At 40.9% G+C, this 72,089-nt stretch overlaps 2 protein-coding genes and 1 long non-coding RNA gene across 4 annotated transcripts in view; 2 read left to right on the forward strand and 1 right to left on the reverse strand.

Annotated features, from left to right (window-relative positions):
* Positions 1-8,460: 8,460 nt before the first annotated feature.
* LOC135562720 (uncharacterized) lies at positions 8,461-33,245 on the reverse strand. The gene is made up of 2 exons (XR_010460072.1): positions 33,048-33,245; positions 8,461-10,417 (listed from the first exon to the last, which is right to left on the reverse strand). It is a non-coding gene; the product is annotated as an uncharacterized LOC135562720 (long non-coding RNA).
* A 1,901-nt stretch (positions 33,246-35,146) lies between these two features.
* Positions 35,147-37,625, forward strand: LOC115103084 (Krueppel-like factor 4). Its single transcript, XM_029623701.2, has 3 exons — positions 35,147-35,370; positions 35,507-36,527; positions 36,663-37,625. The coding sequence occupies exons 1-3, from the start codon at positions 35,284-35,286 to the stop codon at positions 36,836-36,838; spliced, it is 1,284 nt and encodes a 427-aa protein (XP_029479561.1). The 5' UTR covers positions 35,147-35,283; the 3' UTR covers positions 36,839-37,625.
* Positions 37,626-58,606: 20,981 nt separating this feature from the next.
* LOC115103085 (sodium- and chloride-dependent glycine transporter 1-like) overlaps positions 58,607-72,089 on the forward strand; it is an 89,222-nt gene continuing 75,739 nt past the window's right edge. Inside the window, exon 1 of one of the 2 annotated variants that reach the window (XM_065005746.1) lies at positions 58,607-58,688. The gene's annotated coding sequence lies outside the window, so the exon portion shown is untranslated. The remainder of the gene's footprint in view (positions 58,689-72,089) is intronic. The other variant, XM_029623705.2, reaches the window with a different exon arrangement.

Here is a 72,089-nt window from a genome sequence, read left to right on the forward strand (position 1 = left end):
AGTGTGCGTGCGTAGGTTGACCTATGACAGGTGTAATAACCACAGTTCAGTGTGCGTGTGCAGGTTGACCTATGGCAGGTGTAATAACCACAGTTCAGTGTGCGTGTGCAGGCTGACCTATGACAGGTGTAATAACCACAGTTCAGTGTGCGTGTGCAGGTTGACCTATGACAGGTGTAATAACCACAGTTCAGTGTGCGTGTGCAGGTTGACCTATGACAGGTGTAATAACCACAGTTCAGTGTGCGTGTGCAGGTTGACCTATGACAGGTGTAATAACCACAGTTCAGTGTGCGTGTGCAGGTTGACCTATGACAGGTGTAATAACCACAGTTCAGTGTGCGTGTGCAGGTTGACCTATGGCAGGTGTAATAACCACAGTTCAGTGTGCGTGTGCAGGCTGACCTATGACAGGTGTAATAACCACAGTTCAGTGTGCGTGTGCAGGCTGACCTATGACAGGTGTAATAACCACAGTTCAGTGTGCGTGTGCAGGTTGACCTATGGCAGGTGTAATAACCACAGTTCAGTGTGCGTGTGCAGGCTGACCTATGACAGGTGTAATAACCACAGTTCAGTGTGCGTGTGCAGGTTGACCTATGACAGGTGTAATAACCACAGTTCAGTGTGCGTGTGCAGGTTGACCTATGGCAGGTGTAATAACCACAGTTCAGTGTGCGTGTGCAGGTTGACCTATGACAGGTGTAATAACCACAGTTCAGTGTGCGTGTGCAGGTTGACCTATGACAGGTGTAATAACCACAGTTCAGTGTGCGTGTGCAGGTTGACCTATGACAGGTGTAATAACCACAGTTCAGTGTGCGTGTGCAGGTTGACCTATGGCAGGTGTAATAACCACAGTTCAGTGTGCGTGTGCAGGTTGACCTATGACAGGTGTAATAACCACAGTTCAGTGTGCGTGTGCAGGTTGACCTATGGCAGGTGTAATAACCACAGTTCAGTGTGCGTGTGCAGGCTGACCTATGACAGGTGTAATAACCACAGTTCAGTGTGCGTGTGCAGGTTGACCTATGACAGGTGTAATAACCACAGTTCAGTGTGCGTGTGCAGGTTGACCTATGGCAGGTGTAATAACCACAGTTCAGTGTGCGTGTGCAGGCTGACCTATGGCAGGTGTAATAACCACAGTTCAGTGTGCGTGTGCAGGCTGACCTATGGCAGGTGTAATAACCACAGTTCAGTGTGCATGTGCAGGTTGACCTATGGCAGGTGTAATAACCACAGTTCAGTGTGCGTATGCAGGTTGACCTATGGCAGGTGTAATAACCACAGTTCAGTGTGCGTGTGCAGGTTGACCTATGGCAGGTGTAATAACCACAGTTCAGTGTGCGTGTGCAGGCTGACCTATGGCAGGTGTAATAACCACAGTTCAGTGGCAGGCCCTGAACCAGATGGAGAGGTGGGTTGACCTCTTCCATGGCCGCGCGAGTGGAGGGGCTTCCAATTTCCAAAGGGGCTGGAGAGAGTTACTTTCTATGTGGTATGAAGCTAGCAGTCTTCACTTTCCATAGCTCCCCCAGACCAATGGAAGTATTATATTCATCCTACAGTAAATACTAAGCCAGATAACTCCCTCACAGATTTATAGTGAACCATTTGTAAACAGAAGAAGTGTATTTGAAAATAATATTTTGAATGTATGTTCATCTACATAATACTGATAGTGAAGAGTGATAATTACGACAGCATGTGAAGGAGGGTAGTCTTTTTACTATAGGTTTTGTCATGGTCTGATTGGGGTTTATTATAACTGTGATTGGGGTATAATCTCACATTATACTTTTTGTGAAGGCCATTGATGAGTGCTTGTGTGAGTATCTGATTCAAACCAAAATATATCCAGGCTTTTACTTGGCTTCACAATTATTTAGAAATAATAACCGTTGAGTTTTGTCTCCCTAAAAAACCTGTGTCCCCTAAAATTTGTAATTATATGATTGCTCCATCAAGTGGGTTTTTGCTATGAGGGGCTGTATTCACCCACTAAACAATTATTGCCCATGAAAAAAGATAGCTTCAGTTTTTATAAGCAGTATTGTTATCTGCAGGGGTGTTATGCACCCCAAAAATCTGAGGGGGCACAAAGTACATGAAGATGGCTCGGGGTGGAAGTTGGAGAATTTGGCCTGAAACAGTTATTTCCTGCAATCTAAAGCCATAATCATTATGCTTAATTTTATGAACAAACAAACAAATGTTTATTTTTATGCCTATGCCAGGTAAGACAGTTAGACAAGCTAGCTACTCTAACTTGATTGATAGCCTGAAATGGCTTCTTGGTAGCTAGTTATGAAGGTGGGAGATTGGGAATCTAACTGGGCTAAAGACAACTTCAAAAAATTGCTAGGTGGTTAATAGTTTTACAGAGAAACAACCACAACAAAAATGACAATTATTATAAAACATTTAAAACATGTTTTACTGGACATACAGTATCTGAGGGGCACGTGCTCCTGTGCCCCTATGGTTATGACGCTTATGGTTATCTGATATTGTAATACTACTCTGATTGAGCCTTTATTGTAACACAGATAAAACTAGGCACACTGTACTTAGTTGTGTCAATACTACAATATAAGGCCTGTCAGTATTACAATACCAGATATAAGGCAGTGTTTATAAATATTTCGGCAATGCAAGAATCTTATAATTGGGGTGATCTTATATGAAAATAAATTGTTTGTCATGAAGCCTTTGGTTTTTAATCAGATAAAATGTGACTTGTATGTATCAGCAGCAGTGACTCACGATGGCCACAGACCCATAGAATGTTCCCCTGATCCTTCAAAGCGAAATCCTCGCTGCCCAGAGCTTCAGAATTCCACCGCCTCCAAACAGAACCTTGTTTGATCTCTGCTGCTCCCCTAAGTATAGTGCTGCTTTAAATATGACGACGCCGACTGAGAAAGAGAGAGACAGAGAGTTTCTGAAGCAGCTACAATTACACAGAGCACAATGTGTCACCTATCATTGGAGCGGTGTCACTCTGGGAAAGTGACTGGTGAAAGGAGGTCAAGTTAAAAGGGATGTATGTTAGAGGAAGGCAACACCTCTGAGCAGCACCGTAACAAATTGCTCCATGTCTTCAGGGCACTTTTGTTGTTCTGCGGTCGAAGATCAAGTCTATTTGTCAAGGGTTTGTGGAGGCAATTGCACCAGGTGTACATACTTTGTGTTACTTGACTATGATTCCCAAGTGTATTTTATACTTTCATACAAACTATCTATGAGCCATATAGTCATGGCATAGGGCTAATTGAAATGTTTGAATTCAAATGGTGTGTTATACCTCTGGGTCAAGTATAGGAAAAGAGTTGATATTAAAGTCAATGTTTCTACGGTAGTATCGCTGGAGGAAATATATTTTAACGTCTTTAAAACGGACACAAAGTCCATAAAGGAAGTTATAAACTGGGTGGACCCAGCCCTGAATTCTGATTGGCTGACAGCCATTCTATATCAGACCGTATACCACGGGTATGACAAAACATGTATTTTTACTGCTCTAATTATGTTGGTAACCAGTTTATAATAGCAATAAAGCATCTTTGGGGTTTGTGGTACATGGACAATATAACATGGCTAAGGGCTGTATCCAGGCATTCCGCATTGCGTTGTACATAAGAACAGCCCTTAGCTGTGGTATATTGCCATACGTATACCACACCCCCTCAGGCCTTATTGCTTAATTATACCGTGGCATTGTTGAATACTCATTTCTGAATGGCTTGAAGGGCATTCTAGAGTGTGCATCATTTCCCTATAATGCACGGCAATAGAGCTCGCCAGCTTGTAGTCCTAAAACCTGGGAATAAGTTACCTCTGGTTCGTTCAGCCATCCCTATGTGGAAAATGAATGGGGAAAGAATAGGGTTTTGTAATAAACACAGAAAACAAGGTCTGAGGTTAACACAGGCTTAGGAGAACTTAAACGTCTTGTTCTATGAGATAATAGCAGTCAGTTAACATTACCGTTATGAATTATGAAGCCTTTCTGTGCTTTATGTGCATTTTTTTATTATACTGAACAAAAATATAAACGCAACATGTAAAGTGTTGGTCCCATGTTTCATGAGCTGAAATAAAAGATCCCAGAAATGTTCCATATGCACAAAAAGCTTATTTCTCTCAAATGTCGTGCACACATTTGTTTACACCCCTGTTAGTGAGCATTTCTCATTTGCCAAGATAATCCATCCACCTGACAGGTGTGGCATATCAAGAAACTGATTAAACAGCATGATCATTACACAGGTGCACCTTGTGCTCGGGACAATAAAAGGCCACTCTAAAATGTGCAGTTTTGTCTCACAACACAATGCCACAGATGTCTCAAGTTTTGAGGGAGTGTGCAATTGGCATGCTAACTGCAACCACAGTCCATGTGTGACCACGCCAGCCCAGGACCTCCACATCTTCACCTGCGGGATCGTCTGAGACCAGCCCCCGGACAGCAGATGAAACTGAGGAGTATTTCTGTCTGTAATAAAGCCCTTTTGTGGGCAAAAACTCATTCTGATTGGCTGGGCCTGGCTTCCCAGTGGGTGGGCCTATGACCTCCGAGGCCTACCCATGGCTGCGCCCCTGCCCTGTCATGTGAAACCCATAGATTAGGGCCTAGTGAATTTATTTCAATTGAATCTCCTTATACGAACTGTAAGTCAGTAAAGTCGTTGAAATTGTTGCGTGTTCAAATCAAATCACATTTGCGTTTATATATTTGTTCAGTATACATAAATGCTTGGCAATTCACAAAAAGTGAAGTTAGGTGTGCATTATTTTCCATAGAACGCATAGCCCCACTTGGATTATCCCTTACATAACTGACTACCCATTCAGAGAGAAAGAAGACATTGTCAACAAACAAGGATATGGTAAATATATCCTAGTCTTGCGAGCACTGTCCCATTCATTCAAGAGGAGATTCATGGCCTGTGAAAAAAGCCATGGGCCATGCAAGTAAGGAAACTATCCTCAGAGGGAACAAGACCCTCTCAGGGGCCACGGTGTAATGTGAGGGAAACTTTCTTTCTCACAGCCTCAGAAACCAGCCTTGCCTAGTTATTCTGCCCCAAAGTCCCTGGAGCAGTCTCTAAACCCACATCTCCACTCCTCACAGCATGGTCAAATCACCTCAGTGTCCTGTTACCATTTGACGTTTGAAGTTACAAAACAACAATGGTGGAAGAAAGGAGAGGACTAGCATTACAGTTTTCGTGTCCATGTGTTGGCTCTTAATTACCGTATTGTTTTAAAGGGGCTATGGTTTCAGGCACCAGGGAGTTCAAGCTGCTCAGCTCATAGAAAACTCATGTGTCACATTGCCTTGGGGTGGTGGCGATAGACGTCACATTGAAGCAGGGCTCCAGCCTCCAGCAGTAGGCCTACTGTGGTTGGCTGGGCCTCCAGGGACAATACACCAGGTCAGACTAAAGTAGCCATAAGTAGGTACCTCTGCTTCCTGTTTTTGGATATGCTGTTCTGAAAAGAGACATGGTAATTGAGAGATGGTGATTACGATCATGTCACACGTGTGCAGTACACATTTAAAGCGAAGTCGCTTTATAAATTGGGGAGAACTTTCGATGGGTCATGCCAGGAAGCTATTGCTGAAAATAGATGCTATACCATCAATGATAGTGGATCTTGCAAGCTCTGACCATAATGTATGTATCAGAGTTTGATGAGTCTGACACTGTATCCAACATTTTGGGGTGGATCGGAGGGCTAACGTTAGATAATACAACTGTGTCTGTGGCTGCTTTGACTTGTGAATGGTATAAAGTACATTCGGAAAGTATTCAGACCCCTTCACGTTTTACACATTTTGTTACATTTATTTATTTATTTTATCGAACCTTTATTTAACTAGGCAAGTCAGTTAAGAACAAATTCTTATTTACAATGACGGCCTACCAAAAGGCAAGAGACCTCCTGCGGAGATGGAGGCTGGGATTAAAAATGACAAATTGAAAAAGAAATAACATACATATAGGACAAAACACACATCACGACAAGAGAGACAACACCACACTACATAAAGAGAGACCTAAAGACAACAACATAGCAAGGCAGCAAGACATGATAAAACATCATGGTAGCAACACAACATGGTAGCAGCACAAAACATGGTACAAACATTATTGGGCACAGACAACAGCACAAAGGGCAAGAAGGTAGAGACAACAATACATCACGCGAAGCAGCCACAACTGTCAGTAAGAGTGTCCATGATTGAGTCTTTGAATGAAGAGATTGAGATACAACTGTCCAGTTTGAGTGTTTGTTGCAGCTCGTTTCAGTCGCTAGCTGCAGCGAACTGAAAAGACGAGCGACCCAGGGATGTGTGCGCTTTGGGGACCTTTAACAGAATGTGACTGGCAGAACGGGTGTTGTATGTGGAGAATGAGGGCTGCAGTAGATATCTCAGATAGGGGGAGGGAGGCCTAAGAGGGTTTTATAAATAAACATCAACCAGTGGGTCTTGCGACGGGTATAAATAGATGACCAGTTTACAGAGGAGTGTGTCCTATAAGGAGCATTGGTGGCAAATGGTAAAGAACATTTAGCCGCGCAAGAACACCCTTACCTGCTGATCTATAAATTATGTCTCCGCAATCTAGCGTGGGTAGTCTAGATTTAACTTAACCTGCAGCTTTGATATGCGCTGAGAAAAAGACAGTGTACTGTCTAGCCATACCCCCAAGTACTTGTATGAGGTGACTACCTCTAGCTCTAAACCCTCAGAGGTAGTCATCACATATGTGAGGAGCTGGGCATTCTTCTTACCAAACCACATGACCTTTCTTTTGGAGGTGTTCAGAACAAGGTTAAGGGTAGAGAAAGCTTGTTGGACATTAAGAAAGCTTTGTTGTAGAGCATTTAACACAAAAACCCGGGGAGGGGCCAGCTGAGTATAAGACTGTATCATCTGCATATAAATGGCTGACTGAGCTTCCTACTGCCTGAGCTATGTTGATGATGTAAATTGAGAAGAGCGTGGGGCCTAAGATTGAGACTTGGGGTACTCCCTTGGTAACAGGCCATGGCTGAGACAGCAGATTTTCTGACTTTATACACTGCACTCTTTAGCAAACCAGGCCAAAGGCCCATCAGAGACACCAATATTCCTTAGCCGGACCACAAAAATGGAATGGTCTACCGTATCAAAAGCATTGACCAATTCAATAAAATAGGAGCACAACATTGCTTAGATTCAAAGGCAATGGTGACATCATTGAGGACCTTCAAGGTTAGAGTGACACATCCATAACCTGAGCGGAAATCAGATTGCATACTAGAGAGAATACTATAGACATCAAGAAAGCCAGTTAATTGATTATTGACAAGTTTTTCCAGCACTTTTGATTAACAGGGCAAAATAGAAATAGGCCTATAACAGTTAGGATCAGCTTGATCTCCCCTTTAAATAAAGGATGAATCGTGGCTGCCTTCCAAGCAATGGGAACCTCCCCAGAATGGATAGACAGGTAAAAATATCAGAGATAGGCTTAGCGCTGATAGGTGCAGCAACCGTAAAGAAGAAAGGGTCTAAACCATGACCCAGATGGTTTTTGGGGGTCAAGTATCAGTAGCTCTTCTAGCACCTCGGACTCAGTGACTGCCTGCAGGGAGAAACTTTGTAGCGGGGCAGGGGAAAAGAGGAAGAAGCATCAGTAGCTCTTCTAGCACCTCGGACTCAGTGACTGCCTGCAGGGAGAAACTTTGTAGCGGGGCAGGGGAAAAGAGGAAGAAGCATCAGTAGCTCTTCTAGCACCTGGGACTCAGTGACTGCCTGCAGGGAGAAACTTTGTAGCGGGGCAGGGGAAAATCAAATCAAATTTATTTATATAGCCCTTCGTACATCAGCTGATATCTCAAAGTACTGTACAGAAACCCAGCCTAAAACCCCAAACAGCAAGCAATGCAGGTGTAGAAGCACGGTGGCTAGGAAAAACTCCCTAGAAAGGCCAAAACCTAGGAAGAAACCTAGAGAGGAACCAGGCTATGTGGGGTGGCCAGTCCTCTTCTGGCTGTGCCGGGTGGAGATTATAACAGAACATGGCCAAGATGTTCAAATGTTCATAAATGACCAGCATGGTCGAATAATAATAAGGCAGAACAGTTGAAACTGGAGCAGCAGCACAGTCAGCTGGAAGTTGAAACTGGAGCAGCAGCATGGCCAGCTGGACTGGGGACAGCAAGGAGTCATCATGTCAGGTAGTCCTGGGGCATGGTCCTAGGGCTCAGGTCAGTTGAAACTGGAAGGAAGAGGAAGAAGCATCAGGATAGTCGCATTAAAAGGGGTGGGAGATGAGGAAATGTTGGACGGACAAGGAGAGACGTTACAGCCTTATTCTAAATATGTTCTTCCCCTCGTCAATCTACACACGATACCCCATAATGACAAAGCAACATTTTTTTTTTTAGATGTTTACAAATTTATTCAAAATAAGAAACTGAAATATCACATTTACATAAGTATTCAGACCTTTTACTCAGTACTTTGTTGAAGCACCTTTGGCAACGATTACAGCATTGAGCTTTCTTGGGTACGACGCTACAAGCTTGGCACACTTGTGTATTTGGGGAGTTTCTCCCATTCTTCTCTGCAGATCCTATCAAGCTCTGTCAGGTTGGATGGGGAGTGTCACTGCACAGCTATTTCCAGGTCTCTCCAGAGATGTTCGATTGGGTTCAAGTCCAGGCTCTGGCTGGGCCACTCAAGGACATGTAGAGACTTGTCCCGAAGTCACTCCTGCATTATCTTGGCTGTGTGCTTTGGGTCGTTGTCCTGTTGGAAGGTGAACATTTGCCCCAGACTGAGGTCCTGAGCGCTCTGGAGCAGGTTTTCGTCAAGGATCTCACTGTAATTTGCTCCGGTCATCTTTCCCTCGACCCTGACTAGTCTCCCCGTCCCTGGCATTGAAAAACATCCCCACAGCATGATGCTGCCACCACCATGCTTCACCGTAGGGATGGTGCCAGGTTTCCTCCAGACGTGATGCTTGGCATTCAGAACTAAGATTCAATCTTGGTTTCATCAGACTAGAGAATCTTGTTTCCATGGCCCGAGAGTCCTTTAGGTGACTTTTGGCTCCAAGTGGGCTGTCATGTGCCTTTTACTGAGAAGTGGCTTCCATCTGGCCACTCTACCATAAATGCCTGATTGGTGGAGTGCTGCAGAGATGGTTGTCCTTCTGGAAAGTTTTCCCATCTCCACAGAGGAACTCTGGAGCTCTCTCAGAATGACCATCAGGTTCTTGGTCACCTCCCTGACCAAGGCCCTTCTCCCCCAATTGCTAAGATTGGCCGGGCGTACAGCGTTTGGTGGTTCTAAACTTCTTCCATTTAAGAATAATGGAGGCCACTGTGTTCTTGTGGACCATCAATGCTGCAAAACATTTTTGGTACCCTTCCTCAGATCTATGGTTTGACACAATCCTGCTCTACAGACAATTCCTTCGACCTCATGGCTTGGTTTATGCTCTGCACTGTCAACTGTGGGACCTATTATAGACAGGTGTGTGCCCTTGCAAATCATGTCCAATCAATTGAATTTACCACAGGTGGACTCCAAACAAGTTGTAGAAACATCTCAAGGATGATCAGTAGAAACAGGATGCACCTGAGCTGAATTTCGATTCTTATAGCAAAGGCAAAGGGTCCGAATAATTATGAAAAAAGGTACTTCTGTTTTTGTTTTTTTAATAAACTAGCCCAAATAAATAAATAATAATTGCTTTGTCAATCTGGAATATTATGTGTACAGTAGATTGACGAGGAAAAAATCATAATTTAAGGCTGTCAAGTAACAAAATGTGAAAAAAGTCAAGGGGTCTGAATCATTTTTCTGTAACACACCTGATAGTCACTATGGTTTTAGTTCTTCAATACCCCTACATTGAGTCTGAGAACTGCAGTTGCCACAAAGGAATGTTTTTCAAAAGAGATGCGCTGTGTATAGTATTTTTAATTTACCCCTGAAAATCATATTTTGCCATTCCATTGTGTGGGTTGTTGTCTTACAGTTGATGTAGCTTGTGTCATTGAGGCTAATCATGATTTAATAGTTATTCATTTAAAATCTGAATTTGATCAATTCAAAAAGATGACGGTCTACGTAGACAGGTTCCTGGATCTCCTCTTTAATGACGCCAACTTTGATCCAGCGGCGTATGTACAGAAGCTGTGCGAGCTCTCCAACCCAGGACTCCTGTCTGCCCAGTGTGAGTGGCCTGACAAGGAGGAGGCAATAGCTGGATTTGTCTCCAGGTTCAATCTTGGGGATGACAGAAGCCAAGTGGGTGACTGCAGACTGCTTGATTGAAGCGGGGTACATGGGTTCCTCTCCTCTCCCACTTCCCTCCCCATAGTTGGTAGTTGGTTGCATTTCCTAAAATGTTTTCAAGCATTCAAGAAGGGAGATGAGTGTTACAAATTGCACAAATGATTGTGTCCTACACACTGTTGGGTGGCCGGGTGACTATATTGGACTTATGGCTAAAATGTAAAATGATGTCTCATCATTATTTCTCACCTTTATTTCTCATGTGTATTCATGTTCATGTTAAACTGTAAACTTAATCAATATTTCTGCTATGCTGGCCTATTGTAAATTAACAAAAAAATGTCTGATCAATACATGCAATTCTGAACATATTGTCATTTATAATGCTAATGCAGAGGCACCAATAAATTGTCCAGTACACTTATTTTCTACTGTCTTCATGTGCATTCCTTTATGTCTAAGCTTCTAAGGTGACTCAGGCTTTACTAATTCTTGTGAAGAAGTGTATCAGTGAACTGTATTCTGTAATAAGTTACAAAACAATACAAATGCAATTGTGTATTGCTGCTGTTTGTCTGATATCCAACAGGCCATGATCAGCTCTGTTGACCATGAGAGCATTTTGCAGAGAAAATGGGTTAAGGCATACTATTTAGGCTCTCAATGACATGTGATCCATTGTTTACCTTGTCATCAATGACACGTGGCCCATTGTTTACCTTGTTACCTGGCAACAACCACAAGGTTCAAAGAGCTGTCAGTCAAGGCGAGCTCATGCATATACAGTAAGCTCCCCGCCCACTCAGCCTGCTCTTTCAGGCTTCCTGATAGTTAGAGATGAGAGAAGAGGTACAATTTCTTCAGTTCTCATTTTTCATCAAATAGGGCTCCCGAGTGGCGCAGCGGTCTAAGGTACTGCATCTCAGTGCAAGATGTGTCACTGCAGTCCCTGGTTTGAATCCAGGCTGAATCTTACTTGGGAAATAGGATGACTATTTGGGACCTTTTAAGAAAGCTGAAGCTCATTTACTGCATTTCTATACAATCTGAAAACTCTCAAATGCTATTTGGAGAATAGCAAAAACAAGCCAAAATGACCCCAGCCATTATCACATTGGTTGCTGTAGTTTCATTCACCTCAGTCAGTCTACAAACACATAGCCTATTAGCTATACATTTAGCTGCTACACATTAACTCACATGAACTCAGCACCAGACTAAAAACTAGAATTTAATACTTACAGAGGGAGCAGAAAAAGTATTTTATGAACAAAAGGTGAATAAATAAGTTTGTTTTACATAACGTTTTTGTTTTGCAGTTTTACAGTTAATTTCCTGCAATTGTACACATTTTGCCATTGTGGGGGGACATTTTTTTTCCCTGTTTTTAAGCAGATTTTCTGCAATTCTATAAGTTTTGCCAGGACTTATTGTGTAGGGTGTTCACCCATAAAATGATGAATTAATTCAAGGTTTAAATAAATATGTCTACGGAATGGAAAATTCAGTCCAAACCTCATGTATCTACCATATATGTTTCAAAAGTTAGAGACAATTTACTCTCAGAATGTTTAGAGTGAATGGTATGTCATCACAGGCATAATCAAAAAGTGGTCACTTAAGCAATAAGGCCCGACGGGGTGTGGCATATGGCCAATATACCATGGCTAAGGCATATTCTTATGCACAACTCAATGTGGAATGTTAGGACACAGCCATTAGCCGTGGTATATTGGCCATATATCACAAACCCCCGAGGTGCCTTATTGCTATGATAAACTGGTACCAACATAATTAGAGCAGTAAACCACCCCGTTTATAAAGCTAAATAGAACTCTGTGGCGCTGCTCCACGGCAGAACGGCGCTAACTTCGAATGTCAACTGACAAGCTAACTAGTGGCTGCAGTTTCGTGAGTGAAAAGATCGTATTTTTCGAAATAAAATCTACAGAAAAAAAAACTAAATGTATTTTTATTTACAAAGCTAACAGGCTGAATTCCAATATCCATCCTCTGCAAAGAGCATCTGTTTTCCTGTTTTCATTGTGTATTTCTGAGTCTTTCCCTTTAAATCATGATAGAAACGGCCCTCTCAACGTAGATTGATCGCCATTATGGGCAATGAAAGCCAAGGATCTGGAGGTGACAATGACAAAATGATTTTGATTGGTCCAACCAGCAGGTAACACCTCCAAATGGTGCCACATCACAACACCAAATATGGAAGAGATACAACCAGGAGCGGCACAGTCTAAACTAGCAACGATCACAGCAAATTAACGTTCCTATTTCATCAACATTGTCACGTACAAGTCTATTAAGGTTATAATATTGTAGAGAACAATCTAATGATTAATTCTGTCATTTATAATGACATAAGGCAAAGAAAACTACATTTTGACATTCATTTCATAGCACCCTCTTGAATCTTGAAACTGCATTGTACAGCAATGAGTGAATGACCTATATTACTACATTAAATATGATATCTGAGTGAGAGTGACTAACTAAATCAATGGGGGTCCCCTGGAGGTCAGGGCCCCTGGGCATGTGTCCTGCGTGCCCGGTCGGTAATTAGGCCATGATTACTACAAGTTTAGGTAGCTGGCTAGACTAACTGGACTGATTTACCAATCTAAAAAATGTTAAATGACATGGTCCAATTGAGTGAATGTCAGTGAATGACATAAAACAAGAGAAAAACTTCTGATGCACAACCAAGTTTCGAAATTGCACCTTGTGTATTCTTCTATTCTATCCCTCAACAGTAAGTTGAGACCCTGACTGAGTAGCAGGTGTCCACATACTTGGTAATGTAGTACATATATATACAGTGCATTCGGAAAGTATTCAGACCCTTTGACTTTTTCCAAATTGTGTTACGTTACAGCCTTATTCTAAAATTGATTAAATAAATGTTTTCCTCATCAATCTACACACAATACCCCATTATGACAAAGTGAAAACAGGTTTTTAAAAATGCCTTGATGACAACTTTGCACACTCTTGGTATTCTCTCAACCAGCTTCATGAGGAATGCTTTTCCAACAGTCTTGAAGGTGTTCCTCCATATGCTGAGCACTTGTTGAATGCCTTTCCTTCACTCTGCGGTTCAACTCATCCCAAACCATCTCAATTGGGTTGAGTTTGAATGATTGTGGAGGCCAGGTCATCTGATACAGCACACCATCACTCTCCTTGGTCAAATAGCCCTTACACAGCCTGGGGGTGTGTCTTGGATCATTGTCATGTTGAAAGACAAATGATAGTCCCACTAAGCGCTAACCAGATGGGCTGGAGTATCGCTGCAGAATGCTGTGGTAGCCATGCTGGTTAAGTGTGCCTTTAATTCTAAATAAATCATAGACAGTGTCACCAGCAAAGCACCCCCACACCATCACAACTCTTCCTCCAAGCTTCACGGTGGGACCACACATGCAAAGTTCATCTGCTCATCTACTCTGCGTCTCACAAAGACAAGGTGGTTGGAACCAAAAATCTCAAATTTGGGTTCATCAGACCAAAGGACAGATTTCCACCGGTCTAATGTCCATTGCTCGTGTTTCTTGACCCAAGCAAGTCTCTTCTTCTTATTCGTGTCCTTAAGTAGTGGTTTCTTTTCAGCAATTCGACCATGAAGGCCTGATTCACGTAGTCTCATCTGAACAGTCGATGTAGAGATGTTTGTGTTACTTGAACTCTGTGAAGCATTTATTTGGGCTGCAATCTGAGGTGCAGTTAATTGATTTCTGAGGCTAGTAAATCTAATGAACTTATCCTCTGCAACAGAGATAACTCTGGGTCTTTCATTCCTGTGGCGGTCCTCATGAGAGCCAGTTTCATCACAGCGCTTAAAGTACTGATGGGCTGTCATTTCTCTTTGATTATTTGATATGTTCTTGCCATAATATAGACTTGGTCTTTTACCAAGTAGGGCTATATTCTGTATACCAACACTACCTTGTCAAAACACAACTGATTAACTTTTAACAAGGCACACCTGTTAATTGAACATTGAAATGCATTCCAGGTGACTACCTCATGAAGCTGGTTGAGAGAATGTCAAATATGCAAAGCTGTCATCAAGGCAAAAGAGTAGCTACTTTTAAGAATCGCACAATAAAATATATTTGGATTTGTTTAACACTTTTTTGGTTACTACATGATTCCATATTTGTTATGTCATAGTTTGACGTCTTGACTATTATTTTACAATGGAGAAAATAGTTTAAAAAATAAATAAAAACCCTTGAATGAGTAGGTGTATCCAAACTTTTGACTGGTGTTATATTTATACAGTTAAAGTTGGATGTTTACATACACCTTAGCCAAATACATTTAAACTCAGTTTTTCACAATTCCTGACATTTAATCCTAGTGAAAATTCCCTGTTTTAGGTCAGTTAGGATCACCACTTTATTTGAAGAATGTGAAATGTCAGGATAATAGTGGAGAGAATGATTTATTTCAGATTTTAATTATTTCATCACATTCCCAGTGGGTCAGAAGTTTACATGCACTCAATTAGTATTTGGTAGCATTGCCTTAAAATGGTTTAACTTGGGTCAAACGTTTCGGGTAGCCTCCCACAAGCTTCCCACAGTAAGTTGGGTGAATTTTGGCCCATTCCTCCTAACAGAGCTGGTGTAACTGAGTCAGGTTTGTAGGCCTACTTGCTCGCACGCACTATTTTAGTTCTGCCCACAAATTATCTATAGGATTGAGGTCAGGGCTTTGTGATGGCCACTCCAATACCTTGACTTTGTTGTCCTTAATCCATTTTGCCACAACTTTGGAAGTATTACATTTACATTTACATTTAAGTCATTTAGCAGACGCTCTTATCCAGAGCGACTTACAAATTGGTGCGTTCACCTTAAGACATCCAGTGGAACAGCCACTTTACAATAGTGCATCTAAATCTTTTAAGGGGGAGAAGGATTACTTTATCCTATCCTAGGTATTCCTGAAAGAGGTGGGGTTTCAGGTGTCTCCGGAAGGTGGTGATTGACTCCGCTGTCCTGGCGTCGTGAGGGAGTTTGTTCCACCATTGGGGGGCCAGAGCAGCGAACAGTTTTGACTGGGCTGCGCGGGAACTGTACTTCCTCAGTGGTAGGGAGGCGAGCAGGCCAGAGGTGGATGAACGCAGTGCCCTTGTTTGGGTGTAGGGCCTGATCAGAGTATGTAAGTATGCTTGGGGTCATTGTCCATTTGGAAGACCCCATTTGCAACCAAGCTTTAACTTCTTGACTGATGTCTTGAGATGTTGCTTCAATATATCCACATAATTTTCCAGCCTCATGATGCCATCTATTTTGCATCAGTACCTCCTGCAGCAAAGCACCCCCACAACATGATGCTGCCACCCCCCCCCACCCCAAAGTACGATCTTTGTCCCCATGTGCAGTTGCAGACCGTAGTCTGGCTTTTTTATGGTGGTTTTGGAGCAATGGCGTCTTCCTTGTTGAGCGGCCATTCAGGTTAGGACTCGTTTTACTGTGGATATAGATACTTTTGCTCCTGTTTCCTCCCACATCTTTACAAGGTCCTTTGCTGTTGTTCTGGGATTGATTTGCACTTTTTGCACCAAAGTATATTCATCTCTAGGAGACAGAACGCGTCTCCTTCCTGAGTGGTATGATGGCTGCGTGGTCCCATGGTGTTTATACTTGCATACTATTGTTTGTACAGATGAACGTGGTACCGTCAGGCGTTTGGAAATTGCTCCCAATGATGAACCAGACTTGTGGAGGTCTACAATTTTCTTTATTAGTTCTTGGCTGATTTCTTTTGATTTTCCCATGATGTCAAGCAAAGAGGCACTGAGTTTGAAAGTAGGCCTTGAAATACATACACAGGTACCAATTGACTCAAATTATGTCAATTAGCCTATCAGAAGCTTCTAAAGCCATGACATCATTTTCTGGAATTTTCCAAGCTGTTTAAAGGCAATGTCAACTTAGTGTATGTAAACATCTGACCCAATGGAATTGTGATACAGTGAATTACAAGTTAAATAATCTGTCTGTAAAAATGACTTGTGTCATGCACAAAGTAGATGCCCAAACCGACTTGCCAAAACTATAGTTTGTTTACAAGAAATTTGTAGAGTGGTTGAAAAACTACTTTTAATGACTCCAACCTAAGTGTTTGTAAACTTCTGACTTCAACTGTATACATTTTATATAATTGTATTTTTACAGAACTCCGAACCTCGATGTCCTCATATGTAGCTTCGGCCCTGATGATGACTGCTATTTTGATAAAGCCTTGCTCAGGAACGTAGCTTTGATAAGATCTAATACTCTACTTTTGAAATGGTGAATGAATCAGTGTCACTGAAGGAAAGAGAAGTGAAAGATAGTTTGCAGAAAGACCAGAGTTTTACATCTATTTTGACGTTATTTTCATCTAGCGGTAACAAGCACACTATAGAAATTGATGAGAACTAAACAAGAATTATATTTTGAGCAGAACACAACATGCTAGAATGACTCATTTTTGTCTGACATTTTTTTGGACCACCCAAAGTTCACTGTGGATTTCTGAGTGTTCTACTGCTTATCCATATGCAGATTTCACTGCTTTACTGAGAGAGTTCTGCCCAGTCTGTAATAATAGACACGTCTTGAACACCTAATTCAAAGCCTTTGTCAGCTGCATCAATGACTCACAACATTTCTATAACTCAAACTGTCATCCACCACCCTCCAAAGAGAATCTCCAAGGAAGAGCCTCACAGGATGTGGGCCTTTTAAGGCAGAACCTTACTCTCGGCTTCTGCCAAAGAAAATACACTGTTTTTGCCAGTAGCTGTGAATATTGACAATGGCCTCATTTTTTACATTTATTTTTATAAAAAAATGTAACCTCTAGGCAAGTCAGTTAAGAACAAATTCTCATTTACAATGACGGCCTACACCGGCCAAACCCGGAAGACGCTGGGCCAACTGTGCGCCGTCCTATGGGACTCCCAATCACAGCCGGTTGTGATACAGCCTGAATGCAGGTTTCATTATCTCGCCCCCATCCCCATCAGCCTAAATTGGATAATTAGATGTTGGTTTTTCTATTCATGTGGTCATGGTACGATCTTATCATGGGCGCCATTTCTGGAGAAAAACCTGTGGAATATGGCAATCTGCTTTCTGCTTTTCCTGGCGAATTGTGTGGTCTGTGGTCCGGTATGGGAACTGGCATGGTGTCGCTCGGTGTGTGTTTGTGTAGGGGCTTAGTTCAGGTCCCAGTTGTGACATAAGGCTGTCACATCTCATTTCCACATCCCTGGGGACAGCAAGGAGCCTCGGATCTGGTTTACAATGAGGCAGGAACAGGGTACAGGGCTGGCTACAGGGCTGGCTGGCTACCGTTTTTCCCCAAACAATTATATGGTTTAGCAAGAAATGTGGACCTCTAGTTTTGTACAGTGCCTTTGGAAAGTATTCAGACCCCTTGACTTTTTCCACATTTTGTTACATTACAGCCTTATTCTAAAATAGATTAAATATTAGTTTTTTTCAGCAATCGACACACAATACCCCATAATAACAAAGGGAAAATACATTTGTTGACATTTTTGCAAATGTATAAAAAAATTAACTGAAATACCTTATAAGTATTCATACCCTTTGCTATGAGACTCGAAATTAAGTTCAGGTGCATCCTGTTTCCATTGATCATCCATGAGATGTTTCTGCAACTTGATTGGCATCAACCTGTGATAAATTCAATTGATTTGACAGGATTTGGAAAGGCACACAAAGGTCAAAGGTCTATAAGGTCCCACAGTTGACAGTGCATGTCAGAGTAAAAACCAAGCCATGAGGTCGAAGGAATTTTCTGTAAAGCTCAGAGACAGGATTGTGTCGAGGCACAGATCTAGGGAAGGGTACCAAAGCATTGAAGGTCCCAAAGAACACAAACAGAAGAAGCTTGGAACCACCAAGACTCTTTCTAGAGCTGGCCGCCCGGCCAAACTGAGCAATCGGGGGAGAAGGGCCTTGGTCAGGGAGGTGACCAAGAACCTGATGGTCACTCTGACAGAGCTCCAGAGTTCCTCTGTGGAGATGGGAGAACCTTCCAGAAGGACAACCATCTCTGCAGCACTCCACCAATCCACCAAGCCAGATGGAAGCCACTCCTCAGTAAAAGTCACATGAGAGCCCTCTTGAAGTTTGCCAAAAGGCAAAATTCTCAAGATTGAACTGTTTGGCCTGATTGCCAAGCATCATGTCTGGAGGAAACCTGGCAACATCCCTACGGTGAAGCATGGTGGTGGCAGCATCATGCTATGGGGATGTTTTTCAGTGGCAGAGCCTGGGAAACTAGTCAGGATCGAGGCAAAGATGAATGGAGCAAAGTACAGAAAGATCCTTGATGAAAAACTGCTCCAGAGCACTCAGGACCTCAGACTGGGGCGAAGGTTCACCTTCCAACAGGACAACAACCCTAAGAACACAGCCAAGACAAGGCAGGAATGGCTTCGGGACAAGTCTCTGAATGTCCTTGAGTGGCCCAGCCAGGGCCCGGACTTGAACCCGATCGAACATATCTGGTGAGACCTGAAAATAGCTGTACAGCAATGCTCCTCATCCAATCTGACAGAGCTTGAGAGGATCTGCAACTTTGATTTTAGAAGTGGGGGGGGACATAATTATTATTATGATTCATTTTTATTTTTTATCCAATCAGATAAACACTCCAAACAGCCTACCTGACCGCTCAGAGGCGTCCGCATGGTCCTAAAGCACGCCCTTGCCTAATTGTGTATCACATTCCAATGGTAAAACTGGGGGGGACAAAAATGCAATTTCAGAATGTGGGGTGGGACATGTCCCGTCCCCAATGAAAGTTGCGCCCCTGATTTTGTACATTGACAGTTGTGCTCCATTCTGGCCTGATCTCTACCTCCATATCTGTAAAGAGGAAATGATATGCCCAGTACACAGCTTTAGAGTTGAAGAAGTTACGTCAGGATGAGTATTTTTCTGGGGACATGTACAGACAACTATCTGATTTCTTCTGCTGCCTAATTGTTGTTATGCCTTCTCTTGTTGTATGTCCAATTGTTGTCTGACTACAGAGATGTCTGGTATGCTGATGGGCCTACTGTTCCCTTTGAACGGCATCTAGTAATCCATGCAGATATGTCTGAGGTGAAGGACTGTGACCTGATCCTTACCCCAGTCAGTATTGTCTTTTCAGGAACTGTTTTGGTGAGATAAACTATATGGTATGAAACCACATGGCTCTTGAGGTGTATCAGCATGTTATGATAAACAGGACGTCCTTGTTAGTGAATGATGTTGCTACTGATATTTTTTTCTACAATGATTCCGATGGTCAGAGTAGAGGACCGATTTAGAATCCAAACAGTCACAACTGACATTCTACCAAGAAACAAGATAAACCACCAACAATATTATTATGTTGTGGTAGATTGGTTAGGACCCATTTTAGATTTGTCTGTAAGAAGGCTATGTAACAAACCGTTGGAACCACAGAGCCGGATCTGTCTTTTCCTACTAGCACTGATAACTAGCTGATAACTTCTTTATTGAGGAAAAATGTATGACTGTGAAATGTGGCTGTCTCACCTCGCTCCTTATAAGAGCGTCTGCAAAATGACTAAAATATAAAATTACCTATTGTCCCCCTAGTCTCAGTACTGTCCTGCTAATAAATACAGTAGGTCCTGCTGATGACAGCTTGGCATTAGAAGAACATCTTGTAGCTAGCTGGAGTGTGTGGCTGCTCCTGGTAATCGACGGTACCGCTATCGCTCGAACACAGGCCGGTCAGGCCAAAGGCAGGTGGAGATAGCGCTTCAGCACCAACGGAAACACAAGAGGGACTGCCAGATAAGGGGCCACGACCACTCTCCCCAGGCTCCAGGTCTATGTGATAGGCAGAGTGAATTCTCAGAAAGAATGACACTGCTCAGAGAAAAGCTTTGCGCCCCAACCTCTTTTCACTTGTTCTTTACGGGCGAATGTGAAACACACTACGGTAGAGAGATCTACCATAAGAGCGGCTTTATAATCAGCAGCTGCTCTGTAGAATTGGTTGAAGACAAACAATTATTCCCGTCCCCATTTTACTAATCTCGTCCCCCCAGGGAACTGTGTCCAAACTTCTCAGGTCTGGGGGAGTGGAGACTGAAACTCCAGTCACTCACACCACCAGATGACATCTACACCTGTATGTCTGGTATTAACATCTTTGATTCAATAATGCCTACGCATAACGATGGACAACCACTACAGTGTCTTTAAAAAAAATCGATGATTTATGTTGTTCACTCCTGTCCAGCATGTCCTAACTTCTGCACTTATTCATGCTTTTCTGAGGAGTGTTTATGACCCAAAACTGTTTACAGACTGTTAGAGGAGGTTGGAGACAGAGAGACCAGGACAAACACTCTTATCTGTAGTGGACCCATTTACCTTTACATCTGTGTCACTCATGTCTGAGTCTTTAGCATGTCTATAGATAATGATACATTAGATGTACGGAAGAAAACATTCCTCCTATGGAGAAAACTGGAAGATTTCAGTGTTACAAGACAACTGTGAATGCCTTAAATGTTTTGTTTGAGAGAAGTTTCTCAAATTATTATTGAGTCTGTCATTTGAATCAACAGGTTATTAACATGTTCACATCACATTGTCAACATGGCTGTGTTGCATCAATCTTCCATAAGGTGACATGGCTTGGCCCTAATATGGAAGATGCCAGTCATATTTTATGGATGAGGAGATGATAGCTGTGAGCAGCACTATAATTCTGTTACTCTAGCCCAGGGCCAGGCTTATCCTGTTCACCATTCCAATTAAGATTTTCATTAACTAGTCCAAATGATAGACTGGTGATCTCTGTGTTCCCGTGGAACAGGCTTGGCCTCTTTTAAGACGTGTTCCTGCAGTTGCATCACCAAAAACATTCTAATGTGAATTAGTTGTAGCCTAATAATTAGCTATATTGTCATGTGTGTTCTCTAGTCATGTTTTACATGAATTTGTATCGATGCTACGTAGTAACAAATCATTTGAATTCCTTGGTGCAATTACATGCAAGCAGCAAATAGTAAATATACAAACGGAATATTCATGCATTGTCTCATGCACCTTATCAGAGCAGTTACATGTGCAGCTGAGTAACTTCATTCTGTACCAAAGTAGTTTTCAAGTAGTTGCATGGCATAAGGGCTACTGAATGCTGTCACGTCCTGTGTAGTTTTGTATGAGATATTCTGTAAAGTAACAGTAGTAAAAAATGAATAAAGACATCAATGGAAATCTTTTTACAAGGTTTTATCCAAAATGCTGACATAAATCATGTCTAACCAATGCCAGCTCTAATTACTAGTTTGAATATGAGGGGAGGAGCTTGTGTGTGACAAGTAACACTGAGCACTTGCACTTTCAAACACCTGAAGGGAATTCAGTTCTAAATCTCATAATCGGTTAAATAACAGGCCCATCTTCCTGTCTGCATTTCAAAGGCCAACAGATTGAATTTACAGTAGACTTGGTGAAAAGGGGAGGCATTAGATAATAACATTATGAAACAGTTTACTTCAGCAGAGCCATGCACAAGATTCAAACAGTACCCTAAACATCACAAAAGTATGTTACAAATGACCAAATTCATAGATTATATAATGCCAACCCTTACAATTTACATGTTCACTATACAGCTCAACAAGTATTTGTATACAGACACATTTCAGCTTTATAAACCAGATATAAATCAATCAAAAAAGGTCCTGTATTTCCCTCCTGTTTGGCCATCACCATGTAGCCACTCAAGGGTGTGTATGTTTTCTACTGATAAGTCTATATTGCGCTCAACATACAAATCGACTTGAGAGTGTTGACAACTGTCATTCTCATTGAAACTAGGTTGAATGAGTCATGTTCATTCCCGGGGGGCCTGGAGAACAGAGCACAGAGCAGAGCACATATCACCTGAGTAGGCTCTTTCTGTACCTGACAGCCCAAGACATGCCGGGGCATGGGCATTCACATGCTCTCACTCTATATCTTTAACATCACAAATACATTGGGCCAATGGGCAATAGGACTGGGTGTCAGGTTTTAAAATCAAAAGCCACATGAGTGTGAACATTGCCGGGTTTCGACTATGGGAGTTTTACACCCAGTGGTTTAACCTAAAAACCCACAGCTTAGCCCCGGGCAAAGACTGCAATTAATTTATTGTAAGTATGGGGCGGCAGGTAGCCTAGGGTGGCAGGTAGTCTAGGTAGCCTTTTGGGGCGGCAGGTAGCCTAGTGGTTAGAGCATTGGGCCAGTAACTAAAAGGTTGCTAGAATATATCCCAGAGTTTACAAGGTAAAAATCTGTCGTTCTGTCCCTGAACAAGGCAGTTAACCCACTGTTCCTAGGCCGTCATTGTAAATACAAATTTGTTCTTAACTGACTTGCCTAGTTAAATAAAGGTTAAATAAAAAATGTTAAAATAAAAAGTGTTTGTTGTAAAGACAATATTTGGCTTCTCAGATGATACCACGGCTTTGTTTCCAGTTTGTTCATTCACCCAACGGTATTAGCTACACTACTGTAGAGTACCAAGACCACACACAGGAAGCTCATTTGAGTGTCTTAACAAAAAGATAAATACTGTATAAAAAATGTGCTATTAACAATTGTAATGTTAAAAAGCTCTTTTCAGTGAATGGTCAGTCTCTTGAGATTCTTGTAGAATAATAGAAAGGCAATGACACACACATCTGATAAAATAGACATCCCAGAGTCTCTGTTGTGGATAAGGGCCTTGCTTTGTCCCACGACACTCAACATGACAATGGCAACCCCATTGACAACTGAGTATATGCATTGGTTTCACGGGGAACCGTATTAAACTAGTGAGGTGTTTGTCGACAAGGGCATGTAGAGTACTTATACTTACACCTGGTAGTCATTAGAATGGTCATGAGTATCACTGCAATAAACCCCACTGACTGTGATATATCGAATTTCTGTCTCAACATCCCTTCAACACTGACAATGGAATGGAAATTACAATGGAAATGCGGATGGAGAACATAGGCTAGATATTTGAACATCTATTTTAAAGGCCTCATCCAGTCATTGCGCTAATTCGAGTTAGCAACTTCCTTCAAACTGCAAGCACATACATAAAAAGTGTATCCACAAGTTAATCTGAATCTGGGGATGTAGATAAAGGGCCTTATTGCCAAAATCCCCAAACAATCCCTTTACTATCCATGTTGCTCTCAGCTCAGTGGACTAAGGAAATAATTGTGGGTGACAATGCCAGAAAGTCTATGTCCAATGAGCATGATATTAGCATGTGGTACACTATCCACAAAGGTTTCAGCTCAGTCAGGTCAAGTGTGAATGGGTAACAGTTAGGGTAAAGCAGAGAACAAACAAACCTGCAGCTATCACGGAGTCTCTCTGGGCGTCTGCCTATTAGCAGCCCAAATGCTTCCATGGCAACCTGTAGGATTATAGGATGGACCGGTTCCACCTGTTTGGTTCAGGAAGTCCACAAGTCTGCTCTGATGAACTACCCAGGATTATTCTGTCAACTGTCAATATGAGTTTGTTTTACCCAGCAAGAGAGAGCCATTCATAGTGTACTTACAGTGCCTTCAGAACGTTTTCATACCCCTTGACTTATTTCACATTTTGTTGTGTTACAGCCTGAATTCGAAATGGATAACATTTATTTCATTTTCTCACCCATCTATACACAATACCCCATAATGACGAAGTGAAAATATTTCATTTACATAAGTATTCAGACCCATGAGTCAATACCTGTGACAATCATCTTTGGCAGCAATTACATCTGTGAGTCTTAAGAGTTTTGCACACCTGGATTGTACAATATTTGTACTTGCCATAGATTTTCAAGCTTATTTAAGTCAAAACTGTAACTAGGCCAATCAGGAACATTCAATGTTGTCTTGGCAAGACAATCCAGTGTATATTTGGCCTTTTGTTTTAGGTTCTCTTGCTGAAAGGTGCATTTGTCTGTTTGAAAGCAGACTGAACCAGGTTCATCTAGGATTTTGCCTGTGCTTAGCTCTATTTTTTTTTTATAAAAAAAAACCTCCCTTGCGGAAGACAAGCATACCCATAACAAGATGCAGCCATCACCATTCTTGAAAATATGAAGAATGGTACAAGGTGATGTGTTGTGTTGATTTTCCCCAAACATGACGCTTTGTATTCTGGACATAAGGTTAATTTCTTTGCCACATTTTTTGCAGTATTACATGCTGACCAGACCGACACGTCGCGTTCGCGAGCTTTGCAAAATAAATGTACACATGTTATTCAATCATTGCGCAAGAGTCTGTGTGGCAAGGCGCTAAAATAGAACAAGTCCTGCCTCTCAAATCTCCTCATTGGTTTTTAGGAGCATATACCCACGTGGGTGATTGAAAGATTAACTGACGTCCACACTCCAGTCGGTGGTAGTAATGCACCATAAAGTTGGTTGCCAACCGCCATATAAAGCCCAAAGAAGAAAAAGAAGCCTGAAGGAAGGAGGAGAGATGATGAGAAATGAATTCGGTTTACAGTTTTATCTGTGGGTTAATTGTTGGAGTAGAGGACCTTGTGCATTTCAGGTAAAATAACAACCCATGTTTATATCCCAGGACAAATTATCTAGCAACAACAAGCTAGCTAGCTAAATTGCCATAAATGTTTAATGGTTTTCGACCTGTCTGTGGTTCAGAGTTTGTTTTGATATTTCAACCTGCGTGTCCTGATCATGTCTGGGTATAAAAAAAAACATGCGCAAGCGCACGAGTGGTTTGGTCAGCATATTACTTTAGTGCATTATTGCAAACAGGATGAATGTTTTGGCATATTTTTATTCTGTATAGGCTTCCTTCTTTTCACACTGTCATTTAGGTTAGTATTGTGGAGTAACTACAATGTTGTTGATCCATCCTCAAATTTCTCCTATCACAGCCATTAAACTCTGTAACTGTAAAGTCACTATTGGCCTTATGGTGAAATCCCTGACCAGTTTCCTTCCTCTCCGGCAACTGAGTTAGAAAGGACACCTGTATCTTCGTAGTGACTGGGTGTATTGATACACCATCCAAAATGAACTTAATAACTGCACCATGCTCAAAGGAATATTCACTGTCTACTTATTTTCATCTTTTACCCATCTACTAACAGGTACCCTTCTTTGTGAGACATTGTAAAACCTCCCTGGTCTTTGTGGTTGAATCTGTATTTGAAATTCACTGCTCGACTGAGGGACCTTACAGATAATTGTATGTGTGGGGTACAGAGATGACATAGTCATAAAAAAAAACAAGTTAAACACTATTATTGAACACAGCGTGAGTCCATGCAACTTATTATGCGACTTGTTAAGCACATTTTTACTCCTGAACTTATTTAGGCTTGCCATAACAAATGGGTTGAATACTTATTGACTCAATACATTTCAGATTTTTTTTATTTGATTAATTTGTAAAAATTTCTAAAAACATAATTCCACTTTGACATTATGGGGTATTGTGTGTAGACCAGTGTCATCTCAATGTAATATACATTTTGAATTCAGGCTGTAACACAACTAAATGTAGAAAAAGTGAAGGGGTGTGAATACTTTCTGGAGGCACTGTAGGGAATGTACAAAGTAAAGAGCAAGGATATTGCATAATGTCTAGAGCCAAAGTTAATTGATTGTATCCAGACAACTGCAACACATTAGCTGATATCGAACAAAATGAACCTTCTGACTATCATTTCTAAACAATCATTCAATAACACTAGGTTTAAAAAAAAAATGACATAGACATTAATAGAAAGCCCTATCATTACAAATCGGTTTCTCTTTTGAGAAAAACAACTGAAAATGTACACCTTTTTCAGTACTGTAATATAATGCACAGTGCAGTGCAGCTGTAGAAACACACTCTCCTCAACCTCCAGGGCATTAACTGATAACCATCATACCAACCATCTCAGTTGCTACAGATGGGTCCGTTTTCAACTAGTAGCTGGCTTGTTCAATGAATAGATTACATTTTGCTTCCCTTTTCAGTAGAAAACATGTTTTCTATGAAGTTGAACATGTGCTCTTTATGACAGAATGTTAAAATTAGGTGAACATTTGTATTTTTTTTACCAAGATACACTACCCAAAATCAGTGGTGGCCACTGATTGGCTGAATACCCGGGGCTTGAGGTGGTTGGAGTTGTCAACAAAGCACCATGACAGAAATATGAAATCTATAATCTATTTAGATTTGTTTAACATTTTTTTGGTTACCACATGATTTCCTATGTGTTATTGCATAGTTTTGAAGTCTTCACTATTATTCTACAATGTAGAAAATAGAAAAAATAAAGAAAAATCCTTGAATGAACAGGTGTGTCCAAACTTTTGACTGGTACTGTATTTACTTTTTTATAAAAATAATTTCCCTTTTTTTCAATCACAAGTGGGGCACCACCCTTAACACCCTAATGGTGGGCCACTGCTGTCCAAAATGTACTCTATTCATGGAATGACCCAGCTACTGTATTTCAAGGATAATTAGATTTTAGACAATAACCAAGACAATCCATGACAATAACACAAAATGGAACATTGTTGTTGTGCTGTGTGAGTTTTCTATGGAAATGCCAAGTCTGCAGACAGACAAAAAGCTACTTGTTTATACCCAGGTCATAAATGTTTTTTCCTGATGTATTTCAGTTCTTCCAACTGAAATTAATGCAGTATTTTCATGGAGTCAAGAGGCCTAAGCAGAAAAATAAAGTGGCTGAAGTTTCGAAAGCCAGATAGAGCATTGCATTTTAGCAGAGACTCCAGTTAGTGACACAATCTTTCTTTTGCGCGACTAAATTCTTACTGCAGCAGTAGAATATGAAAAGCTGTAGAACAGATAGGATAACAAATCATGTTTTTTTTCAGGTATTTCCCCCATTGTTAGTAAGTAGGAGAGCAAGGAGGCCTGAAGCAGGTCCTCTTGGGCTGTCTTTTTGACCCCAGACAGATGCAGACACACAGAGAGACGGTTTTGTGTCCCCAGACAACGGTTCATACAGAGCCGGCAAGGGCAATTACATCCCAGGACAAAGGACCCAAGAGGGGGATGAGTGACTGAGAACAGGACCCTGGCTGGGTCAGGGGCCACCAGGAGCCAGTGAAAGCAGCAGAATGTAAAACTCTGTGGAAAGAGATGGACATCCCTGAAAAACCACAGTGCAAAGAGACAGTTAAGGCCAAGTCATCCCAACCCCCACCCCATCTCCACCTCATAATATCAGTGTGAAACTACCAGCTGAGAGCAAACATCCCTACTCCTAAAGCCTTCCGCATGCTTCGGTTCAGCTGAATGATTGTGCTCACATACTCCCGAGTGTGCCTAGTATACACCCTTAAAAGACATTCGCTTGAAAAACAAGAAAAAACTGCAATAATATGGTTTGTCCATCTTGAGATGCTGTAGCCAGTATACACTTCCTCAAAATAGTCTGAATGAATCTAAAATACCTCAAGAAATCTGTCATTCATTTTGACGTTTTTTGTTAGCCGGGAAGAGCTTAGTCGCGCAATTTTACAATTAAGATGCTTTGGTGCAGTATTTTTTTTTACATTAAAACTATTTCTCGTTGAATGACAACCAACACTTCATTAAAAATCCCTACTGTTGACCAATCACAGACGACGTGGCGTAGACTTCAGCTGTTTTGAATGGGAAACATGCGGACGCCTTTATCCTGCTCTGTCTCAGTGTAGCAGTGTTTCTGTTCCTCCTCACCCCCAGTAGTCATCGTTATAATGGTAAACTGCTACTGGAAACTGTTAAGTATCCTGATCTTATTAAGTGTGAACTAGAAATTTGTTAGCACTCAATGCTACAAAAACACTTTATACATGCCGGGTACTATACTGAACAAGAATAGAAATGCAACATGTAAAGTGTTGGTCCCATGTTTCATGAGCCGAAAAACAAAATCCCAGAAATGTTCAATACGCACAAAAAGCTTATTTCTCTCAAATTGTGTACACAAATTTGTTTACATTCCTGTTAGTGAGCATTTCTCATATGCCAAGATAATCCATCTACCTGACAGGTGTGGCATATCAAGATACGGATAAAACAGCATGATCATTACACAGGTGCACCTTGTGCTGGGGGACAATAAAAGGCCATTCTAAAATGTGCAGTTTTGTCACACAACACAATGCCGCAGATGTCTGAAGTTTTGAGTTAGTGTGCAATTGGCATGCTGACTCTAGGAATGTCCGCCAAAGCTGTTGGCAGAGAATTGAATGTTAATTTATCTACCATAAACTGCCTCCAATGTTGTTTTAGAGAATTTGGCAGTACGTCCAACCAGCTTCACAACCGCAGACCACGTATAACCACGACAGCCCAGGAGATCCACATCTGGCTTCTTCACCTGCGGGATCATCTGATGGGGTTGCTGAGGAGTATTTCTGTCTGTAATAAAGCCATTTTGATTGGCTGGGCTTGGCTCCCCAGTGGGTGGGCCTGGCTGCCAAGTGGGTGGTCCCAAGCCCTCCAAGACCCACCCATGGCTGCACCCCTGCCCAGTCATGTGAAATACGTAGATTAGGGCCTAATGAATTTATTTCAATTGACGGATTTCCTTATATGAACTGTAACTCAGTAAAACCTTTTCAATTATTGCATGTTGCGTTTATATTTTTGTTCAGTATAGATAGTTAGGGGTTTGATAAACACATTTTTTAAAAGTACTAGATGTTCACAGAAAACCAGCAGGTTCCAGCACAGTCCAGACAACAGACTATTTAACAAAGCAGGCGTGTGCACTCAGGAAGAGCTGAATTACTGATTACCAAGTCAGCCAACCGGCCACTTCCCAGCCAGTGTTATTACTTTTCTTTTCCCATGATTATTCCAAGATTCTGTATTTGTTCCTACTTCCTCTCTCCTTGACCAATGGCCTCACCTCCTTTGATATATCAGAAAAGGTAGTGCTTCTGTGTGGCTTTTTCATGTCATGCAAAGCAGCGTATTTATATTAGATAGTGTGGGTTTTCCCTCTGCTTCTGTGATGGAGGATAATTACTAGTGACTGGAGTCACCAGATTAGATTGTAATTGATTTGTCAAAGTGCCTGAGTGAAACTACAGGAAGACAAACAGAACAGTGGGAAAGACAAACAGAACAGTGGGAAAAGAGGGGGAAGAAGAAGAAATAAAGACTACAGCATGTCCCAACCACTTCTAGGTTACTATTATCATGCATGAAAGAGAGAGAAGAAGGATGTAGGATGGTCTAATGACCCACACAACACACCATGATGAAAGGACCAACAACATTTTAAATATGTTCAAATTAAAATATAATTTAAAAGGTTTCCGAAGCGAAACAGGACAACAATCAGTAAAAATCTCTAATTGTGTGCTCTGTCCTGAGACTGTTGGAGTGGGGGGGTATCTAGGCAGGCTGCTGTGCTTTGTCCCCACACACAAACACACACACACGATAACCCACGAACACACACTAGTAACCTGTGTCTGTTTCTCTCAATCTAGCAGACAGGTCCGTTGGCTCCTGGTTGGGACATTTAACCAGTCATGTGGTGATTGAGATCTCGTCTCAAGTCTTTTCTCCTCTGGCCTTTGTTATTGTCAAGTCTCCTTCAGGAGACAGAGAAGAGAAGCCTTCTAGGCTTGTTCAGACAGATAACATGGTCAGCAGGCTAAGAGAAGATGGATCAGGAAAGCGGGCAGTGATGGTGGGCACAAATATTTACTTGGTCACATGAACACACTTTTGTCAAAGAGAGAGGTGTCTCTCCATGGTCCATGGATGGGGTAAAAAAGAGTGATATGGCTGCCAAGGATTGTACAGTAACCTTAACTACTGCTGTACGGGAATCAACCTCCATATTGCTGAGACAGCGTGATATTTGATTCGATTTTGAACAGACACGGTCCATCTGTCTTAGTTTGTGATGACTGACAGTCATGTGGTAGAGAGGGTGAACCAATTACAGGGCAGAATGTTGAGTGATTCAAAAAGAAAAGGTGGTCATCACCAATCAGAGAAGACGTGGAGTCGATTCTGCAGAATGTATGTGACTAAACCAAAAAATATTCGATAAAGCCACAATGTGTAATCTTGACAGTTGTCTTTGGGTGTGAAACAGATCTACAGTGCATTCAGAAAGTATTCAGACCCCTTGACTTTTTCCACATTTTGTTACGTTACAGCCTTATTCTAAAATATTTTTTAAAATCTACACATACCCCATAATGACAAACCAAAAACAGGTTTTTAGAAATGCTGGCAAATTTATAAAAAAATACAAATTGAAATATTACATTTACATAAGCATTCAGACCCTTTACTCAATACTTTCTGAAGGACCTCGATGGACATCGAGTCTTCTTGGGTAGGACGCTACAAGCTTGGAACACCTGTATTTGGGCAGTTTCTTCCCATTCTTCTCTGCAGATTCTCTCAAACTCTGTCAGGTTTGATGGGGAGCGTCACTGCACAGCTATTTTCAGCTCTCTCTCTCTCTCTCTCTGTTCAATCGGGTTCAAGTCTGGGCTCTGGCTGGGCCACTCAAGGACATTCAGAGACTTGTCCCGAAGCCACTCCTGCATTGTCTTGGCTGTGTGCTTAGGATTGTTGTTCTGTTGGAAGGTGAACCTTCGCCCCAGTCTGAGGTCCTGAGCGCTCTGGAGCAGGTTTTCATCAAGGATCTCTCAGTACTTTGCTCCGTTCATCTTTGCCTCGATCCTGACTAAAAATGAAAAACAATCCCCACAGCATTTCTGCTGTGAATAATTTCTGCCACCACCATGCTTCACTGTCGGGATGGTGCCAGGTTTCCTCCAGACGTGACGCTTGGCATTCAGGACAAACAGTTCAATCTTGGTTTCATCAGACCAGAGAATCTTGTTTCACATGGTCTGAGAGTCATTTAGGTGCCTTTTGGCAAACTCCAAGAGGGCTGTCATGTGCCTTCTACGGATGAGTGGCTTCCGTCTGGCCACTCTACCATAAAGGCTTGATTGGTGGAGGGCTGCAGAGATAGTTGTCCTTCTGGAAAGCTGTCCCATCGACACAGAGGAACTCTGGAGCTCTGTCAGAGTGACCATCGGGTTCTTGTTCACCTCCCTGTCCAAGGCCCTTATCCTCCAATTGCTCAGTTGAGTCTCCAGCAAGAGTCTTGGTGGTTCCAAACTTCTTACATTTAAGAATGATGGGGGCCATTGTATTCTTGGGGACCTTCAATGCTGGAAAAAATGTTTGTGCCTCGACACAATCCTGTTTCCGGAGCTCTACAGATTGATTTTTGCTCCCCATGCACTGTCAACTGTGGGACCTTATATATACTGTAGACAGGTGTGTGGCTTTCCAAATCATCTCCAATCAATTGAATTTACCACAGGTAGACTCCAATCAAGTTGTAGAAAGATCTCAAGAATGATCATAGGAAACAGGATGCACGTGAGCTCAATTTCGAGTCTCATAGCATTGGGTCTGAATACTTATGTAAATAAGTTATTTCTGATTTTTAATTTTTAATAAATTTACATTTCATTTTTAAAACAACAGTTTTTGCTTTGTCATAATGGGGTATTGTGTGTAGATTGATGAGGAAAAACATTTATTCGATCAACTTTAGAATAAGGCTGTAAGTAACAAAATGTGGAAAAAGACAAGCGGTCTGAATTCTTTCCGAATGCACTGTTCCTTGCCATTTGAATGGAATTAATGCTACGATGCCTTTCTTTAAATCCCATTTGTAAAACACATTTATCAGCAACAGATCATGCATGATTAAAGAACCTTTTCATATATACTCATTAGTAGAAACATTACATCCAATTCAATTTTCCAAATCTGGTCAAAATAAATGCATCATATACAAAGCCCATTGAAACTGCTTTGTGGTGTGAATGCAAAAACGCCAGTGTGTGGTGTGAATGCAGTCTAGTCTGCAAAAAAACATGTATCTTTTGACATAAACTCATTTGTGTAAACAACATGTCTACTGTACATGTATGACCATATCATGAGTGTGGACCACTCACTGGCGTTTTTGTAAACTCAATAAAACTACTTCAGAGTGCTGAAAGATCTGATTGAAGGGTTGTCCATATTTTACAAATGTTTGCGTTTCACTTTTTGTTTTTAGAAGCAAAAATGTTTGCCTAGAGTATCTGTTTGTCAACTCCGTCAGTGGCGTGTCAATTCTATTACTGACGGCTAACCTCCATAAGATGTTTTTGGTCAAAATTCTGAAAAAATATTGTCATTACTGTTCTGCAACATATGTTTAAACATTGAAGTATTTGCTATGCTAGACCTAGTGGATAATGTTTGCTTTATACATATTGTTTGTGTGTTCTAAATCTGGCAGACCCCCGCGAAACTGCGCTATGCCACTGGGACCACAGCTGTGTGGAAACAAATCATACTTTTCCACAACCTCTGTTATGTTATTTTGCAAGCTAAAACTTATCATCACAATAATAAGTCATTGTGAGATATGGTTTAGGTTATTGAATAATTACAGTCCATAGAGAACAAGACGATGTTTGTATTGAGCTGCTTGCAAAATAACAAATTAAGTCCCATCGTAGATTTCCTTGTGAGTAAAATTAAATATATCCACGAAGGTAGGCTATGGCACTGTCTGCTAAACGGAAATCTTCATAATTGTTTAGAAAACAGAAGGATACTTACTCTGTTTGAACAGGGAGAAATACAAAAGGAGAAACGTGACCCTACCAGCCATTCTTATCTTAATTTCTATTTGTCCTAGATGTCTTGGGCTGATATTGTATTTGATAATACAAGATAGGAATTAGCTTTCTATTTTTGTTCCTTTAAATCTAGAAATATACACTTTAGAATAGGCTGGTAGAAGTTATATCATGAACATCGTCAACAATTGGTTTCGTTTTGGTTGACATTGAGCCAAAACATAAAAACGGCTATCTACTGGACATGAAATTGCCTGGTTGAGTCTGTATGACACCGTAAAAAAGAAAGCACGTGCGAGCGCATGTGTAATAGGCGCGCAGGGAGAGTGAAAGTGAAGGGGAAAAGTCCAGTTTTTCCTCAGGAAACTAACTCCATTTCCACTTGGCTCCAGACACAACCGTTACTCCGGAGTCTGATTTGCGTAGGACGTTTAAAAATAACGGGGTATAAAGGCATGGTCACACATAGGAGGAATTGGGCAGTCCACTCCGCACATGAGCTCTAGATAGGTTATGAGTCTCTGGTTTAAAGATGATTCACACATATCTCTTACTCATAATGTTTTATTTAAATTATAAACTTATTATTGTATGTTTAATGTAGTCTATTTTATATTTATATATATATATATATATATATAGATAGCGTGGTGGTGCATGGCACTTGAAGCACAACTTTAGCTGTTCAACAAAAGTTTCACATATTTTTTATGCAGCTGGTCACATCATGTTGAACATAAGACACTATTTGTTGAATTTCTCTTTAAACTGTATATTTCCAGTTTTTTTTTTTTTACTTTAAAAAAATAACTTTCTTATATTTATACAAACACCTACATATTTATACAATTCAACCTTGTCATCAGGGCGGCAAGCCTCGCAGCAGATGTTTCAACCACCTGTAATGCTCTACGCGCCAAGCACCTTGATGTGCATAATAATCAAACCAACGAATGGGCTTGTTTATGTAAAGGTCATTAACACACGTGTACACTAACAGCTTTGTCTACAGTCAGGATTAACACATTGTTTCGATGGCCCTGTTAATGGCACAAGTTCACACATTTCTAATTGTTTAAATGTTAAACAACTAGTGGATCACGTTGAGACAAATGAATGGTATTAGGCCTAGACATAGATTGTCAAATCTTTGCAAGAAAATGTTACAGAGGGGTGAAACGAAACTCGAGAATTAGCTGGATATTTAACTTTCAAAAGAATGCATTCAACAGTTGTTCCACTTAACTCAGTTAGGCCTAGGATTGCCCCTTTTTTAACACTTGAAATATGTATTTTTGAGTGGTCTAATTTAGAAGACCATACTGTCATATTGAAGTTTAGAAACGTTAGAAACATGATTTCAGATCAATTGTATCAGATAAATTCTCAGATTATTGAACGAATTGCATAGCAGGTTCGCACAGGGTGAGTGTCGCCCCCTTCGGTTATACATGATGGAATCTTATGAGGAGCGGTTGGGTTTGTTTTGGCAAGGTCTCAAAAGTACTTGGTTTTGAGTGGGAAAGCAAAGGGAACAAGGATTCAAACGAATATCAATACATATACACGTAGGACACATCACCTTATAATATATAATATGGTGTCAATAATACGGTGTCAATAATATTCTACTAGAATCATATTAATACATGGTTATTACATGATTATTATTATTGACTAATCATTTCATTGACATATGAGTGTAGATTTGCAATTGTTGCAATTGTACAAGGTGTACTTCACAAATCATAATGACAAAATAAACTTGGCTTTGTAAAAATGTAATATCATGACAGCTTTATCTGCAGTAAAACTTACTGAAAAGAATGTGTGTTATATGCCCCCATGCAACCTTTCTTCTATTTAATTAAGCCCAACATCCTATGGCTTTTACTAAATAATATTTTGATATTTTGTAAGACTTTAAAAATGCATTTCGCTAATTCAGACACTGGTATTTGGTGACAATACAGGACATGTAAAATAGTAGTTAGCCTACCTCAACACTTCACCCTATTGGTCGACAGGTGAGACACCCCCGCAAAGTCCTCCCAGTACTGGCTATAACAAGCTGGCTCTAGTCATCAGGACTTACATCGTTTGACTTGGATCGCAACCCATCGTATCGTTAGATGTTTTGGGGGTAAATCGGACAGTTTCGTTTGGTTTACTGAATTTGGACAGGAGTAAAAGGTTGAATATAATAACATTTTGCAATGGCTCTTGCTGATGCGATGCTGCAGTCGATTACTACGTTTTCCAGCAGTCCGACTATGGAGGAGAAGCAGTCTGCAATATTCCATGTAAGTGTAATTCTTTCTATGTAATTTCTTCACCTGAAATTTGCTGAACATTTTTTATGTAATTTGGACTGTTTCGGAAAGAGGTTCTTGACTGAAACAATGTTTGAATGCCAATTTCGTTTTATTTGCATTATAGGACTGGAAAGTTGATGGTTGCCATACCAGCGCAACAGGTGACGATTTGAAATCCCAGATCGAAGTGGAGTTCAGTATTGTTGAATCACCTGCGGTGACCAGAGATGAAGACGACCTGGGGAAATTCTTGGATTTAGAGTTCATTTTATCCAACACCATTGGATCTGAAAGTGGAACCAATAACAACGTATCTTCTCAGCAGGCTTACTCCTACTCACTGCCGGAGTCCCCGGAAAGCTGCAGCACAGGGCATGATAGTGACGGCTCTCAATTTACACCCAACGCATACGGCAGCAGCAATTTCAACACAAGTCCTGGACACAGTCTGGTAGCCGAGCTGCTGACCCCCGAGATGAACTTTCATAGCGACTTACTGCTAGACTACAGCCTGAAACAGCCTGCCACGGACAGGCCGGAGTATACTGAACTGCGTGCCTTGAACACAGCCACTGCAGTGCACTTTGAACTGACTAACTCTCATCCCATGGGATATAAAATAAAGACTGAAACCACTGAGCAGTCGTGCATGATGGCAGGTGACTTCATGGGACACACGTATGAACAGAAACACATGCGTTCCATGCACACAGCGTTCGCGCACCATCAACATGCTGCTCAGGGGTTTGCATCTCACGACATGCAACAGAGTGTGTCCCGAGACGGGATTGGGCGCAAAGACTGTCACTTGGCAGAGATTAGCTCTCATCACCAGCATTCTCACATGGCACACCCGCAACAGTATGCCCCATATCCACCACAGTACGCCCATCACCAAGGTGAGCAACAGTACGGGATGTTTAGAGAGCCCATGCGGGTGCACCATCCGTCCATGCCGGGGGTGATATTGACACCACCATCATCGCCACTTTTGGAGTTCTACGCACCAGAAGATAGCAAACCTAAACGGGGCCGCAGGTCTTGGGCGAGAAAACGCACCGCGACGCACAGCTGTGAATTCCCTGGATGTGGGAAGACTTACACCAAGAGTTCCCATCTAAAGGCTCACATGCGAACACACACAGGTAATTATATTTTTCATTTTATATATTTTTCATTGATATCTGCTATGATGTAAAAAAAAAAAAAAATGTTAGCCCCGTTTTTCTAATGATTTACCACAACATGTAGCTTAACTGTATTTTCTTTGTTATCCATAGGCGAGAAGCCATACCATTGCAATTGGGAAGGCTGCGGGTGGAAATTCGCGAGGTCTGACGAGCTGACGCGTCATTATAGAAAGCACACCGGTCACAGGCCTTTCCAGTGCCACTTGTGCGAGAGGGCATTCTCGCGCTCCGATCACCTTGCGCTGCACATGAAGAGGCACATGTAAACAGAGAAAGTTGGACTTTCAACGTTCTATTTTTGTATCATGGCGCATGACATGTAAATGCTTGTACATATTATCATTCTATTCTAAATTATGGTAGTACAGTATTTAATTAAGGAGAAGAATAGCCTTTTTTGCTTGCTCTTCTATTTATGAGTGTTGGTGACTGCTGATGGTTGCTATTTTTGGCTTTTGAATTAAAACACTGAACAAGGGCAGGACCCAATATGTCTTTACATACTGTACATGTTAAAGCCCATCTATCACTTATGCCTACTGCATCATTTTGATACTTTCACATCAGGTCAGGGTTTTTCCTTTTTTGTTGCTTATTATAAGAAACACCATTGTTTTTTTTCTATGGTTTTCTATACTTTTTACAATAAAATGATGTACATTTAAAAACGGATAGTTTTTTCTATTTAATAGTTTGAAAGCTTATTATGCTTCTCAAAGTGCTCTTAACTAAATCAGGCACTCAACATGGCTTTTCAATGTTTTATACATTTTGTTTAAATAATAATGCTAAAGTTGTATGGAAATATTGTCCGAAAACTGTACTAGATATACTTGAAGTTCTGGGCAAAATATTTTTAAAAGTATACTTGTAAGGGCAATGCATTTTCATTATTGGACAGCAACAAATTTAGTTTTACTCTGTAAGAGCAATACCTCTTAATTCTGATACTTTAAACTGCATCAAAGCAAATATTGTTTTGTAAAATCACCAAGACAAAGTGTTAAAAGAGCTCTGTGTTTTATGAAAATAAAATGATATGAAAATAAATAATTGTTTTTCTTTTTCATTTAACATGAATAGTGTTCACATTACAGTATCCAACAAAGGCCCAGAAATGGATCTAGTATGAGAAAAGCGGTCTGACCCTTAGCACATGGGTGTTGTTCTCTACTTTTCTCACATATTTGAATTCAAAATGAGGAAACCAAAATATGTGTGGCTCTTTAGATTGATATCTTACACTTATTTACTTATTACAAAATAAGTGCCATCTAGAACCTAAAACAGTTATTCTGCTGTCCCCATAGGAAAACCCTTTGATTAACCCTTTTTCTTTCAAAGTAGAACCCTTTTGGCGTCCATGTAGAACCCTCTGTGGAAAAGGTTCTACATGTGACCCAAAAGGGTTGTACCTAAAAGCAAAAAGAGTTCTACTTGGATCCAAAAAGGGTTCGCCTATGGGGACAGCCAAAAAACCCTTTTTTCTAAGAGTGTATTGTCAGCTGAGGGCAGGTTCACATCTTCTCTGAGTAATACCAATAATACTCTATTATACATCATTTCACGCCAAAATGTTTGTACTTGTTGCCTCAAGACACAAGACACTTAGTTTATTTTTTGAATGTCAGCCCCATAAAGTACACTGCAACTGACGTTAACTTCAGTCTATAATCCCTGGGCTCAAATTCTGAGCACAGGGATTATAAGAACGGCAGGTTGGAACCTACTTCCCTGCTTCTGAACCACCTATGTAATTTAATATTATTGCAAAACCAAATGAAGAGTTGCCATAACAACAGTTACGACTATATTTATAGTAATACACTGTAAATACATGGATTTTTGGGTGCCACTATCCTGATTGGCTGAACAGAAGGCAAATGTCGCCCTCTCGTGTTCATTTTACCAACTTCCATTTATTAGGCTACATTTAAAGTGAAAAAATGCTTTAAATTCTATCACCTACCTCATGAGGGCAGTCCTGCACCATTACACTGATATAACCAAGCAGTAATACCTCCAGAATTCAATTGAGCCAAGTCAAAGCAAGGATATCCCTTTTTCCTTGGTCTTAGTATTCATGAAATGGAGTATATTTGTTTACTTTAATTTCCAAAATGACATTAGCTCACACTTAACTAAATAGAAATACAAACACATGTGCTGACAAAAACTGATGATCTACACTGTAATAATATTGCAATTATAATATGGTCTCTTTATTCACGATTCATTCAGGATTATCCGTAATCATGGTTGCATCCACATTAATGTAGAAGGGTTTAGAAACATATCCTATTCTTTTTCACAATAAAAGTGACTCCAAAATGACACAATGTATTATTTACCATTAATTTGTATTGGGCACAAAATCATCTGAAACACAATCAAAACAAACTGCAAAGTCACAAGCTTGTAAGCATTGTGTGCTAGGAATATGGGACCAAATTTTAAACTTTTCACTACTTTAATACACATACAAGTGAATTTGTCCCAATAATTTTGGTCCCCTTAAAGGAGGGACTATGTACAGAAAGTGCTGCAATTTCTAAACTGTTCACCCAGTCTGCACTTTAACCCTTATAGTCATTGTATCATTTCAAATCCAAAGTTCTGGAATCAGAGTCATAATCATAATTGCCATGGTAACTCTCCTCTTGTGCCTCATGCTCCAAGTGGCTCTACGCCTCCTGCGGACTGGGCGAGAAGTGGATCGTCTGCATCTGAGCATGATAGTATATCGTATATAGTATTATATCCAGTGAGTGGGCTAGGAAACGGCTTGGGCGGGATCCAGATCGTCATACTTTCATACCGACCTTGTGCCACACCGGGATATTCAGTAATACCGGCACTGAACACAAGGAGCGCTTTTCAATCACCACTGAGCCTTTGTAATCCAAAGGTTAGCAATGCAAACAAGCACATGTAAAATCTCATAGAGAATGCTAGCTAAAAGATACCATGCGCACTGTGAACATTTTATAGTCTCTGACCGAAAGTATTTACAGGACAGACATCCCAGCTCATAAAGTTATACAAGTAACAAACAAATTCTACTCACAGTTTACTGCACACACAGAACAAATATTAGACAGTGAGGTTCTTGATCCAGGAGACGATTCTCTGCTCTTACCAAGCAAAGCTTATTGTGGAAAGCAAACCACTTAAAAAAAATATATGTATATATTTAGGGGGTAGATCAGCTTTAATATTGCAGATAGATTGTAACTTCCATTAATGTAATTGTCTGCATAATGTTCAATCCCCCATATATACAGTTGTAGTCGGACGTTTACATACACCTTAGCCAAATACATTTAAACTCAGTTTTTCACAATTCATGACATTTAATCCTAGTAAAAATTCCTTGTTTTAGGTCAGTTAGGATCACCAATTTATTTTAAGAATGTGAAATGTCAGAATAATAGTAGAGAGAATGATTTATTTCAGATTTGATTTCTTTCATCACATTCCCAGTGGGTCAGAAGTTTACATACACTCAATTAGCATTTGGTAGCATTGCCTTTAAATTGTTAACTTGGGTCAAACGTTTGGCGTAGCCTTCCACAAGCTTCCCACAATAAGTTGGGTGAATTTTGGCTCATTCCTGCTGACAGATCTGGTGTAACTGAGTCAGGTTTGTAAGCCTCCTTGCTCTCACACACTTTTCCAGTTCTGCCTACACATTTTCTATAGGACTGAGGTCAGAGCTTTGTGATGGCCACTCCAATACCTTGACATTGTTGTCCATAATCCATTTTGCCACGACTTTGGAAGTATGATTGGGGTCATTGTTCATTTGGAAGAACCATTTTCGACCAAGCTTTAACTTCCTGACTGATATATTGAGATGTTGCTTCAATAAACTGTTGAAGTCGGAAGTTTACATACACTTAGGTTGGAGTCATTAAATCTTGTTTTTCAACCACTCCACTAATCTCTTGTTAACAAACCATAGTTTTGGCAAGTCGGTTAGGACATCTTACTTTGTGCATGACACAAGTCATTTTTCCAACAATTGTTTACAGACAGATTATTTCACTTATAATTCACTGTATCAGTTCCAGTGGGTCAGAAGTTTACATACACTAAGTTGACTGTGCCTTTAAACAGCTTGGAAAATTCCAGAAAATGATATAATGGCTCTAGAAGCGTCTGGTCGGGTAATTGACATGAATTGAGTGAATTGGAGGTGTACCTGTGTATGTATTTCAAGGCCTACCTTCAAACTCAGTGCCTCTTTGCTTGACATCATGGGAAACTCAAAAGAAATCAGCCAAGACCTCAGAAAAAAATAGTTGACCTCCACAAGTCTGGTTCAATTTCCAAGCGCCTGAAGGTACCACGTTCATCTGTACAAACAATAGTACGCAAGTATTAACACCATGGGACCACGCAGCCGTCATACTGCTCAGGAAGGAAACGCGTTCTGTCTCCTAAAGATTAATGTACTTTGGTGCTTAAAGTGCAAATCAATCCCAGAACAACAGCAAAGGGCCTTGTGAAGATGTTGGAGGAAAAAGGTACAAAAGTATCTATATCCACAGTAAAACGAGTCCTATATCGACATAACCTGAAAGGCCACTCAGCAAGGAAGAAGCCACTGCTCCAAAACCGGAATAAAAAAGCCAGACTATGGTTTGCAACTGCACATACAGAAAAATATCGTACTTTTTGGAAAAATGTCCTCTGGTCTGATGAAACAACAATAGAAATGTTTGGCCATAATAACCATCGTTATGTTTGGAGGAAAAAGGGGGAGGCTTGCAAGTCGAAGAACACCAACCCAACCGTGAAGCACGGGGGTGGCAACATCATGTTGTGGGGGTGCTTTGCTGCAGGAGGGAATGGTGCACTTCACAAAATAGACGGCATCATGAGGCAGGAAAATTATGTGGATATATTGAAGCAACATCTCAAGACATCAGTCAGGAAGTTAAAGCTTGGTCGCAAATGGGTCGTCCAAATGGACAATGACCGATATACACAGTACCAGTCAAAAGTTTGGACACACCTACTTATTCAAGGCTTTTTCTTTATTTGTATTATTTTCTACATTGTAGATTAATAGTGAAGATATTAAAACTATGAAATAACACATATGGAATTATGTAGTAACCGAAATGTTAAACAAATCAAATTATATTTTATATTTCAGATTCTTCAAAGTAGCCACCCTTTGCCTTGATGACAGCTTTGCACACTCTTAGCATTCATTCAACTAGCTTCATGAGGTAGTCACCTGGAATGCATTTCAATTAGTGGAGTGGAGCAGATTGAGAGCTTCAAGTTGTAGTGGCTGTAGTGGAGCAGGTTGAGAGCTTCAAGTTCCTTGGCGTCCACATCACCAACAAACTAACATGGTCCAAGCACACCAAGAATGTTGAGAAGAGGGCACGACAAAACCCATTCCTCCTCAGGAGACTGAAAGGATTTGGCATCCTCAGATCCTCAAAAGGTTTTACAGCTGTACCATCAAGAACATCCTGACTGGTTACATCACTGCCTGGTATGGCAACTGCTCAGCCTCCGACCGCAAGGCACTACAGAGGGTTGTGCGTACGGCCCAGTACATCACCTGGGCCAAGCTTCCTGCCATCCAGGACCTCTATACCAGGTGGTGTCAGAGGATGGCCCTAAAATTGGCCCTAAAAGACTCCAGTCACCCTAGTCATAGACTGTTCTCTCTGCAACCGCACGGCAAGTGGTACCGGAGTGCCAAGTCTAGGTCCAAGGGGCTTCTAAACATCATCTATCCCCAAGCCATAAGACTCCTGAACAGCTAATCAAAGGGCTACCAACAAAAACACGACAGTTGGAACCAAAAATCTCAAAATTGGACCACAGACCAAAGGACAAATTTCCACTGGTCTAACGTCCATTGCTCATGTTTCTTGGCCCAAGCAAGTCTCTTCTTATTATTGGTGTCCTTTAGTAGTAGTTTATTTGCAGTAATTCGACCATGACAGCCTGATTCACACAGTCTCCTCAGAACAGTTGATGTTGAGATGTGTCTGTTACTTGAACTATGTGAAGCATTTATTTGGGCTGCAATTTCTGAGGCTGGTAACTATAAGGAACTTATCCTCTGCAGCAGAGGTAACTCTAGGTCTTCCATTCCTGTCGCGGTCCTGATGAGAGCCAGTTTCATCATAGTGCTTGATGAAACTTGCAAAGTTCTTCAAATGTTCCGTATTGACTGACTTTCATGTCTTAAAGTAATGATGGACTGTCATTTCTCTTTGCTTATTTGAGCTGTTCTTTCCATAATATGGACTTGGTCTTTTACCAAATAGGGCTATATATTCTGTATACTCCCCCCAACCTTGTCACAACACAACTGATTTGCTCAAACGCATTAAGAAGGGAATAAATTCCACAAATATACATTTAAGAAGGCACACCTGTTAATTGAAATGCATTCTAGGTGACTACCTCATGAAGTTAATTGAGAGAATGCCAAGAGTAGGCAAAGCTGTCATCAAGGCAAAGGGTGGCTATTTGAAGAATCTCAAATCTCAAATATATTTTGATTTGTTTAACACTTTTTTGTTTACCACATGATTCCATGTGTGTTATTTCATAGTTTTGAAGTATTCACTATTATCCTACAATGTAGAAAATAGTAAAAATCAAGAATATCCTTTGAATGAATAGGTGTTCTAAAACGTTTTACCAGTAGTGTATCTTGTCTGTATATACGAGAACAAACGGGATTGCCCAGGTGGAGCTCCTGATCGACATGTTTACTTGGTGCATTGACTTGGTTGGAGCCTCTCCAGCGTGCTGATAATAAACAATGATTCCTTTAAGAATGACTTTGGGGGGGACAAAATGGCGCCGTTGAGAGAACACTGTGTTTCAGCGAGCTCCCGTGGCATTCGTAAATTTATATTTTTACATTAATCTCCTAGCTTGAAAAAGTGGTAGAATTGGCTAAATAAGTTATCCTACAATGAGTCTTGACGGCTATTTCTCAAAAATCTCAGACAACATGCCCAACAGAACTACTAAGAACTCGACCAAAACCACCATCCCTGTAGATGTGCAGGAGGAGCTAGCTAACGTTAGCGAAGCTAACACCATTGCGGATCCAGGCACAATGGACCTGGTGATTCAAAAGATGACTGATAACATTACTAAAGTGATCGATGTTAATAAGATAAGAACGGTCTTGGAAGCAATAGCAAGCCATTCAGCTGAACTACAGAGGGCTGTGAAACGTGTTGATGAGGCGGGAGAATTGCTACAGTGGAAACTTCAACTAAATCTATGGACACTAAGATAAAAGCACTTGAGAAACAGGTGCGCAAAATGGCGGAGCACATTGACGACTTGGATAATCGAGGACGCAGATGCAATATTCGTGTTGTGGGACTCCCAGAAAATTCTGAAGGGACATGTTCAATAAAATTCTTTGAGGAATGGATCCCTGACTACCTACAAATGGACACTAAGGCTGGTCGTGTGAAGATGGACAGAGCCCATCGCTCTCAAGCACCGATACCCGGTCCCAACCAGTGCCCACGGCCAGTGGTTATAAAGTTCCACAACTTCACAGACAAGCAGCGCGTCATGGATGCGGCTAGAAACTTCGGCTCTGATGGTAGTCAACGTAAAGGTCCAACAAAGGTCTCATTCTTCAATGATTATTCCTCAGCGGTTGTACGAAGACGCAAAGCATTTGATGAGGCGAAGGCTCGACTCAAGAGAATGAAGATGGTCTACGCACTGCTGTACCCGGCCACATTGAAGATTATGGTCAACAGATCGCCTAAAAAACTCTACACACCTGAAGAGGCTGCTGCGTTTATTGACTCTCTCGGGTAAATAACTTTAAGCTGCACCTCCGCAGCATTGGACAACTTTAATTTTTTTTAGTTGAATCTGATCATGAAACAGTGGTGTGAGTTCTCATGTACTCTGGTTCAGTAATATTCGTATCTTTATTATTTTTCTTGCTAAAGTAATTGCCACTATAGCTCAAGCTGAGATATGTGTGAATCCATATTGGTGCCCAGGCTTGGTTTTAGGTGGAAGAGCCTCAATCTTCTTCTATTGATTTTCATTTCCATATATATAAAGGATGAGGCTATTGAGTGACAATGCAGACTTAAGAGTCTACATTGGAGAGTTGAAATCCCCTGCATGTTAGCTAGTGGGAAAACCCCCTTTTGGATCTTTACATGTTTAATTTTTGGGTTTAGTATAGTTCGAGTTCAGGGTTCATATCGTTTGTTTATGCTCGGTGAGATAGAGAAGAGTTCAACGCATAGAAAAAGGTACCACCCCACTTTTACAGTAGGATTCAGTCTGGATATTGAATTGTCAAGGTGCAATGGCAGGTAACAGACTGTGTGTATGTGCATGGAACATTAGAGGGAGCCATAACCCCATTAAAAGGAAGAAGGTACTCTCTTTAAAAAAAAGAAGAAAATATTGATATTGCCCTGTTGCAAGAAACTCATTTGGATGATAAGGAGGACCTGAAATTACAACAAGGGGGGTTTGGTCAAATGTTTTTCTCATCATTTACATCCATTAGTAGAGGTGTAGCAATTATTGTGAAAAATAACTTACCACTTAAGGTCTTGAATTGTGGTTTGTTGTCTTCCTGTATTGAACACAGATAGACCCGTCTTCAATTTGATCGATTATTAACGTTTTAAAATACCTAAAGTTGTATGACAAAAGTAGTTTGAAATATTTTGGCAAAGTTTATATGCAACTTTAGAAATATTTTGTAGTGACGTTGCGCATTTTGGAAGCTGTTTTTTTTCTGGATCAAACGCGCCAAATAAATTGACATTTTGGATATATACAGACGGAATTTATCGAACAAAAGGACCAATTGTGATGTTTATGGGACATATATTGGAGTGCCAACGAAAGAAGCTCGTCAAAGATAAGGCATGTTTTATATTTTATTTCTGCGTTTTGTGTGGCGCCTGCAGTCTTGAAATATGCTACCCTCTTTGTTTACTGTTGTGCTATCATCAGATAATAGCTTCTTATGCTTTCACCGAAAAGCCTTTTAAAAAGCTGACATGTTGGCTGGATTCACCACGAGTGTAGCTTTAATTGAGTATCTTACATGTATGATTTAATGAAAGTTTGATTTTTATATCAATTTATTTGAATTTGCCGCGCTGCATTTTCCCTGGTTTTTGGCCAAGTGGAACGCAAGCGTCCCCTATACCATAAGAAGTTAACAAGAAGTTAAGCTTTTAAACAATGTAAGACACTTGTATTTTCATGAATGTTTAATATTACGATTTTTGAATTTCAAGCTCTGCAATTTCACCAGCCCAATTAAACAACAGCTTTCATATTCTGACTAGTTTATGTCCCAGGGACAGTTTTTACAGAACTGTATATCAATGCAAAAGGCCAAAATGGCAATGATTACAAATGCAGTAAACTTGATTAAGTTTATTTTCTTTCTTGCAGGACTACTGGAATGTCCATTACCATGTTTATCAATGATTCTGTATCTCTCCATTTGAAAGTCTTCCTGAGGCAGGTACCTTAGAAGAGCAGTTATTGAAACTCTGTACTATACAGTATATTTATACCCGAATACAGCTGTTAATGGAGCTCCCAAATTAAGTAAAGCCTGGCCATTTTGTTTGTTTTTACACTACAGTTTTTACCACACACGCCAGCACCCACACATAACTCACCTTAATAAGAAATGTAGTGTAAAACTCAATGTAAACCTGATGCACAAAATATTTGAAAGGTTTGAAATATCTTTAAATAATGTCAGAGGTACAGGGAAACAAACACTCATTTAATGGGGTTGAATGACCTCTGGCCTCTGTCCACGCTTCCTAGTGAGGCCTGATCACTCTCACTAGAAAGACTAGAGACATTGGGTGAGATTTAAATGGGCTATGTAAAGACTAGATAATTAGGAAGAAGTTTATAATTTCTCAACAATCCTATGTGTGATTCGGAACAACAGAAGGAGAGGGAGAGCGCTGCCCCTGAATGAAGGAAGTCTCTAGTCTATTCTACTATTCCTTTAATAACCTTATGGGATACAATTAAGTTAAGATTGAGTTATCAAGGGTTCACATTTTTTTTTTTTTTTTTTAATTTAACAGGCAGTGATGTTTTCTGGACGCATTAATCACGATGTGAGTCGTGTCCAAAGGGGGGAATTACCAGTCCCTTGCGGCCCTTTGGTAAATTGATTTTCTTCACATGCCTGCCTGTAAAATAAAAATATATATGTTGGTAGTGGTTGAAAGTTACTCTAAATGGATTTAAGTTTTCCCCACCTCTAGTTTTATATGAAGAAGTGTATTGCTGTTGTGTTGTTTGTTTTTGTCTCGCTTCTATACAAATCTCCCCAGATTGGGTCTGCTGGATGGTTGGGATTTCTCCCTAAGGATTAGCTCTCTGACTCCCTGATTCTGTAATGTTGTAGTGAGATCGCCAAGATAATAGGGTATAAGTATAAGACAATTTTGGGAAAAAATGGTTTCAACCGTGTGATGTTCTTCTCTTTAACATTTGTCTTAGAAATCTGTATTAAGACATAATGGACTGTTAGGAGACAGTGGCAGCTTAGGTGAGAGACATTATCAGGGCCATCCTCTTTGAACATGTGCCATTGGGAGGACAAACTGAAACGCCAGAAGAATGAGTGCCGGGAGGGAGGTGGGTGGTCGATTGTGCCCGTAATTAATTTAGGCTTATCCCCCAAAAATTATTTGTGACCTGTTTTAGGAAACTAGGCCTATGTCGCGGGTCATTACTTCACAGGAGAGCTTTTTGAACATAAACTTTTTTGAAATCAAAATGCATTTTTTGAGGCAACAATGCCTTCTCGAACTTGTGAACTTTCATGTGCCTTAATAACAAACTTGTATGCCATCTGTAAATACAAATACATATTTTAAATGATGAGCCTAGTTGGTTTAGTCATAGAAAAAGTCAGCAACCTTCCCATTAGCCATGATTGGCTGAGATAATGACTGGGCTGGATATCCTGAGAGATGAGTTTGGATTGGTCTGCCATATAGCACGCTTCTGTAACTTTGAGCTGGTCAGTATGTCTAGGTAATCCTGTCTGTGGCTTTTGAATTTTTTATTGTGATGTAAAAATGCATAAACCTATAGTCAGGTTAAAGTTTACAGGTTAAAGTCTACTTTTTGGAGGACAGAGTTTTGAAAATCAGTGGAATTTGAGTATGATAGGTAAGGAGATGGAGAAAACACCTGTCTCCAGATTACATCTTCAATCTAAGGGCAACCATCCGACAGGAGACGTGTCCATTTTAAGATATTACTCATTTCTAATTTTGACAGAAAGTGGTTTCATTTCAAGTTAAAGGGTAATGTTAGCTAGCCTACTTGCTCGCTAGCTAACGTTACATGTATGGTCTGATTATTCCTATCTCAGAGTCATTTGCTTGACTAGTTAGCCATTTGCTTGACTAGCTAGCTAACATTGAACCTGGTTGGTTAGCTACCTGCAGATTCATGCAGCATAGTAACGTCATAAATTGGGATTATGGTTCATTGTTTAGCTAGCTAGCTAGCTACATGTCTTAACAAAACCTCTCTGGGATAGGGGGCAGTATTTTCACGTCCGGATGAAAAGCATGCCCAAAGTAAACTGCCTGCTACTCAGGCCCAGAAGCTAGGATATGCATATTATTAGTAGATTTGGGTAGAAAACACTCTGAATTTTTTAAAACTGTTTGAATAATGTCTGTGAGTATAACAGAACTTATTTGGCAGGCATAACCACAAGCACAATCCATCTGTTTTCCATTGGTTTCCTGTGACAAGCCCGTTTTAATAGAAATACGCTTGCAGTTCCTATAGCTTCCACTAGATGTCAACAGTCTTTAGAAATTGGATGATGTTTTTCTTTTGAGAATTGAAAAAGTAGCCATTTCCTTTCTGGGTGTATAGCCAAGTGGACTGTTTTGTTTGGGGTGCTTGACCTAAAGCTCGCTCCACTTTCATTTTTATCCGCTATTGAATGCAGTTTATCCCGTCTTAAATTTGATTGATTATTTACGTTTTAAAATACCTAAAGTTGGATTAGGAAAGTTGTTTGAAATGTTTGGACAATGTTTACAGGTAACGTAGTCATGTTGGGCGAGTCGGAACCTGTGTTTTTCTGAATCAAACGCGCCAAATAAATTGACATTTTGAAGATATAACGACGGAATTAATCGAATAAAGGACCATTTGTGATGTTTATGGGACATATTGGAGTGCCAACAGAAGAAGCTCTTCAAAGGTAAGGCATGAATTATATCGTTATTTCTGAGTTTGTTTTGCGCCTGGTGGGTTGAAATATGATTGTTATGTGTTTGTTTGATGTGGTGCTGTCCTCAGACAATCGCATGGTTTGCTTTCGCCGTAAAGCCTGGAATCTGACACGGTGGCTGGATTAAAATAAGTTAAGTTTAATTTGGTGTATTGCACTTGTGATTGTATGAAAATTTTATATTTCTAATAATAATAAAAAAAATCACGCTCTGCAATTTCACCGGATGTTGTCAAATCGATCCCGCGAACGGGATTTGATACATAAGAAGTTTTAACAAAAGATGCCACTATGCAAGTATCCATTTCAATAGTGTCACTACAACAACTGTTGATAGACATGCTAGCTGGTAAATTTGCTCTGGCTATCTACTCCGATTTCAGAACATGGGTAAAATAGTCTAACTAACTACATTTTCAGATATTACACGTTTCTAATTTTGACATAAAGTCTTTTCATTTCAAGTGAAATTGTACTGTTAGCTAGCTAGATAATGTTAGCTGGCTGGCTGGCTCGCTAGCTAACATTACGTGTATGATCTTATTATTCGTTTCTCAGAGATATTTGCTTGACTATGTTAGCAAACTAACATGGAACCTGGTTGGTTAGCTACCTGAAGATTAATGCAGGGTAGTAACATCATGAGTTGGGATTATGGTTCATTGTTTACCTAGCTAGCATGTCTTAACAAAATACTTTCGTCTGAGTGTGCCAGAGCACAGAATAACTGATGAATTTACGAACGCTCAACACCCCTTTGAATATGGCCAATGTCAGTAAATGTTGGCAAAAAAGGTAATTAAATTGTTGCCAGCAGCACAGTTACAAACATCAACGCTCTGGATAACACGAAAACAGCCTAACCAGCTCTGCTAGGGTAAGTAAAATGGTCAGAGTGGGGTGTTCTCTCATTGTTTCTGGAAGTAGCTAGCAAGCTAGCATATGTTAGCCAGTTAGCACCGTCCAGAGCATCTAGTGTGCGCTCTGAATGCTCAATTTACCAACGGACAATCTGACAGCACAGTTGAAGTCACCAATGCTCTGGATAAGATAACAGCCTAACCAGCTCTGCTAGGGCGAGTAATGTTCAGTGAGCTGTTCTCTCATTTGTGTCTAGAAGTAGCTAGGAAGTTAGCTTGGGTGCTTGACTGAATGTTTTAAATATATTTTTATAAAAAATATATAAATGTTGTATTATTATTATAAACAAAACAAATGCAAAAACATAAATATACAAACAAGAGTACATAAACCTAAAAGACATCATTTGTCCTAAAGTTTTATCGTACGTATTCCTTTTTTGTTTTTACACTTACTGATAGAATTTAAATATTATTTTGAAATTATCTTAAACAATGTGAAGAGGGGTTTGTTCTCCGCCCACTTCATTTTATGGATAAAGAATCTGCCATGAAAAATAAACAAATTAACAATGAAAGTTAAATCAGGGTCCATATATTTTGGATCAAAATAAAACACAATATCAGAGTCTTTTGTATTAACATTAATAGTAGTTTCTTTTGAAAGACGAATCTTCTGACTCACTCCAAAATCTTCTGACATAAGAACAGTCTCAAAATAAAGAGTCTCTGGGTCATAACCACAAAATACACATTTGTTATCAATAGCTATTTTGAATCTGTGTATAATAAAGGTCTGTACAGGGTTGCTTGACTGCTGTTGTTAGTACAGAACGCTCGGATCAACCCTTAAAGAGACAGGGTGGGACTAAAGCTTAAGAGGGTGTGAATGATGCTGAATGGGTGTAGACAAATAAGGGCACTCCAGTGGAGTCAAAAAAAACATTTGCACTGAGCTAAAGGGTAGAGCTGCCGCTTCAAGATGCAGGACTCTAACCCGGAAGTTTATAAGAAATCCTGCTATGCCCTCCAATGAACCATGAAACAGGCAAAGCGCCAATACAGGACTAAGATTGAATCGTACTACACCGGCTCCGACGCTCGTCGGATGTGGCAGCCCCTGCAAACTATTACAGACTACAAAGTGAAGCACAGCTGGAAGCTGCCCAGTGACACGAGCCCACCAGATGAGCTAAATCACTTCTATGCTCGCTTAGAGACTTGTATCAGCTGTTCCAGACGATTGTGTGATCACGCTCTCTGTAGCCAACGTGAGTAAGACCTTTAAACAGGTCAACATTCACAAGGCCGCTGGGCCAGACGGATTACCAGGACGTGTGCTACGGGCATGTGCTGACCAACTGGCAGGTGTCTTCACTGACATTTTCAACATGTCCCTGATTGAGTCTGTAATACCAACATGTTTCAAGCAGACCACCATAGTCCCTGTGCCCAAGAACACTAAGGTAAGCTGTCTAAATGATTACAGACCCGTAGCACTCACGTGATTTGAAAGGCTGGTAATGGCTCACATTAACACCATCATCCCAGAAACCATAGACCCACTCCAATTTGCATACCGCTTAAACAGATCCAGATATTATGCAATTTCTATTGCACTCCACACTGCCCTTTCCCACCTGGACAAAAGGAACACCTATGTGAGAATGCTGTTCATTGACTACAGCTCAGCATTCAACACCATAGTGCCCTCAAAGCTCAAAGGATCCTGGGACTAAACACCTCCCTCTGCAACTGGATCCTGTACTTCCTGACGGGGCACCCCAGGTGGTGAGGGTAGGTAGCAACACATCTGCCACGCTGAACGAGCCCCTCAGGGGTGCGTGCTCAGACCCCTCTTCTACTCCTTGTTCACCCACGACTGCATGGTCAGGCACAAATCCAACACCATCATTAAGTTTGCAGACGACGCAACAGTGGTAGGCTTGATCACCAACCACGACGAAACAGCCTATAGGGAGGAGGTCAGAGACTTGGCCGGGTGGTGCAAGAATAACAACCTATCCCTCAACATAATCAAGACAAAGGAGATGATTGTGGACTACAGGAGGAGGCCTGAGCACACTCCCATTCTCATTGATGGGGCTGTAGCGGAGCAGGTTTAGAGCTACAAGTTCCTTTGTATCCACATCACCAACAAACTAGAATGGTCCAAACACACCAAGACAGTCATGAAGAGGGCACGACAAAACCTATTGTCCCTCAGAAGACTGAAAAGATTTGGCATGATCCTCACAAGGTTCTACAGCTGCACCATGGAAAGCATTGCATCACTGCCTGATACGGCAACTGCTCCAACCGCAAGGCACTACAGAGGGTAGTTTGTACGGCGCAGTATATCACTGGAGCTAAGCTGCCAGTCATCCAGGACCTCTATACCAGGCAGTGGCCCTAAAAATGGTAAAAAACCCAGCCACCCCAGTCAGACTGTTTTCTCTGCTACCGCACGCCAAGTCTAGGAACCAAAGGCTTCTCAACAGCTTTTACGCCAAAGCCATAAGGTAATAAAATGGCTACCTGGACTATTTGCATTGTGTCCCACCATCCGCCACCCCCTACCCACCAACCCCCTCTTTTACGCTGCTGCTACTCTCTGTTTATCATCTATGCATAGTCACTTTAACTATAGCTATATGTACATATTACCTCAATTAGCCTGACTAAACTGGTGCCTCCGCACATTGACTCTGTGCCGGTACCACCTGTATATAGCCTCTCTACTGTTATTTTCACTGTCATTTTACATTTAAAAAAAAAAAATCTTTACCTATATATTGTTTACCTAATAGCTATTTTTTACTTAAAATTTACACTGTTGGTTAGGGCTTGTAAGTAAGCATTTCACTGTAAGGACTACACTTGTTGTATTTGGCGCACGTGACAAATAAACTTTGATTTGATTTGAATTGGAAAGGCACACACCTGTCTATATAAGGTCCCACAGTTGACAGTGCATGTCAGATCAAAAACCAAGGCATGAGGTCGAAGGAATTGTCCTTTGAGCTCAGAGACAGGATTGTGTCGAGGCACAGATCTGGGGAAGGGTACCAAAACATTTCGGCAGCATTGAAGGTTCCCAAGAACACAGTGGCCTCCACTGTTAAATGGAAGCAGTTTGGAACCACCAAGACTCTTTCTAGAGCTGGCTGCCCGGCAAAACTGATCAATCGGGGGAGAAGGGCCTTGGTCAGGGAGGTGACCAAGAACCCGATGGTCACTCTGACAGAGCTCCTGAGTTCTTCTCTGGAGATGGGAGAACCTTCAAAAAGAACAACCATCACTGCAGCACTCCATCAATCTGGCCTTTATGGTAGAGTGGCCATACGGAAGCTACTCCTCAGTAAAAGGCACATGACAACCCACTTGGAATTTGCCAAAATGCACCTAAAGACTCTCAGACCATGAGCAACAAGATTCTCTGGTCTGATGAAACCAAGATTGAACTCTTTGTCCTGAATGCCAAGCGTCACATTTGGAGGAAACCTGGCACCATCCCGACAGTGAAGCATGGTGGTGGCAGAATCATGCTATGGAGATTGTTTTTCATTTTTAGTCAGGATCGAGGCAAAGATGAATGGAGCAAAGTACTGAGAGATCCTTGATGAAAACCTGCTCCAGAGTGCTCAGGACCTGGGCGAAGGTTCACCTTCCAACAGAACAATGACCCTAAACACACAGCCAAGACAACGCTGGAGTGGCTTCGGGACAAGTCTCTGAATGTCCTTGAGCCCGGACTTGAACCTTATCGAACATCTCTGGAGAGACCTGAAAATAGCTGTGTAGCGATGCTCCCCATCCAACCTGACAGAGCTTGAGAGGATCTGCAGAGAAGAATGGGAGAAGCACCCCAAATACAGGTGTGACAAGCTTGTAGTGTCATACCCAAGAAGTCTCGAGGCTGTAATCGCTGCCAAAGGTGCTTCATCAAAGTACTGAGTAAAGGGTCTGAATACTTATGTAAATGTAATATTTCAGTTTGTTATTTGTAATAAATTTGCAAAAAAATCTAAACTTGTTTTTGCTTTGTCATTATAGGGTATCGTGTTTCATCTATAATTTCATCCATTTTAGAAAAAGGCTGTAATGTAACTAAATGTGGAAAATGTCAAGGTGTCTGAATACTGTCTGAATGCACTGTATACGATATTCCACCCAAGCGTAGCTGGGACCTGCGCTTTTATATTGCTTTGCCTGGGGAGCAAAATCACGTTGTAATGTCATTGACATGGCACAATAGTAACCATGCCATTCCAATCACATAAACTGGTCAAATAAACAAAAATACAAACACTGTGGAATATAAAGTTGACAGAACGTTGTGCTTATTTTACAAGTAAAATTAAGAAAATGTGCCCAAAATTGTAGGAGGAGATCCTCCCGAATCTTAGAGTCCGTTGTGTGTTATAATATAGTAATATTAATATTATTTAGCTTTAAAACAGCAAAAATGTCTCTCCACCAGTGGCGAACCGTGACTATTGGAGCTAGGTCCTCAGCTGTGGAAAAATATCTGACGTCATACATATAGATAAAGAACTCGGATGCCTGTGTATACAGAGCATGTCTGAGACCTTTTATTTTGCAGACCTATGTAGGAGAAGCAATTATTTGATGACAGAGTCAAACGATCCTAAGCCTCGGCCGTGGCTCACAAAGAAATATTTGCCAAAACAAACAGTCTGTCACACCCTGACCATAGAGAGCTGTTTATTCTCTATGTTGGTTAGGTTGGGGTGTGATTAAGGGTGGGTTATCTAGGGGAATTGTATATCTATGTTGGCCTGGTATGGTTCCCAATCAGAGGCAGCTGTTTATCGTTGTCTCTGATTGGGGATCATATTTAGGTAGCCATTTCCCCATTGTGCTGTGTGGGATCTTGATTTTGGATAGTTGCCTGTGAGCAATATGTTAGTTTCACGTTTCGTTTGAGTTTATTGTTTTGATATGCTGTGTTTCACTTAGTAATAAAAAGATGTGGAACCCAGATCACGCTCATCACAATCATCAGAGAGAAACAAATTGCGCTGTATTTGATGTTCTGCCTCCAGCAGGCAACAATACAAAAATGCACCACAACACGAAATGTCATGTACCCAATACTTCCAATTGCAACATCATGTGTTCCTGGAATATGTCTTGATCTATTTCGTGCAGAAAATGTTCTTTCTACTGATGCAGTGGACACTGGAATTGTCAAAACTAGACAGGAAAGCAGATACAATTGATGCATACAATCAATTAGTCTCTTCTGCTGGAGAAAGTGGAGCAGATCAGCCGGACTCTTAACCTCGAAGTCAGACATTGAATACATAGGGGTGAGTTCTGTTTTAAATCAAAATTAGGGCCATAGCTTTCCTCGAGACTTGAGAACGCAGCATTTGGAAGGTTTGGGGTTTCTCTATATATTGGGAGCTTGTGTGGGTCAAGGAGGGCAAGGAACATGAGCCTTTCATGGTCATTGAACCGGTTTCTTAGCTGAGTGACAATGTTGTCGATGATCGCACTGTGTGGCTGTATGTACTGCCCACATATGTCTCCTTATGTCTTCAAACGTCTCCTTGCATATGTGTCCTGCGCCCCCTTGGAACTCCGGTCTCACTCACAGTGTCCTCGTAGATGGAATCACATTTTCCCTCTCTGTGGTGTTGCAGAAGTCGTCCACCCTTGACAAGCAGAACTGCATGTCAAACTCCCTGTTCTGCAAATATTCCAAATAGCACTTCGGAGTACGCACATATGGAGTAGAACGCGGATAGCAGGAAGCAGAACTCGAAGCTTGTCAGTTGCATCATGTATCCATCTGCGCTGTGAACGGTGTCTTCATCAGAGTCATCGTGATGTATTCAAAGAGTTACGACTTTTTTCCCTACACAGTGTAAACTAAGCGTGAGGAGAAGTTCCATCGTGTTGGCACCACTCTGGGTAGTCTTCGCTGAAGAGTTTGCGAATGAACAGAGTTTGCGAGATAGTTCCTTTCACCTTGGTTTGTACTCCGTTTATACCAGAGGCCATGACTGCGGCCCCATCGTAACACTGTGCCACAACTTTGGCTGAGCATTCACACTCCTCTAAAAAGCTCATAATTCGGGCAGAAACCGCTTCTGCCTGTTTATCCTCAGTTACATCCTCAAATTTGAAAAACCTTTCCTTCACACCACCATCAGTAGTGTAACGGAACACATAAGAAATTTGGGCTACATTGCTGATGTCTGTCGTCTCGTCAACCATGATGGTTACAAAGGGGGTTTTCTTCAATTCTTCCTTCTTGACATTTGTCATTGCATTCGCGACCACGTGTTTCAGGTCATTTTCGATTTAGCTGGAAGTACCTGTGAACACGGTAGCCGTAGCCAAATGGCAGTTTAACGTGCTGTCATACTACAAGAAATCCAGTATTTCCAAGTAGTTTCCATTATTAGCTGATTCTTTACCCTCATCATGTCCTCTGAATGCTAAATCTCGCTAGCCTAAAAACACAACCATATGAATAAGGCGCTTTAGAATCTCCCTGTTGTGCCTGATTTTATCATTGTGAGCAAGTGTCTCATTGCGCCATTGCTCGTTAAGAAGATGGTCTACTCTTGTTTCCCCAAATGTTTTTAAGCACACTGTAGCTCGCAGGTGTGAAGTTGAGTTGTGGTGTCAAAGTGCTGACTTTCTCAATCAAGCTAAATCTTTGAAACCAGTTGTCCAGTTTGAGCTGTTATCGGTGCTGAAGAGTAGGCAATTCCAACAGTAAAGCTTTTTTTGTCAGCTCACAGCTGGTTATCCACGGATAGCACTCCTAATTATTAACTTGAAAATGCCTTTCAAAACTCTTTCCTGGTTGCACCAAATCAGGCAGTGCAGGAGTTGGGTCTCCCGGTCTGTAGAAGATTGAACTTTTCATTAAAAGCTAGTCTTGAAAACACTTTAGCCACGACATCGTCCTCAATTACTCTCTCTGCAGTTTCCATCGCCATCGTTACATACTAGGCTCAAGCGTGAGAAAAAAAGATAAGGCTCGCTATTGGCTCTGAATAAGTGACGTATTCTTAGGCCCTGTAGAGGGCCTTGAAGCATCATACAATTGTTCCACCTATTACAAGAGAATTTGTGATTGGTTGATTCTACTGTCATTCCAAAATACTGCTTTAATTTAAGTCAATGTCATTGGCTGTTGTTTTCTATTCAAAGCCTGAGGGCCTAGCCAATGAGCATTGAGCCCAGCTTGATTATTTCTACCAAGAGATGGCCAAAGAAAATATTTTTTTCTCTTGGATATTAACCCTTCTTTTTCCAACACAAACGGAATAAATTCAATAGGAAGATCATTACAATTAAGACAAAATGACAAATTATAATATATACAGTTTTATGGAGTGGCAGGTAGCCTAGAGGTTAGTGTTGCACTAGTAACCGAAAGGTTGCAAGATTGAATCCCCAAACTGACAAGGCAAAAATCTGTCATTGCGCCCCTGAACAGGGCAGTTAACCCACTGTTCCTAGGACATCATTGAAAATAAGAATTTGTTCCTAACTGACTTGCCTAGTTAAATAAAGATTTAAAAAATGTGTATTTATCCTTAGGCCCTCTCTGAGGGTGTAGAGGGCCCAGGCGGTTCCCCACTGCTCTCCACCCAATGGCAAAATGGGTAATTGCAGGAAATTTGCTGTAAAACAGAGATAGCTTTTGTTAATCCCTGCCCCTTTGCGAATTAGTAGGTAGAATTGCAGAAATCTTGCTTTTTAGCGGCAACATTTTCTTTATTCCCCATAGCAAAATGTGTTGAATTGCAGGAAATGAAATGGTTCTCACCTAAAAATGTTTTGCAGCGAGGTGGAGGGCACCCCAACCAAATACCCTTTTACGGCCGTCAAAGCGGCTAGAGCAAGCCCTGGAACGAAGCAAAGCTGCATTTTATAAGTATTACAACAGAGAACAGGGCCCATGTAATACAATGGGAAGCCTCTCTCTCTCCCCAGACTGTATTGTCGAAACTTGCCACTACGCAGCGCACTGCCTTCTCTGAAATCCCCCACGACTCAGCCTCCCGCCTGTTTTAACAACGAGGTAAAGCATCATCTATCGCTGAATTAGATTTCATCCTTTAGCCTACTCATTTTCTTAACCTCTTTTTTTCTGAATGAAATAGCTGTCTCTCTTCAATGACATGTGGATGCCATTATCATCATTTGAACACCACAGCTGTCTCTCTCCACTGACATTGACAAATACATCCTGTGAATCATACATACATACTTGTAGACAGCTATTAGATTTGATGTTATCCTGAGATTGTCATTGCTCATTCCATGATATAGGATGGCTAAATTACAATGCATAGTAGGCTATAGCTTAAGCTTTTCTGTTTCTTGCAGACCGATTTATCACACAAAGGACCTATTTCGTTCTCAGCATGTGCACGCACGCAGGCTTCAAAAATGTCTGAAAACCTACATGACCTAAAGTGTGATCATCATGCATAATAGTAGGCTATCGCTTATCATCATCATCATCATTTGTTTGTGGGGGGGTGGGTGGGTTATTCCACAGTTTCAGTTCAGCCGGACAAGCTTACCCTAGGCTACTTTGTTGTGTTCATTTACACCACAGGACAAGACATGTCCATTCTAACAGGTCCAGGTGAATAACAAGGTAGCTTACTAGAAATGGGGTCTTGGATGGGACTTTGATTAAACAGGTTGTGGCGGCCATATAGATCATATTAAATGAATCATTTGAATTATCCTATTAGTATTATTTGTAGGTGGCTGGATCAATGCACGCGCAGCAGCTCATAATTCAAGACCCCTTGTGGGCGTAGAAAATGATTGAGAAAAAAAGGAGGAGGGACAGAAACTCCGCGAAGAGGAAGACTTCAGACAAGGTGATGCAACTGAAATTCCGAATTGACACAACCTGCCACCAGATCTATACGACACCACGCTATGGTAAGCAATCAATGACACAAAACATTGCAATAAGATGATCATACATTATTATAGCTAGCTTTCTTGGTACGTTCAGTAGTTTGAATAGGAGCATCAATCAACTTTAATGTTAACCCACAGTAAAGACATGGGCACGTAACTTAGGCTAGCCATGTGTGGATGCTGAAGTATATGATTTTTTTGCCCTGACTTTACTAAAGTTAATTAAAATTAGCTTGCTAGTTAGCTAGTTGTTTACTCCGAGAATGATACACATTTTGGTAAGAAGGACGAGATAAATAGCCATTTCAACCGCTAGCCCACACAGTGTTAGCTTATTCACTCCAGTTATAACAGGTTATCTGCAACTGGCTGTACTTACTATTTGTAATATCACCGTTACTTCTTTTTGAATAAACTCATGCTACAGTTGTTCCGTGGTTACAGATATTTAAAACCAATTTCAACATTGCTACTCAACACGTGGCAGTGTCAGATAACGTTAACGGTAGGCTACTTCCCTAGTTGTTGTTATGACATCATGGAATGGATATGTTGACGATTCTCACAGCGTATTTGACCAGACATTAGATGCTGTGAGAATCATCAACATATCCATTCAATGATGTCAGGGTTTCATCAATATAGAAGAAGTCTCTGTGGTTTCATAAAGCAACGTTGGACATTTCTCAACAATAACTTAGCTTAAAGAGGTCAACCAATATTAAAGGCACATTCTGCCGTTTCAACATCCTGACACTGTTTGGTAAACTGAGGGATTGGGCTTGGTCAGCCTGGGGAAATAGCGTAGCTCATCATCCTATAATTCATAGAACAAGCTGGTGTTATTAGACATATTTCGGGGCCTGTTTGTTCACACTCAAATGATAGGAAAACATAAACAATGGACTATTAGAGCCTGAGATCTTCCATTATGACAATATGATACAGTTATACTAAGCATGCGACATTTATAAGTTATATTTAACTAATTTCACCTAATATAGGACTGTAGCTTTAATTTAACACCTGTAATCCCCATGAACATTTGTGGATTTCCCCTATTTAATGTTTTTGTTAGTAACCTTTGGTTATTGTCAGTTGTTGTCTATAACCATACTGATGCTTGTGTAAAAGCTGGGAAATAGGCTATGTCTTTAAAAGTCTTGTGAGAATTTTCAAATGGCTAAACAATTATTTGGTTTATTAGTTCCTGAGTGACTTATTGTTATTAGTGGCAGTGTGATTTTTTTCAAAAGGCCTATTTCTTCCGTGCTGCTGCTGTGAAGTGGTGCTTCCCCCAGAGGTCAATGTTGCCATTGCAAATGTGATGGTTGTAATGGTGTAATATTACTTGTCTCAGTATTTCAACAGGTTGGCCCGAAAACCAGCTTAAAATAACATTATGCATTCATGTCAGTTTTATGTATAGTATGAGTTTTTTTTTCTTTTTTCATATTTTAAAAATAGGGTACTTTGTCAGGTACAGGTACGTAAACTACTACTATGGCTTTTGAAGTCATCTAGGTTTCTTTCATTTAAATATCCACCCTAAACGTCACCTTGTTTACGAGGATTCTTTTCCAAACGTCAAAAATACACTACATAAAACATTTGTAGTAGCCTAGTATAACTGCTACTATGGTTTGGGGATATTTTTTACATTCATCACTTACACTGAGTGTACAAAACATTAGGAACACCTTCCTAATATTGAGTTGCACCCTCTTTTGCCCTCAGAACAGCCTCCATTCGCTGAGGTATGGAACGAGTTCCACGGGGATGCTGGCACATGTTGACTCCAATGCTTCACACAGTTGTGTCAAGTTGGCTCAATGTCCTTTGGGTGGTGGACCATTCTTGATACACACTGTTGAGTGCAGAAACCAAAGCAGTGTTACAGTTCTTGACTCACTCAAACCAGTACGCCTGGAACCTACTAGCATACTTGGCTCAAAGGCACTTAAATATTTTGTCTTGCCCATTCACCCTTGAATGGCACACATACACAATCCAAGTCTCAATTGTCAGGTGTTCCTAATGTTTTGGTCCAATCAACATTTTTGTTTTAACTATTTGGACTAATGATTAGCCTACACCCCTGGGGTGTATTCATTATGGAAACCGTTCAAGAATCAAACTGACGCAAATGGAACGAAACGGGACCTACCTGAATTTGTCTAATAGAAACTCTTGCTTGCGTTTTCCGTTTGGAGTAAACAGTTTGCAACAAAATGTTTTGCAACAGTCTAAACGTTTTGCCACAGAATCTGCATGTAGAAGGATTTTTCAGCCTTGAGACATGGATGTGACATGGATGACAATTGAGACATGTATGTGTGCCATTGAGGGTTAATGGGCAAGACAAAAGATTTAAGAGCCTTTGAACGGGTTATGGTAGTAGGTGCAGGCGCACTGGTTTGTGTCAAGAACAGCAACACTGCTGGGTTTTTCACACTCAACAGTTTCTGTATCAAGAATGGTCCAACACCCAAAGGACATCAAGCCAACTTGACAACTGTGGGAAGCATTGGAGTCAACATGGGCCAGCTTTCAAAACCTTGTAGAGTCCATGCCCCAAAAAACTGAGGATATTCTGAGGGCAAAAGGAGGGGTGCAACTCAATATTAGGAAAGTGTTCTTACTGTTTTTTACACTGTATAGGCCTAAATCAAAGGCGTGTGTGGTAGGTCTAGTAAGCTTGTAATACATACAGTTGAAGTCAGAAGTTTACATACACTTAGGTTGGAGACATTAAAACTCGTTTTTCAACCACTCCACAAATTTCTTATTAACAAACTAGTCGGTTAGGACATCTACTTTTTGCATGACACATGTAATTTTTCCAACAATTGTTTACAGACAGATTATTTCACTTATAATTCACTGTATCACAATTCCAGTGGGTCAGAAGTTTACATACACTAAGTTGACTGTGCCTTTAAACAGCTTGGAAAATTTCAGAAAATTATGTCATGGCTTTAGAAGCTTCTGATAGGTTAATTGACATCATTTGAGTCAATTGGAGGTGTACCTGTGAATGTTTTTCAAGGCTTACCTTCAAACTCAGTGCCTCTTTGCTTGACATCATGGGAAACTCAAAAGAAATCAGCCAAGACCTCAGAATTTTTTTTGTTGACCTCCACAAGTCTGGTTCATCCTTGGGAGCAATTTCCAAACACTTGAAGGTACCGCGTTCATCTACAAAAACAATAGTACCCAAGTATAAACACCATGGGACCACGCAGCCGTCATACTGCTCAGGAAGGAGATGCGCTCTGTCTCCTAGAGATGAACTTACTTTGGTGAGAAAAGTGCAAATCAATCCCAGAACAACAGCAAAGGACCTTGTGAAGATGCTGGAGGAAACAGGTACAAAAGTATCTATATTCACAGTAAAATGAGTCATATATCAACATAACCTGAAAGGCCGCTCAGCAAGGAAGAAGGCACTGCTCCAAAACCGCCAGAAAAAAGCCAGACTACGGTTTGGAGAAATGTCCTCTGGTCTGATGAAACAAAAATAGAACTGTTTGGCCATAATGACCATCGTTATGTTTGGAGGAAAAAGGGGGGGCTTGCAAGCCAAAGAACATCCCAACCGTGAAGCACGGGGGTGGCAGCATCATGTTGTGGGGGTGCTTTGCTGCAGGAGGGACTGGTGCACTTCACAAAATCGATGACATCATAAGAATGGAAAATTTTGTGGATATATTGAAGCAACATCTCAAGACATCAGTCAGGAAGTTTATACCATATGTATTTCATTAACCTTTGACTATTGGATGTTCTTATAGGCACTTTAGTATTGCCAGTGTAACAGTATAGCTTCCGTCCCTCTCCTCACTCCTCCCTGGGTTCGAACCAGAAACACGACAACAGCCACCATCAAAGCAGTGTTACCCATGCAGAGCGAGTGACGTTTGAAACGCTATTAGCGCGTGCTAACTGGCTAGTTATTTCACTTCGGTTACACCAGCCTCATCTCGGGAGTTGATAGGCTTGAAGTCATAAACAGCGCAATGCTTGACGCACAACGAAGAGCTGCTGGCAAAACGCACGAAAGTGCTGTTTGAATGAATGTTTACGCGCCTGCTTCTGCCTACCACCGCTCAGTTAGCTACTTAGATACTTGTATGCTTTTATGCTCAGTCAGATTATATGCAACGCAGGACAAGCTAGATAATATCTAGTAATATCATCAACCATGTGTTAACTAGTGATTATGATTGATTGTTTTTTTATAAGATAAGTTTAATGCTAGCTAGCAACTTACCTTGGCTTACTGCATTCGCATAACAGGCAGTCTCCTTGTGGAGTGCAACGAGAGAGAGGCAGGTTGTTACTGCGTTGGACTAGTTAATTGTAAGGTTGCAAGATTGGGTCCCCCGAGCTGACAAGGTGAAAATCTGTCGTTCAGACCCTGAACGAGGCAGTTAACCCACCGTTCCTAGGACGTCATTGAAAATAAGAATGTGTTCTTTAACTGACTTGCCTAGTTAAAAAAGGTATGATTTTTTGGGGGGGCAAATCGGCCCCCAAAAATACCGATTTCCGATGGTTATGAAAACTTGAAATCGGCCCTAATTAATCGGCCATTCCGATTAATCGGTCGACCTCTAGCAAAGACCATACAACGGTTTAACTGGACAGGTTCCACTCAAAACAGGCCTCGCCATGGTCGACCAAAGAAGTTGAGTGCACGTGCTCAGCGTCATATCCAGAGGTTGTCTTTGGGAAATAGACGTATGAGTGCTGCCAGCATTGCTGCAGAGGTTGAAGGGGTGGGGGGTCAGCCTGTCAGTGCTCAGACCATACGCTGTACACTGCATCAAATTGGTCTGCATGGCTGTTGTCCCAGAATGAAGCCTCTTCTAAAGATGATGCACAAGAAAGCCTCAAACAGTTTGCTGAAGACAAGCAGACTAAGGACATGGACTACTGGATAGTCCGCTAAGTTTTTCTCTCCACTTTTCCGGACAATTCGCATAACGGCACCAACGCTGTGGTCATTCTCTGTACAAAATATTAGGTTAGAGGCTATGCATCCTATTGGATGAATCATGAAAGGTGCTTGGCTCAATTTAATTCACTTGCACTCCACTGAATAAGAAGAAATGTAAAACTGGCATTTTAGAAAACGTTTTGAATGGACATAGAGAATTAGTGAAATTATACGCCCCCACCTAAAACACCATCAAAGCCACCTGCAGCGCTTCTCACTCAAACATAAGCAAATCACATTTGTCCTTTCCCAAAAATGTATTAAAAACCTTGCCTTAGCATCAACTCCTTTCTGTCGGATATTTTAAAAATTGTCTACATAATAGGATGATGCAAAATCAATGTAGCCTATCATATAAATCGACAGGGCAAGTTTTAAGGGGGATATATAGAGACAGCTGTGATAGGCATGAAGATGAAATTGACAACCATTAGAAAATTGAAACACATGCACGACAACCTGTCCATAGCCTAATGATCAACCTGTCCATAGCCGATTGATTAACCTGTCCATAGCCTATTGATCAACCTGTCCATAGCCTAATGATCAACCTGTCCATAGCCTATTGATCAACCTGTCCATAGCCTATTGATCGACCTGTCCATAGCCTATTGACCAACCTGTCCATAGCCTATTGATCAACCTGTCCATAGCCTATTGATCGACCTGTCCATAGCCTATTGATCGACCTGTCCATAGCCTATTGACCGACCTGTCCATAGCCTATTGATCAACCTGTCCATAGCCTAATGGTCAGTCGTTGATTTTAGTGAAGCAATGGGTGGTAATTTTGACACTACATTTTCATTTGAGTGCTTTATCTAAATCTGTGCAACCACTTACTGAAAAGGGTAAATGCCGGCAGATATTTTTTTATTTAGCATGGGTAGTCACCTAGATTCACTTTAGCAGGTCTATAATATGTAGCATAATATATAGACTATATGAATGATGCATTCATATATTAATTAACTTCTATCTTAAATATCTCTCTGTCTTCACTGTTTCCTTCTTGCACAATTCACGCCACTCCACTGACCTATCTCTTCCTCCTCTTTCTAGCTCTTCAACGAGTGGCCTATTTATAGACAAATGAACAGCAATATAGTTTGAAACATATTTCAAGCTATTTTTAAAAGCAAATATAGGTCTATTTTAGGAGAGAAGCATCGATCGATCCTCTTGCTTGCTGAAAGGCTATAAAATAGGCTACAGCATTGGCAATGCACTGGCAGGGAAGTTTGAATGGTGAGAGCGATGTGTAGCCTAGCTCTGGTGTGATGTGATAACATTGGCTAAATTGATACCTTGCTGCACTGATGCAATGCAAGCGTAAAAAACAGGCAGAGAGAAATTAATTTATTGATTCACATCACGAATCCACAAACCAGTCAGTAGCAGTGCATGGCCTGTTAGTGGCGGTGTCCCAGATAACAATTTCTATTGGTCAATATCTTATTTTCGCATGCGAAGACGTAAAGATCGAACCTGTTACGAATAAATAATTGATTTCTGGAGGACAATATTCATTTATCGTATTTTTTCTTCTTGATCTATCTTGAAGATAAAGTTAATAAAAATGAATGAAAAATGAATGTAGGCCTATTTACAAGCATTTCACTACACTCACAATAACATCTGCCACCCATGTGTACGTGACCAATACAATTTGATTTAAATAAGTTTGAACTTATTTATGTTTCTCATGGTGGTCTTCATCCGTAGCCATCAGTTACAAAGTTATTCAGTTACCGTCACAGACAGTGTGTAGCCTAGACCTACCGGGTAGACTACATTCCAGTTATCACAGTGAGTGAATGAGGAAAGTGTCACTGTGACTCTCACTTGTGCATTGTGGTAAGACACTCAAGAGGAGGTATGGGTGAGAGACAGACAAACAAAAACAGCACGTAGGCCCTAATGGAAATTTCCCAAAGCTCTATAATGAATCTGAAAGTAGATTGCCGTGTCCACTGTACTTTTGCTCTCATTGTTGTTTTCGGGAGGGTGTTAGCGGTGCATATCTCACAACTAACCAGGCGTCTACAAGAGGACATTTCAGAATGCCAGCCATGCAGTATTTGGAGTAGCAGGGATTAGTGTTGCCACGTAGGGCTGTGGCGGTCACGAAAATTTGTCAGCCCAGTGATTGTCAAAGAAATAACTGTCGGTCTTATGGTAATTGACGTGAATTAACATAAACACATTTAGCATTTCCTGGCTTCCACACACAGCCTACAAGCCACTGATGCAGACCTTTGTAACATCTACATTTTAAAAAGTCTAATACAGCCATGTAATATAGCCTACACCTTCACAATGACTCCGTCATTTATTTTAGACAGGTCTAAAGAAGCATGATATGAAGAAAATGTAGTCTATATCAGAAGAACAGAGTTGCATAGTTGTCCTGATCTGGCTATGCCAAATGGCTGTGGGCTACACTAGTTCATTTAGCAGACAAGATTTGCTTAGAATTCCGTGGCATTATTTTATATTATGAAAAATACAATTGAACAAAGCTGAATAAAATGGAAAGGATATTTTCTCCAAATGATTTGAGGGAGTGTGCACATGAGGCTATTCTGTGTTGAGCGGTTAACAAAGAAATAGGTCCTCCTATATGCTTAATTTAGAGTTATATGCTTAGATTTGTAATACGTTGTAAAGCTGCATGATGCAACTCTAGTGATGCTCTCTTAGGTTTTTTTGCGCAGGCTGTACACACTTTATCAGTCTCTCATTCACAATTTGACAAGCACTTGATATTGCCTCGAATTTCACGGCTGCATCCCCATTGTGTGGCCGTAATGCACCCTAAAAAGATCCATGCCTTTTGTGGCCATTGTGCCCTTGGCCCGGTGTGCTGAGTTGTACCCTTCTCCCTGAGTGCTGCGCGCTACGAAGCACCTCTCACATGGGTCTGCATCACGTGATTGGGTCGTTCTCACAGGCTACAAGTGAAGATAGATATGGGACGCAACTGCGCGTGTCCTTATACAATTCCGAGGTGCATATTGAACTGTCCACATGTACTTTTCGTCAGCCAACAAGATGAGTAGGCCTAACAAACAGCAAAATGTGTCAATGTCAGTCTACTATCCCCCATAGTACAAAAGTTGACCTATTCTGTGTGTGAAACAAATATTCCAAACATAGAGGCTATTGTGGGATGCAATAGAGACTATTGTGGGATGCAATAGGGACTATTGTGGGATGCAATAGATCCCAAATGAATACAACCACTAGCATAAAAAAACGAGTATGTATTGAATATGTATGAGTATTGAATGAGTAGGTGTGTGAGATTTCCTCTTACTGACACAATGGCATGTATATTCTTTCTGCCATTCCTCCAGCCAAATCACAGGTAGGCCTTTTCAAATAGGTAGGCCTTTGCCATTATATGCAGTATTCTGTTATACAGTGAACAGTGGGAAGTTAAATGCCATATGTGTTGTATTGAGTAGAAGTGTGAATATCAGTGACAGGTTTAGAAAAACCTGGAACAAGTATGGAACAGGATGCTATGCCACTGTGAAGCTTCCTCCCCGTGCTATCACGATACTATGTTGTTCAACATGTTTTGCTGGCCCATAATTGCATATTTTTTGGACATTTTTATCGTCATTCATGCTGGTATGAAATGATCGGCCTACCCTCATCAGATCTAAAGTCAAACTTTTGAATTATCTGTCCTGCCTCTTCTGTTTGTATTGATTTGATATTTTATGGCAATAATATGGTAATGTTCTCATTGGTTGAGTGGAATGCAGGGGAATTTGCCCGAAACCACACCGACTCAATTACAGAGTAATTACTCACCCATGGCTGTCCAAATTCAGGTGACTCACACAGATCTTAGGTTATTAGCAGTTACTGAGGTTAGATTCAAACTACAACTTTCATAACTGTGTGGTAGCTAAAAACCTAAATGGACAGTGGGGAATTGACTTTCCGCTGGACTGGCAGTGGGTTGGTGGATAACCTGTAACAGGTTATCTGATCGAAATTGGAACCTCTATTTTTTTATATATATAAAAAATAAAAAATAAATCACCTTTATTTAACTAGGCAAGTATTTTCAATGACGGCCTAGGAACAGTGGGTTAACTGCCTTGTTCAGGGGCAGAACGACAGATTTTTACTTTGTCAGCTCAGGGATTCAATCTTGCAACCTTACGGTTAACTAGTCCAACGCTCTAACCACCTGCCTCACGAGGAGCCTGCCTGTTACGTGAATGCAGTAAGAAGCCAAGGTAAGTTGCTAGCTAGCATTAAACTTATCTTATAAAAAACAATCAATCAATCGATCATAATCACTAGTTATAACTACACATGGTTGATTATATTACTAGTTTATCTAGTGTGTCCTGCTTTGCATATAATCGATGCGGTGCGCATTTGCGAAAAAGGACTGTCGTTGCTCCAACGTGTACCTAACCATAAACATCAATGCCTTTCTTAAAATCAATACACAGAAGTATATATTTTTAAACCTGCATATTTAGCTAAAAGAAATCCAGGTTAGCAGGCAATATTAACCAGGTGAAATTGTGTCACTTCTCTTGCGTCAGGGTATATGCAACAGTTTGGGCCGTCTGGCTCATTGCGAACTAATTTGCCAGAATTTTACGTAATTATGACATAACATTGAATGTTATGCAATGTAACAGGAATATTTAGACTTAGGGATGCCACCCGTTAGATAAAATACGGAACGGTTCTGCACTTCACTGAAAGAATAAACGTTTTGTTTTCAAAATTATAGTTTCCAGATTCGACCATATTAATGACCTAAGGCTCGTATTTCTGTGTGTTATTATATTATAATTAAGTCTATGATTTGATAGAGCAGTCTGACTGAGCGATGGTAGGCACCAGCAGGCTCGTAAGCATTCATTCAAACAGCACTTTCGTGCGTTTTGCCAGCAGCTCTTCGCTGTGCTTCAAGCATTGCGCTGTTTATGACTTCAAGCCTATCAACTCCCGAGATTAGGCTGGTGTAACCGATGTGAAATGCTTAGCGGGGTGCGTGCTAATAGCATTTCAAATGTCATTCGCTCTGAGACTTGGAGTGGTTGTTCCCCTTGCTCTGCATGGGTAACGCTGCTTCGAGGGTTGCTGTTGTCGATGTGTTCCTGGTTCGAGCCCAGGTAGCGGCGAGGAGAGGGATGGAAGCTATACTGTTACACTGGCAATACTAAAGTGCCTACAAGAACATCCAATAGTCAAAGGTATATGAAATACAAATGGTATACAGAGAAATAGTCCTATAATTCCTATAATAACTACAACCTAAAACTTCTTACCTGGGAATACTGAAGAATCATGTTAAAAGGAACTACCAGCTTTCATATGTTCTCATGTTCTGAGCAAGGAACTTAAACGTTAGCTTTCTTACATGGCACATATTGCACTTTTACTTTCTTCTCCAACACTTTGTTTTTGCATTATTTAAATCAAATTGAACATGTTTCATTGTTTCATTATTTATTTGAGGCTAAACTGATTTTATTGATGTATTATATTATTGATGTATTATTGATGTATCATAAGTTAAAATAAGTGTTCATTCAGTATTGTTAGGGGGGGGGGGCAATGCAAATAGTCTGAGTAGCCATTTGATTAGCTGTTTAGGAGTCTTGGGGCTTGGGGGTAGAAGCTGTTTAGAAGTCTTTTGGACCTTGACTTGGCGTTCTGGTACTGCTTGCCGTCAGCCACCACGTCAGCCACTATCAGTTTAATTGTGTTCCGATCTCTAATGCTTTTAGATGGTACGAGGTACACGGCAAACCGGATGTCATTGTTTTCAATCAGAGCACGACGGTAAATACATTTGAGGCTGGCGGTGAATACTGTCAGGCACCACAGTAGACAGAACTTTCCTCCAGAATTCAAATATTTCAACGTCTTGAGCATAGGGTTGTTTTCTACCGAATGTTGACTTGCAAAGTTTGTTTACTGAAATCACCATAGCAACGCATACTGTCATGCTGCCTTGCTTCCTGTCACCCTCTTTCTTGCTTTCTTGTCCTGCTATAACGATTGGTATGATGTTTTTTGCACCCCTCGTCTAAACTCAGCATAAGTGGTTTGTCAGTATTGAGGTCAATATTTACTAGGTTCCATTTACATTTACATTACATTTAAGTCATTTAGCAGACGCTCTTATCCAGAGCGACTTACAAATTGGTGCTTTCACCTTATGACATCCAGTGGAACAGCCACTTTACAATAGTGCATCTAAGTCTTTTAAGGGGGGGGGGTGAGAAGGATTACTTTATCCATGTTCCAGTCTGACATCAAGCCACTACGTTACCCTAGCTCTTAAGAACAACCCCCCAGCAGTAACCACAGGAGGCAGTTCTGACTTAAGTTTGATCCTCCTGAGGTGGGTTGTATAAAACTCTGCACCTACCACTCACAGACACAGTTCCCAGTGATATATCAACAAAACAGTCAGTGCCCATTACTGGGCCACGGCCTTATTCCACTAATCCAGTGAAAAGATTAACCAGGACTGGCCTAGCGCACATGCTTCTGTCTGTGTGTGTGTGTGTGTGTGTGTGTGTGTGTGTGTGTGTGCTTCTGTGCACGTGTGGGGTGTTCAGTGCATGGAGGGCCCGTAGATGGTAGCAGAGATTATGGCCTTGAAAAAAGATTCCACATTCACAGCATTCACAGCATTCTCAGCAGCATTTGGCTAGAATGTCTGGCGTAGAAGGAGTTCACAAAGAGATCTTTGTATGTCATCACTGTTCATGCCACAATAGCTAATTAAACCACCCCTACCCGCATGGCCTGAATCTGACAATTCCATCTTGTTTATGTAACCCATTATTCTTTGTTGAGTAACATCTAAATGTTTGTTGTACCTCTTATACCACAACAAAAAAACATTTTATATATATCTATATCTATAAAGGCTACATTAATTTCTCAGCTGAACAGATACCTTTACATTGTTCCATGAGTTTGGATGCTTCTTGGTCATGCTGTAAGTCAATGCCAATGTACAGTTCGAGCATGTACCAACCTGTGTCTATGTCAGTCTCAGTTGGGGTTATTCATAGGTTACCTCAAGCTTCTGTTTACTTGAATAAACTCTGTCATACAGTAGATTCAGATTGATTCTGCACATTTCCACTCGTCCTCATCAAAGTTATGGCTCTTGCTCCTGTTTTACCCTCTTAGCCAATATTTAGTGTGTCTATTTTGAGATTGCCTTATTGTTAGTTGGACTGAAATGAGCTTGTATTTTGTTTTCACCCATTGCAAAGGAAACAATCCAAAGAGAATATGCTTTGCAGCCAATCCTTAGCAGAAACCGGAAACCCCAGAATAGTGAAATTCAATGCTTTGTGCAACTCCACTAAGCCACGAGGTTGACACTAGGCCTAGCACGTATCTGGCTGTGCCTGGTGTAGTAGTGGGGTGTGTGGTGCTCCTAAACATAGTATTTACTGGCCTAATGCCAGTAAATACCATGCTAATAACTTCAAGAAATTGTTTCTAGAATGTGTCTTTCCCAATTTCACACTTAGTTGGTTCAATTTGGTTTTAGTAAACTCCCTCAGGAGGGGTAAAAACGCAATCCTAGGCAACACAGTGACTACGGTCTGGTTTCAATGATGGACTCTTTTGGTATAGAGAACCTACGTCACTTCCTACGCCGCTACTTTATCCGCTGGAATAAAATGCAGAATATTAGCTAGCAAGATGGAGATCACAGAAGTTATTTTTAATGAGTGCTGTTTGCAAGTGGCTAGTTGGCATCAACTACCTTAACTAAAACCACTGCAAAGGTTTTGCGCACAAACTTTGTTTTTGAATTGTGACTGGCTGGATGGCTGCCTTGGTATTAGTTGGGAGAGCCCTGATCCCCCCCTTATCATTGTACGCAGTGATGTAGTTCCTCTCATGCCAAAAGAGTCCATCATTGAAACCAGACCCTAATCACTGTGTTGCCTACTAGGATCGGGTTTTCGAGACTAAGCAGAAAGTGCCATGGGCCTAGCCCAACAAGCAGCAGTGAGGAACTGTAGTGTGAGCCCCCAGTGCTATCTATAGGGTGGAGGGCATGTGAGGAGGTGTAGTATCATGTAGCAACAGAGACAGTAGGAGGAAGCCAATCTTACCATAGCAGATTGTTATTACTGCTTGTCCTGTAGTGATGAGGGAAATATCTATACAGTTACATATTGCAATATTAAGTATTGATTATTTTTATTATTTTTAAATTATAGATAGCGGTAGCTAGCGGTAGTCGGCTGTACCTGCTTTAAAACAAATGTTCTCATGCTCTCTGTCGTCTCTCTCAGACATATAATGAGTAATATGTGTGGAACATCCAATCGCAGTAAAATAACATTGTCGAATCGCAATACGTACAGAATCGTGATAATCGCAATACA

This window comes from Oncorhynchus nerka, linkage group LG20 (genome assembly GCF_034236695.1).
Source record: "Oncorhynchus nerka isolate Pitt River linkage group LG20, Oner_Uvic_2.0, whole genome shotgun sequence".
Lineage (NCBI taxonomy): Eukaryota > Metazoa > Chordata > Actinopteri > Salmoniformes > Salmonidae > Oncorhynchus > Oncorhynchus nerka.

What these genes read in the sequence shown, in the direction of transcription:
- LOC115103084 (XM_029623701.2), top strand. Translation starts at nt 35,284, where the DNA reads ATGGCTCTTGCTGATGCGATGCTGCAGTCGATTACTACGTTTTCCAGC. An exon ending in AGCAGTCTGCAATATTCCAT is followed by an intron (nt 35,371 to 35,506) that starts GTAAGTGTAATT and finishes TTTGCATTATAG; the next exon opens with GACTGGAAAGTTGATGGTTG. An exon ending in TCACATGCGAACACACACAG is followed by an intron (nt 36,528 to 36,662) that starts GTAATTATATTT and finishes TGTTATCCATAG; the next exon opens with GCGAGAAGCCATACCATTGC.